Below are 70,995 nucleotides of genomic sequence, written 5' to 3'. Positions count from 1 at the left end.
ACAAGAACTCAGTAAATGAAAATCACTTCATTTACCTAAGTTTCTACCTGCGTCCCAGAACTGGGGGTCAAATCCTCTCTCCACATCAGACTCAGTTGAAGAACGTATCAAAAATAAAGGTTTAAACAAAAACAGCTTCTCAGAGATTAAGAGATTAATCGTTAAGAGATTCTGATCCAGGGGTACCTGGGTGGTTCAGTGGGTTAAAGCCTCTGCCTTCGGCTCAGGTCATGATGTCAGGGTCCTGGGATCCAGCCCCACATCGGGCTCTCTGCTCAGTAGAGAGCCTGCTTCCTCTTCTCTCTCTCTCTCTCTCTGCCTGCCTCTCTGACTACTTGTGATCTCTGTCAAATAAATTTTTAAAAACCCAAAATCTTAAAAAAAAGAGAGAGAGAGAGAGAGTGAGATTCTGATCTAGCGGTGCTGGTGATGGGGCCCAGGAAACAAATTTTTAACAAGCACCCAATGATTCCAAGGTGGACAGCCCATCCTGCAAAGCAGGCTTGGAGGAACTTTGGAAGAAGCCAGGGACTTCCTTCCGGCACCCAAAGGCACTTATCAGCTAGCATACCTACTCCCCACCAAGCACGGGGAGAGTGCTGGGCCATTGGCATCCCTGACAGAACCCACATTTCCACCCTCCACTCATCCACTTCCTCACGTGGACAGACCGACCGTTTTTGGTTTTTTGTTTTTTACTTCTGTATTTATTTTTTCTTCCAAGTTTTTATTTAAATTCCGGTTAGTCAACAGTGTATGTGAGTTTCAGGTGTTGTGATTCATCACTTACAACACCCAGTGCTCCTCCGGAAAACCCCTCACCCATCCAACCACCCACACCCGCCCACCTCCCCTCCAGCACCCCCTCAGTGTGTTCTCTATCATTAAGGGTGCATATTACGGTTCATCTCTCTCTTTTCTTCCCCACTGTGTTCCTATGTTGTTTCTTAAATTCCACACGTGCGTGAAATCGTAGGGTATGTGTCTTTCTCAGGACTCCCTGGCCTTGCCTGGTGTGCGAGCGCGGGCACAGGGAACGGGGAGCTCCCAGAGATCCAGTTGTCAGTCTCCCCAGCCCTGATTTCCTCAGTGGGAATCTTCAGGGAGGCCAGAGCCTGCCTTTTCACCAAGTTTCCCAGGTGTGCTCCATTCTCTGCTCTGGCTCCGGATCCCTGGGGCAGCCGTGCTGGAGGAGGGGCAGGGAGGACTGCCCTCTGGGCACCACGCATCCGGTTGCCCTGATCTCCTTAATTCTCAGGACAATGGGGCTGAAGAACAGAGGATGCAGAGGTTCTAGAAGTTTCTATGCTACAGTCCCTCCAGTGCCAAATGTGGGCCTGTTGCCTCCATTTACAAGCTTTGTTCTTCTTATAAGACACAGAAACTCACCACACTTCGTAGTAGTAGAACGGGAATGGAGAAAGTATTTTGACCCTCGCTTTATCAAAGAGGAGGAAGCTAAAGCCCAGAGAGGAGAAATGATGTGTCAGGATTTGCAAAGCTACTGAGTGGAAGAGCAGATACGGACTGAGGTGACTCCTAGCCCTTTTCGGAGCTCCTGCCTCATCACTCAGGGTCAGACAGCCCCCTGCTCCCCGAGTTCACGGGGAGAAGCAGGACCACCTCCAGCAAGGGGTGCCAGGATGGGTGGGGGCGGAGGGGGGAGGGAGAGGGAGGAAATGGAGAGGGGCGGATCCTGCTTCCCTTCTGCACCTCTCCACCCTCGCTGCAGGCCAGGACTCATCCGCAGCCTCCCACGCTTACTCCTTCCTCCTCCTACCTCCCCCTACCTCCTTCTGGGCTCTAGCGAAGCCAAGCCCAGCGAGAGAGGCTCCAAGGTGGGGCCTGGCTGAGAGCCACAGGCCCTGGGGTAGGGTAGGGTGGGGAGAGGTGGGAGGGTTGGGGTGACTGGGAGGGTTTGGGGGGCAACGACTGATGATTTAGGGGGTCACACCTCTTTCTAAAGATACTATTCCTGGGGCGCCTGGGTGGCTCAGTGGGTTAAAGCTTCTGCCTTCAGCTCGGGTCATGATCCCAGCGTCCCGGGGATCGAGCCCCACATCGGGCTCTCTGCTTAGTGGGGAGCCTGCTTCCTCCCCTCTCTCTCTCTCTCTCTCTCTCTCTGCCTGCTTGTGATCTCTGTCAAATAAATACAATAAAATCTTAAAAAAAAAAAAAAAAAAAAAGAAGAAGAAGAAGATACTATTCCCATTTTACCCCTGAGGAAGCTGAGGCTGAGTTGCACCCTCCCCCCCAAGCCGGGATTCTAACCCTCCCTGTCTGGCTCCTTCTGTTTCACCTCCGTGGCCCCACAGGCAGCCAGTTGTCTGCATAGGGGGAGATGTGAGGGGGCGGGGTGGCTCTCTGCTCCATTATTCACAGCAAGCCGCTGGAGGGACAGAAGTGGCTCCCCCAGCCTGTCATTCTCTCTGGGGCCTGGCACTCCTCCAGTGAGCCTTTCTTGCCCCAATAGCCCCTTAACCTGCTCACAGATGAAGGGTCTGGGGAAGCTGCCACAGCCACAGCCCTGCAATGGAGACATCTTGGCTCCTGCTGCTTCAATTCACTGCCCAAAGTACACCCCTCTCCCAGGCCGGTCATCACCGAAACAATCAAACTGAGCAGTTTTATGGGAATGGGCAGGGAGCACGTCCCATCTGCAAATGGGTCTGCCGCTACCGTGTGCCAGAAAGGAAGTGGGGAGGCTTTAGTGCCTTTGGGAATGTGGGATGTCATGGCTGAAACCCAAATTCCTTCACAGGAGTTTCTGAGGTCCCCGGCCTCACTTCCGCCCACTTCTACACTTCTAAGTGATGAGGGAGCAGGAGGCTGGCTGAGGACAAAGCAAAAGTTGGCACCTTGCACCCCCTCTCCACCCACTCCCCTCGGTAATGTGTGTGACATTCCTCAGCCACCACTGACTGCCATAAGCGAGAAACAAAGAGTTAACTTGCAGAAATCAGGATCCTACAAGACAGGAGTCTCCCTTGGTTTACAAATGTCCTAGAGATCTACAAACAAAGAAGTTACCTTATCAATAGCACAATTTCCAGAAGCAAATAACTCAGGTCCTCAAGCCCTAAATAAAGTTAAATTTCTTCTAAACCTGAATCTCACTAACAAGGACACTTGATGGGAGAAATGTGAAACTTTATCTCTAGATCTCCAAGATAGTGTCGAGAATCATTCCCAAGCATATGGCCTCTTGATACACATCTAAAGGGTCTCACACGAAGATTTTTACTACTAGTAATAAATAACCTTTCTCCCAACAATAGCTAACCCCTCAAGGTCCTGCAGACCTTGCTTCCAAAATTCCTTAGAGACTAACATCACCCCTTTTGTTCTCACCCAACTCCTGTGTATATAATCAGCCACTCCTCAGAATAATGGGCAGCAGCTCTTCCTGCCCACGGGTCCTGTCTCCATGCTTTAATAAACCACCATTTTGCACCAAAGATGTCTCAAAGATTCTTTCTTGGTCATCGGCTCCAGACCTCAGCCCACCGAACCTCACCTAGGTTCTAGAACTTCATCATATGGCACCCAACGTGGGGCTGTGAGTCTTTACATTTGGACTCTGAGCTCCAGTGCAAAATTGGTGAGTACTTTCTCTCTCCTTTTCCTTTAGTCATTTCAGGGGGTTTTCAAGGAGTATGGTCTTATTGGAACACTTGCATGTCAGTTGTAATCCTCTAGCCCACGGCTGCTCTACGGGGAGGAGAGCGTCTGCCTTTTGGCTGTAAGTTAGTACCCTGGCCAGAATGGCAGTAAGACCCAGAAACTTGATACCCTCTCTTTATTCCTGTTCTTATATAAAGTTGTCTCTCTTGAACATGGGACAGCCACCTAAGTCACCAGGATGGCTGCCAATCTTAAGACTCAGTGTGAGGTTTCCTCCTGATTGATCTAATGTGATCCCCTCCACATCCCTGGTCTAGCCACTTGGGGCAGAGAGACCTCCACTGGGAGCCGGCCGAAACCAGTACCTGACTGAATTAAAACGCAACGGGAGACCATTTCCTGGGGAAGTTGGCTGCAAGGACCACATGTGTTGGAATGTCGCATAGACCATGATGGATTTCAGTCTTTACTGTTTCTTGTCAGTGTCTTCTACAGACTACTTAAAGGTACGAAATTGGTTAATCTCCCCTTGTAAAAACGTTTCTAGTATTTCCATGGGTTAAAATGACAAAACAGTATGCAGGCTTCAGGACAGAAGATGGCATGGCATGGCACAGTGTTTTGGTCCATTCACCAGGCACCCATCAGCAGCCTAGGATGTAATGGGGAAGGGGAGAGACGCCGGCACCCCTCCAGGGCCTTTTATGGCAGGAATGCCTTCCCAGGGAAGGCAGGATGGTGATCAATAGCGATTTTTGTTGAGGGACGCCTCCGGTCGCTTTTGACACATGGGAACCTCTGACATATCCTGCGTGGGACGCCACCCAGGAGTTGGGGGGGATTTGGTAATGGACCTTCTTTCCTTTTCTGGGAGCATGGCCTCAATAGGCTTCTTCAGTTCCCAAAGACTCTACCTTGGGGTGCCTTTTAACCCACTGGAAATAATTTGGATTGCAAAACTTAGGAAAAGACTGAGCTCCTAGAACACTGCATGGCCTCAGTGGGAACTATCAGATCTCCTCTGCAGGAACAGAGTAAATGGACCTAGGATATCTTCATTGCTCATACCTAGGCCTTCATTGCTCTGCACCAGGACCCCAAACTAAGGGGCTTTGCAGAATGTGTTTGCCCAAATGAGTCAGCCAGTAAACTTCCTCCTGACATGCTGGATGATAATTACATAAATAAGCCTTCTTCTAGTAAACCCAGGTTGCTGGGCCATCCCTAGCAAAGGGGACTCTGACCTTATTTCTCTCTGTTCCTCCTAATAGATGTGGGGTCTTCTTCTTTACTCATTTCCCGTGTTGATGGCTATAACTGGAGCCAACTGGGGTTAGTCTAACTCAAGACAGAAACCGTAAGGAATATTCCCAAGCAGCTGCCGAAACTCTGTTTCAGGGAAATTTCTCTATCTTCTCTGGCTCAACTTGGACTGCTTAACCCCTCCCCTCTTGCCGGTGGGAAAGCATGGCATCTGCTCCTGTTGGGGCTTATGAGCTCTAAAACCAGGAATCCTTTCTCGGCCTCCTGGCAGTACTTTGTTTCCTCTGTTTCCCCCTTCTCGTGTTTCTGCACCAACGTGCGTGCAGCCTGCATGACCAGTCTCTAGATCATGCACCGTGGCTCCTTCTCTCTTCACTGTCAAGAAGCAAGAAGAGCAGCCCCTGGACCTAACACCCCCCACTCCAGAACCTTCCACCCATGTCTCAGGTAAACATTCAAAGTGGAGTGGGCCCAGGTGGAACTTAAAGCAGTATTTGAACTAAGTTAAGTTTTTTGGTTTAAGTAAGATAGACAAGTCTTTTAAGTTACCAGCAGTAAATGTGAAACTTCGAAGTTTACTGAAGGTTAAATAAGCTCATGTTATTTGTTGAAATTTGTTAGCAAAGAAATGACTAAACTGATGGTTAATTGTCTGTCTCAAAGTTTTAATGGGTAATTGCTGAGACAGCTTTCAAAGTCTTTGGTAACCTGAAAGTTTAAAGTTTTGGTTGGATGACAAATGGAATTAAATTATGGACATCTAGGTCTTAACCAAACAAGATAAAATGCTAAGTCGTTAATTACTAGATGTAGGTTTGTGCTTTTGACTTCTTACTGCAAAGAAACTAAGAGTATTTAAATCTGTTGGTAAACGTGTTTTACACTTAACTGATTCATAAATTTGCCATCTGAAGAATTCTGTTGTAATAGTTCACAATTGATTAATACTTAGTCTTCACTAGAGATTAAAATTAAATTAAATTTAAATTAAAATTCTGCTTAGTGTAACTAAGACTGATGGAAATAAGGGAAACAACTCTGTGGAAAAGTAGATGATATATAAGAAAGATTTAAGGAATTGGGGTGCCTGGGTGGCTCAGTGGGTTGGGCCACTGCCTTCGGCTCGGGTCATGATCTCAGGGTCCTGGGATCGAGCCCCGCATCAGGCTCTCTGCTCGGCGGGGAGCCTGCTTCCTCCTCTCTCTGTGCCTGCCTCTCTGCCTGCTTGTCATCTCTCTCTGTCAAATAAATAAATAAAATCTTTAAAAAAAAAAAAAAAAGAAAGATTTAAGGAATAGAAATGCGTTTTATTAAAGATAAAAGGTGATTTTGTCCTAAATGAGATGGTTGTTTGGAAGGAAATGGCTTGGGACAAAACCTGAATGCAAAGGAAAGCTGTAGAAGGTTTGTGAAGGCAAATCTTTGGAATGGAATTTAGGAAGTTCAGGACAGACTAAGATTAAAATGAATGGGTTTTAAAGGTACATTGGTATAAGACTGAAATTCTCTCTGTTCAAAAGGACAAAGTTTTCTTACATTAATTGATCTACTGTTAAGAAAATGTAAATGGTTTTCTCTTTGCCTGCCCAAAAAAACCAGTTTCTATGTTTTGTTTTATCAGATCTGTAACATCCCTAATCCCACCTAAGCAGGTGCTTTAAAGAGTTTTTAACAAACTTCCCCAAGATTTAAATCTTGAACTAAGTCTTGATTCTCTTGTAAAAGTTTTATCTTCAAGGAGATTCATATAAAGTACTTACAGGACAAATACAGGTATTCAATATATTAAACTAAATGGGTTAGAATTTGCAGAACTAACTAAAGCTGCATTCACCAGATTTAGTAACATGGGACTAAATGAACTAAAAGATTATAGTGTTGTGTCTCTTAATGTTTTGTCTTATTTTAGACATTGCTGGTTCTCTAATGTTTGCTCTTCCAGACTAGGGATACTTTTTCTTAAGTTATCTGTAACTTACAGAGATGTAAAAGTGCTCATTTGTAAACGAATCAAGGCATTCAACTTTTCTATCTGAACCCTCTGAAACCAAAAGGTCTCAGTAAGTATTCTTTCTTCCATGGCAATCAGTCATTTGCATAAGTTCAATAAGAATCTGTTCTCCTTATAACAGGACACCATTGGAAACATGGGTTATTTTACCAAGCCTTTGACTGTAATGTCATATTTGAGAAAGACATGCATAGACTCAGATATGACCAGACAGCTTAAAGGAACTAAGGTTGACTTTATGAAACCTGGAGCCATAAAGCCCCTTGGAACTGTTGGACTGATACCTTGCTTACAGAGTTCCCAGCAGCCTCACCAGGTGAGTAAAGAATGTCACTCCTTGGTTGGTGCAGAGTCTCAGGAAGAGGAATTCACCCAACTAGACAGGTATTGCAGGCATGCCTGATGGCAAGTATGTGGCTTGGCTTCTGGCCTGGAGAGGCTACTAAAAAGTTCAACCTAGAGATTCCTTATAAAAAGTTCCAGCAAAGAAGATTCTAAAAGATCTATATGATCACACTCAACTGTTCTTGCTGAGCTTATGTAAATAATTAGGCCAAGTTTGTTAACACTGGACTTGTTTCTCAAATAAATTAGTCCTGATTTGGCTATCTCTGGAAATGAGGGTTATTTTAGAAAAATAGTGTTTTAATAACACACCTTTATGGATGTTAAATTCTAGATTTGATTGTCTTTAAATGTTTGTTTACCTAAGCTAAACAATTTGAGGTAAACTTCAGAGAAGTTGCAAAATAGCTTCTTTAGTCGATCTTATTTTTCATGGGGATAATAACAAGACCCCATGGCACGTGATTAAACAACTAGAAAATGGGATTGATTCCCCTACAATTGTATAACTTAACTATCACCTTGTGTGTGGCTGGAATAATGAAATTACCTAAAAGCCAGCATATAGCACTCCATAGGATTAACTATGGACTTGTGGAGATAATGGATGACCCCACTTTTTTTATGAGTGGATTAGATGATGCAGGGGGACTCCCCTTATCTCTTGACAAGTTTTCTCCCACTTGCCAGTGATCCTCTGTATTCAGGATATTGTTAAAGCTGGATCACTCAAAGGGCTACTTAATGGTTTCATCCCTTAGTCATATTTATCCTAGAAGACACCTCAACATTGTAAACAGATGCTTTAGCTAAGCATAGAACAGCCCTCCTCATAAAAAAAAAAAAAAAAAAAAAAAAAAAAAGCCTCAAAGCTCACTATGGGACAGTCCCTGACTGTAATGACTTCACATCAGGTCCATATTTGTCTTAGAAGCCAAAGGCCACCAATGGATGATGGAGGCTGACTTATTAAATACTGGGCTATACTTACAGATATGCCAGAAATAATACTTAAAACTTGTCAAACTTTAAACCTAGTTACCTGTATGCCTGAACCTGACCACTGTACTTCTTTCTCTATAGAGCAAAACTGTTCAGAGGTTATTGATCTTGCTTACTCTAGTTGGCCAGATTTAAGATGCCCCTGTTATGCTGGGAACAAAAAAATCATACGTATGATACTTGGGCAAATAACACACGACATCTAGGATGGCTATCATTAGAAATGTGTTCCCAAGTAATAGTACTCCAGGCTATTGACTGGTTTGCTACTGATTGGGTAAGGCGACCTGGCATTAGATGGTCAGCTCCAAACAGAACCCACTGGATATGTGGAACTAACCTGTGGCCCTGCCTTCCTCCAGGGTGGATAGGTCGCTGAACTTTAGGATTTGCCTGGATTCATGGGCGCATTACTAAAACCATTACAACTCCAGCTAATCTCCCCAATTTAAAGCAAAGATGGACTCGATCTGTTTTTAAATGGTATGATCACTTAGCATCCATTTTTGCTCCATCTGTGGGACTAGAGGATGTCATTTAGCATACAAAAGCCCTTAATAAATATACTACAAAGGCACTCAGTGATTCACTAAATAGCATCTCCCTACTTAATACTGAAGTCTCAAAGATATGCAAGGCAGTCCTACAAAATAGGATGGCCTTAGATGTCCTGACAGCAGCACAGGGTGGCACATGCGCAATTATCAAAACAGAATATTGTGTGTACATCCCAGACTATCACAAAAATGTCAAAGGACTAACAAAAGATATGAATACCCAGATTAAGGCTCTACAAGATCCTTCTCTCTCTCTCAGTAAATGGTTAAGTTCCTGGTTTGAAGGAGGACTATGGCCAACAATTAGAAATCTCCTTTTCGGGCTTCTCATTTTTATCGCCTTATTAATCTTAATATGTTGCTTTGTTCAGTGTTTCTCTAGTTGGTGCCGAGACTCCATTACTGCAATAACTTCACCACGACAGATGATCCTTAACACGAGCAAAGACACCTCTTCACTGTCAGCGCTGGATTCAGCTGCCTCTGTCTTTCGGAACTCCCCTATTCGGTCCTCAACTGATCAATATTGACCCGAGTAGGTAGTGACAGCTCTATGCCCCTATGCAGCAGGAAGAAGTTACAGAAGATGAGACCTTCCACCTTCAACTACCTTAAAGATTTAAGGGTCAAAATTGTTCAGAAGGGAATGATGAGGGAGCAGGAGCCTGGCTGAGGACAAAGCAAAAGCTGGCACCTTGCACCCCCTCTCCACCCACTCCCCTCGGTAATGTGTGTGACATTCCTCAGGCACCCCTGACTGCCATAAGCGAGAAACAAAGAGTTAACTTGCAGAAATCACGATCTTACAAGACAGGAGTCTCCCTTGGTTTACAAAATGTCCTAGAGATCTACAAACAAAGAAGTTACCTTATCAATAGCACAATTTCCAGAAGCAAATAACTCAGGTCCTCAAGCCCTAAATAAAGTTAAATTTCTTCTAAACCTGAATCTCACTAACAAGGACACTTGATGGGAGAAATGTGAAACTTTATCTCTAGATCTCCAAGATAGTGTCGAGAATCATTCCCAAGCATATGGCCCATTGATACACATCTAAAGGGACTCACAAGAAGATTTTTACTACTAGTAATAAATAACCTTTCTCCCAACAATAGCTAGCCCCTCAAGGTCCCGCAGACCTTGCTTCCAAAATTCCTTAGAGACTAACATCACCCCCTTTGTTCTCACCTACCCAACTCCTGTATATATAACCAGCCACTCCTTAGGATAACGGGCAGCAGCAATTCCTGCCCACGGATCCTGTCCCCGTGCTTTTTTTTTTTTTTCCTAAAGATTTTATGTATTTATTTGACAGAGAGAAATCACAAGTAGATGGAGAGGCAGGCAGAGAGAGAGAGAGAGGGAAGCAGGCTCCCTGCTGAGCAGAGAGCCCGATGCGGGCCTCGATCCCAGGACCCTGAGATCATGACCTGAGCCGAAGGCAGCGGCTTAACCCACTGAGCCACCCAGGCGCCCCTCCCCGTGCTTTAATAAACCACCATTTTGCACCAAAGATGTCTCAAGAATTCTTTGTCATCAGCTCCGGACCTCAACCCACCGAACCTCACCTAGGTTCTAGAACTTCATCACAAGCACAGCATCGGACCCCACTGGCTCTCTGCACACTGTGCCCTCCACCTAAAACAGCATTTCTCAAGTCCTAGCCCACCTGTGCGAGACACTTGGCAGTCCCTGGCAGTCCATCTCCCTTTCCTCCTTCCTCACCAACAAAATTTCACTGAGAACGGTAGGCACCCGCTCCCGAGGGGCAACTCCTGGTCTGCAGCCTGCCCATTCTCCCTGGCCATTCTCTGAAATTTACAGCTGGAGGTAGCCATGTGATTCATTTTCTAGAGAATGACACGTTTGGGGGGAAATTTTGCTTCCTGGATGACTTCTTTCTGCTCGCAGTTGGGATGAGGTGTGGCGCTGCCACAACCTTCTATGAGATTAGGCACGGATAAAATAACAGGCCTGCTGAGAGAATGGAGGGGAAGCACAGAAGGGACTGGTTCCTTGGTAGCACTGTGGGGCCTGCAACCGAGACCGGAAACTGCCTGCCACCAGACTTCATGAGCAAAATACTCCCCTGCTTGTTTTTGCTAATTATTCCATGCAGCTGGAAACATTCCTAACGGATGCATCAGACGTGTCACTTCCCCTGTCACTTCCTGGGGCACCTGGGTGGCCCAGTTGATTGCATCTTGGGCTCAGGTCATCATGATCCAGGGTCCTGGGATGGAGTCCCACATCGGGCTCCCTGCTCAAGTGGAGAGTCTGTTTCCTTTCCCCCTGCTTGTTCTAATAAATAAAATCTTTTTTTAAATTTATTTATTTATCTGACAGAGAGAGAGAGATCACAAGCAGGCAGGGGGGCAGGCAGAGAGAGGAGGAAGCAGGCTCCTCATGGAGCAGAGAGCCCAATGTGGGGCTGGATCCCAGGACCCTGGGATCTTGACCTGAGCTGAAGGCAGAGGCTTTAACCCACTGAGCCACCCAGGCACCCCTAATAAATAAAATCTTAAAAAAAAGAAATGTCACTTCCTCCAGGAAACATGCCTTGGCTGGTAAGAACAGGACCAAGGGCCCCCTCCTCGGAACAGTAGCCACATGTGCCTCTCATGATCTCTGCACTTGCCTCCTCACCCATGGGCCCCAGCAGTCTGAGGCAGGCAGCAGGGCCCCTTGGAGTTCACATTTTATTTCTACACCAGCCCATCTGTCGAATGCAAGGACACCCACCGATTGCTGCCACAAGCTCCCTGGGGGCAAAGCCCAGGCCCAGCCCTCGGAAGCTTGCAAAAACAGTTGAAGCAGGACAACCACAGAACCCCTGAGGAAGGGACGGGTGTGTCCACACACATCCGGGAGTGAGGCAGGCTGCGTCTGGCCTGGCTGCGAGAAGACACTGCTGCTTCCTGCACACGGCAGTCTGCATTCCCTCCGGACCTGTGTCACTCAGCAGGGTGACAGAGTATGGGCCCCTCTCTACCTCTGTCTGCTTCCAACTAGAGCCACACCCCCACTCTGTGCTCAGGTTCATCTGTGATGTCCGACTGCTTAGCTGCACTCGGAAGGACAGCAAGACACCCCAGTTTCTGTCCCCTCCCACAGGGAAGCAAGTCAAACGTGCAGTGTCTCGATACAAGACAGTGTGCTTTCGTGATTACTGTACCTCTTTGCTTATCTACAAAAATAGCGTCCCATGTAGTTAAGTCACCCAGCTTCTCCTGTCTTCACAGTTTAGGTGTCGTCCTTCTGTTTCCACCTTGTATCCATCCCAGGAACGGACTCTGTCTCACAGCCAGCAGGACGTTTGAGAATATACGACAAGCTGGGCACTTTCATATATTACTTCACTTAATTCTTGACATAATCAGCAAACTCATTTTACACCTAACAGTGTATCAGCAACACCCTCTGAGCACCACGAGGGCAAACTTATATATGCCGTCGCTGACCCTCCCTGAAAGCTGCCACACTGACCTACATTCCCATTTTGTAGATGAAGAAACTAAGGCACAGCCATTAAGTGGCAGGGAGCAGTGAGGAGCAGCTCTGTGGAACCCCAGAGCATTTCAGAGTTGGGCCAAGGGCCCCACCCTTGGAGTAGTACCTAAGGAAGAGTACATCGATGGTTAGGGTATAAAAATTTATTACATGTACAGAATATGACCGCTAACGAATGCAGACAGGCTAGGACACAACAATACTGGGTGGAGACGGCTAGCTCTTTGGAAAGTGAACAGGTTTGGGTGGCTTGGAGCCTCATGCCACGCAGAATGGTCAGTGAGAAGGGAGAGCACATGCCGAACACCGCGGGAGGTCGGGGTGCTGAGCGGCTGCCTTCCCGGTCTGATCTGGGGCTTCAAAGGATGCAACGCTCAGAAGCAAGCAACTGAAGCGAAGGGGGTTCCTAGGGCGGGCCCAGGCTTGTCCCTGAAGTCACGGCAACACCATTTTAAGCAATATGTTTAATTGGATAATTTCCACAAACTATACACGAAGTTTCTAACCATCACAATTCAGTGAAGTACAAAACATTAAGTTACAGGCTGTGGGAAGAGAAGGTAACACTCACAGTGGCACCTTCCAATCCTGGTTGATCTAGGGGTAGGGGGTGGGGGAAGGTTTCATTTTTAACTGAGCCCCTCATTTCAATGTACAAAAGAATTACTCTGATTGATATTAAATTGTATTGAAAACAAAATGGACGAAAAGCAACTACTACTCTATGTTGGGGTGGCAATGGGAGGAAAGAATGAGTCCTTCGAAGCAGGAGGGGAGACGCTGGGGGAAGGTTCTGTGGCGGTGAGCCCAGCTGGTCACTCACGCTGCTCCATTTTTACTTTCGGTGGTCTCAGGAAGGTCCGATTTTTCTTCTCTTTCTTGCCCTTTGTATTTGCTTGGAAGTTTCGCCAGCTGTCCACACGACCATCTCGACTTTCCTGAGCACAAAAGAGGTTTGGGATGAGGGAGCTAGTGAACGAGAAGATGGGCCTGGACCTGCTCTGCCATCCCCAGAGCCCAGCCCGGCTCAGCCCACTGGAATAAACCACAAGCAGAGCTTTCCTCCCACTTCCACAGGCCCACAAAAACTGGCATCCCATCCCCAGCAAGCAGGACCAGCTGTGAGCTAGAAGAAGAGGACGACATCATCACAACATCTGCTGGGGACCTCAGGGCTAGAGAGTCGGCAGCGGTTACTTCCAGGGCCCACGAACCAGCTGTCTGCTGCAGGCGGCGCTGCTACCATTTCACAAATGACAACCCTGCGGCTCGGAGGTCAGATCACTTTCTCAAGGTCATACACATAGCCAGCAGTACGGCCGCTCTTTGCACTGCACCTGCCTTCGGCCCCACAAACCTTGGACAGAGGCTCAAAGCCAGCACAGTGACCAGCCAGTTATGCTGAGAGGGTCACGAGGGTCTCTCCCGGCTTATCAGGAGACCTACTCACTCTCTCTCCCTGCATACAAGCAGGGGGACAGAAAACAGTCATCCACTCTGGTTAACCAGTCCCTAGCCTGGGATCTGAATGTTACAGAAGAAAAGACACCGAACATGGCTCAATTCAGGAAATTGGCTGTGTACCTGAAAAATGTAACCAGGGTGTTAAAGAGGAGTCAAGTTCAAAAGCCGGGATATCAGGGTCACAAGAGCCTCCAGTTTCTCCTAACAGACCTCTTAAGTAGGGCACCACTCCATGACTACTGCCTGATCTAAACGTGCAAAGCACTTTTCTCGAGCCCACTTGGCAGCTGTGTGTTCCATAATCTCTAAGACGCTGTTCAGGGACCCTTCCTGCCCTTACCAAGGCTAGAGAGCGCACAGGCAGCTGAGCTGGGACTCGTCCTCCAAAGCTCCTGCTCCTCTTTCTCTGTTCCTCTGCCCCAGTCAGTCCTGGCAGTGCCCCAGGAACCAAGTCTCGATGCTGGGAAGTTTTCTTAGTCTGGAATGAGAATCCCTAACCACCCTGGAAACTTACCTCAAAGTTTTTCTGCCACTCCCTTTCTCGTTTGGCTTTTTCTTGAGCTTCAATCTCTTCTTCCCTTTGTCGCTTCCTAGGAAGAACCAGACCAGAGTATTGATGTGATACTTAAGAGATTCTTTTAACCATACAGGTTAAGCAATCTCCCCACAGAAACAGGTATACAAAGTAAATCAGTTCCCTAGGGTTCTATAAAAATGACTGTCTGGAGAAGGCTCAGAGCCTTTTCATGAATGTCTTACTCTAAAGCACACAGATGGGCCATGGGCAAAGCTACAGGGCAGGATATAAATACCCTTGTTACACGGACAGATGTGTTAGGTTGTCAAGGTGAGCCAACACCAATCGTAGGTTATGGGCTCTGTCTATAGGTTCGGGGCTCAGTCTGGGAGAAAGCCGTCTTGAAAACCCAGGCCGGCCTACTTCAGTTGAATGACTGTAACAACAGCAGAGGTTCTTACTCAACAGGATCTCTGGACAAGACCCAAACCCAAAACAAGGACATTTCACACAACCTCAACTAGCAAAACATGGTTACTGCTAAACACTAATCAACAATACAAAATACATAAATCAAATTAACCTCAATATTTCTGATAAAGGAAATCATACTTGGGGACAATAAATATACTGTAAGTGATTACACTATACAGTAAATAATACAGACTCGCCAAAGCTGCAGCCACTAGTCACACAAAAGATTCTGGCCTCAGTAATTGCCTACTGGCGCGCCTTGGGTGGCTCAGTCATTAAGCATCTGCCTTTGGCTCAGGTCAAGATCCCAGGATCTGGGATTGAGTCCCACGTTGGGCTCCCTGCTCACTGGGGAGCCTGCTTCTCCCTCTCCCACTTCCCCTGCTTGTATGCCCTCTCTCACTGTCTCTCTCTGTCAAATAAACAAATAAAATCTTTAAAAAATAAATAAGTAACTTTATAAACTCCAGGAAATCAGGAAGAAAACACACAGCACTCTTGATTAAAAACTACCTAAGGACAGGTCTATTCAATATTTCCCAAAAGTAAGAGACAATTTCTTACCCTAGGGATTCCAAAGTTTGGCTGCTTCATATAACTATTTTACACAGTTTCTTAAATGATATACTATGTAATTCCTTGATTAGAAAAATCCTTCATTAGGAAAATCCCAAAGACCAATTTTGGTTAATCTAGGTATTTATTAGATGGATTAAATAAATAGTCTGATGTATACCTTTCATGCATCTCTTTGGCTTCTCTCTCTTTCCTTTTAATTTCCAGCTCGGCAAAGAGTTTCATGGTCTGTTTATATACTGCTTGTTTGAACTACAAGAAAATTAAGAACGAAAGAAAGTAAAAGTCAGTATTTTACCAGTAACTTCAATCAAGCACTTTTAGACAGAGCCCAAGACAAAAAGCATGTTAGAACCTGCAAGGAAGAAAGAGTTCAGAGAGAACTACTTGATGATGCTCTCTCCTGGGAGATAAATCACAATCGCCTAGGAGATCTTTCCACTTTCACCATGAGGATGATACGTAAGAAACTCGCTCTGGTGTAAAATACCAAAGAGAAAAAAACTTCTACCTGCTTATCACAACCATGTGGGAGGACCCTTTCTTCCAAAGAACCTCGAAAAAATAACTTTCATTCTTTCTTTTTACAAATATCTTATAAATTACTCTGTGCCAGGCTCCCAGCCAGGTACTAGAAGTTGCTACCAAGCAGACCCATTTCAGGAGTCAGTTACTGACTACAGCGGAACTGTCCGAGCTAGTAGTTACGAGTCCCCCACCCGCCATCCCCTGTTCTCCTTCCACGTAAAATCCCTTCTCTTTAGGTACCTGGTCACCCAACACAGAAGCCTGTATTTCCTAGGCTTCTTTACAACTAGGTGTGGCCATGTAACTTAGGTTTTAGCCAATGGGACATAAAGAGAAGTGATGCAGCAATTTCCTAGAATGTTCTTAGAGGGAGTACATGTAATCCTTCCTTGTCCCCTTCCTCTATTCTGCTGTTTGGAACATGGGTGAGGTGATGACACACTCTGGACTGAGGAGGGGGCAGCATCCTTGCTGGCAGAGCCACAGAGAGGAGAATGAGTCCTTGGATGACACGTGGTCCAGTGCTGCCATGCCAGCGGCCATCTTCCCAAAGACTGTATTACACAGGACAGAAAACAAATCACTGTCTTGTTCAAACCACCATCTTTTTGGGTCTCATTTATAGTCGGACTTACACTCTAAGTAATGTGCAGATGGGGAAAAAAATAACACAAGACAGAAAACAGAAAATAACAAAATAACAACAAAAAAAAAGACAGAAAACAGAACTATCTTTAAAACTTTCCCCCCCAAAATACAAAGAAAAATAGAAACTAATCCATCATGCAGATTTCATAGAGCCTGAATCCCAAAAGCAGAGACACTGGAGCAAAGAGTAATATACAGGGGTGCCTGGGTGGCTCAGTGGCCTAAAGCCTCTGCCTTCGGCTCGGATCATGATCCCAGGATTCTGGGATCGAGCCCCACATCAGGCTCTCTGCTCAGCAGGGAGCCTGCTTCCTCCTCTCTCTCTCTCTGCCTGCCTCTCAGCCTACTTGTGATCTCTATCTGTCAAATAAATAAAATCTTAAAAAAAAAAAAAAGAGTAATATACGGAGAGAAAGGGAAGTAAAGGAGCCCCAGAATTTGTCACTTCTTTTTAATACTGTTATCTGCCAGCCACTGCTCAATAAAAGCCAACACTGACAAACCCCAGACTCTAATAAGGACAAACATCAAAGGAGTGAAGGCATCTGTAAGAGTATTTCAGTATCTTTAAAGGCTCCAAACTCTCTTGGACAGATGGTTACTCATGACTGAATTCTTTATATTCTTCTGTTTTTTCCAAATGTTCTATCATTAGCACGTGTTCCTTTATAATCGGGGGAGGGAAAAAAAGACAACTTAAAAAAGTTAGGGTTCTCAAAAACTCAGGAGGACCAAAGGAGTATTTATAAGAGAGTCTTCAAAAAAGACCAGAGATCATTAAAGGAAAGGGAAGAGAAAATAAGACTGAGGAGAAAAAACTGAAATACTGTGACAGAGTAAATTCAAAACAGGTGGCTAGTGCAAAAGGTGACCTCACAGTTCACAAGCAGTGTTGCCACACAGAAGACAGGGCCAATCACTGTCAGCAAAATCACTGAAGCAAGGAGTTGTAGGCAAGCTTCCCTAGCAAGAAATAAATATAAATCTTTAAAACCAAGGTAAGTAGGGGTGCCTGGGTGGCTCAGCGGGTTAAGCCTCTACCTCCGGTTCAGGTCATCATCTCAGGGTCTTGGGATCAGGCCCCGCATCAGGCTCTCTGCTTGGCAGAGAACCCGCTTCCCTGCCCCTCTCTGTCTGCCTCTCTGCCTATTTGTGATCTCTGTCCATCAAGTAAATAAATTAAAATCTTAAAAAAAAAAAAAAAAACACCCAGTGGATAAAGCAATGTTCTCCATTTCTCTGTAAATTATCACCTGGAGCACAGTGAGCACTCATGGCTGGTAGAAAGCCGTTTACTAGCTGGTTAGAGTCACGTATGGTTGTTCCCAAAGTGCTCTGGGCCAGGTGCAACAACTACTACGAGATTTAAGTATCACAGAAATTGATGAATATGGTTACAAATAAATGCTGGTTTCCTTTTAAAACTAAGTGGGTGGATGCTTTAGAAAGATTCAATAAACGTTAAGTCCCTAAAAATACTGGCATTGGGGAACCAGTATTACTGAGCCTGGGTGGCTCAGTCAGTTAAGCTGCTGCCTTCAGCTCAGGTCATGATCTCAGGGTCCTGGGATCAAGTCCAGCATCCGGCTCCTTGTTCAGCAGGAAGCCTGCTTCTCCCTCTGCCTGCTGCTCTCCTGTTTGTGCACGTACTCTCTAATAAAGAAATAAAATCTTTAAAAAGAAAAAATAATCATAAAAAAATACATTAAATACTGCTGTGAAATTAGGTACAGGTTGAGACATCCGAAAAAGACTGGAAAACAAATCATCCGGGTGGGCTTGCACTTCCGAAGGCCTTAGCTTGCTGCAGCCTCCTTACCCGGCAAAGCAATGAAGGTACTGTTCCTCTTTATGCAAAAACAAAACAAAACAACCAATGAATCATATATAGCTAGGATTTTGCTCTTGGGTTTTGCTTCACAAATACCTAAGTTTTGCTTCGCAAATAACTAAGTTTCAACGTACTGCAAAAAACATTAGAAGTACAAACCATGGCTGATACTGTGTGTGTGTGTTTTATAAAATAAAAGTCAATGGCAAACGCCAATCAGCAGACACACACTGAAAGAAAAGGCCATGGCCCCATGACAAAAAAAAAAAAAAAAAGGACGAAGCTTAAAAATAGGTGCAGGGACATACATTTAAATATTTTAAGTTAAAACAAAATGTTAATGCACATATGAGGCACTCCTTAGGCTTCCCTCTCTTGAACCCAGCAATCAAGCTCAGGCGACAGCGTGGCTTTTCCCAAATCTCACTCACCAGCTCAGGGTCATCTTCCTCCACATTTGTAGGTTTTCCTTCCTTCTTTAATTGCTTTTTTCTCTCTTTTACCTAAAAAGAATGTTTTTCATCAAAAAATTGAGACTATCCATTAAGCTGCACACAAATGGCACATGCACCTTCTGCAGGTACAGGCATGACCAAAGGTTTATGTGGAAATAAAATGAGCCTCTACCCTCCCCCTCCACAACAACAATGCAATCAAAGGAGAACTAATAACCAGGGGTCCTTCCTCTAAACCTCATCTAAAATCCAATCCACCGGGAAGGATGGAAGGGGACCGGCAGTGAACTTGTCCCCAACTCATCAGATCCTAGGCCAGAGCCAAAGAACCTTGGATACATTGAACAGATTACCCAACTCTCTTTTGCCGCTGGTAGTTAAGTGTTTATAGCAAAGAAAATGTATTTGTCAAGTTTTAGAACAAGCTACCAAATTTGTGGCATTAAGTTTAATTGTTCTCTGGTATTTCAACAACTGCATTATTGTAATTTTCACTGTGAAACCCTCTTAAACCAATCATATTAACTGACTTTTTTTTATCGTGTTGGCCACCACTGAGATCTAAAAAACAAATTACATATATTCCTTCACACAAGAATGCATTACTCTAATAATCATCCACTACTGCTCCAGCGAAACGCCAGCGCCTTCCAAGCTCAGAAGAACACTACTGCCACCTCGTGGCCAAAAAGTCTGAGGATGGCTCCTTTTTGGCATACAGAGAAAAAAGTAACTACCACAAGAATTCAAGGAGAATTTGACAGGTCCTTTTCTGATTTCTACCAAAATCTGGCCTAAAGGTACCACTTCCAACGTATGACCAACAAGGCCTAGTTATGGCCATCTTTCTCCTCGTTTTACTCATTTTCTTCATCTAAATTGGACTCATTATTATTATTATTGGTTACACAGTTCTGTTTCAGATTCCAAAGCACTTCAAAGGTCACATTCATATTCACTCCCAATTGAAACAGCTCTTACAAATGGCCTTACAATTCTTGCCCAGCATGTAAAAAATTAAAACAAAGACCTTTCTTACCTCATGCAAACCATCTTAACACTTCCCACCACTAGGGAGATTTAGGCAATGCAAAAAAATAAAATTAACTATAACTGAACTTATTTTAGTTGACTCCTTCCCAAACCCTATTACTAATATGGATACGCACCTCCTCCTATTTTTAAAAAAAATTTACTCACGACCCCTTGCCAATCTTTCTCAAGCCCACGTTCCAACCCCTTCACAGAGACAAGAATAAAAATCTTCATCGTGGCTGCTCCACTCTTCCACTCTCAGAACTGGGTAATGTGACAACACTGTGAGGAGAGGGCAAGAGAGGACCTCTCACTGCAGCCTGGCGCTGGCAAGGAAGAGGGAAGGGCAGCCTCCTAGCCACTCCACATCCTGAGCTCTAGGGCACGCCCTATTCATGAGCACCACAGCAAACTTTCGGAGACCAGATAAGAGGTCACAAGTTACACCAGTAGGTATTGCTATGTTAACATTTACCCTCCTGCAAGGTGCCCAAGGCTTGCTAATACTTCCTGTAAACACGGCAGCACTATAAATACTTACAGTGTGTTCCACGTATTCTTTTCCTGCCTGAATTACATCCAGGGCCCTCTTCTTTTGTTCCTGATCCAGTAGCAACTTGTAAGCTTTGTCCACAGCTAATGCAAAACATTGAAATTAACTGTTTCTGCAAACACCCTCTGAAAGTCTGAACTATACTCAGGCAGTGTAAATGGACTTGTGTCATCTAAAAGCATCCCCTACTTTGTTATATTATTTACTGTCGTTAAACTAATTTAAAAAACATACAACTATAGCAATGACTTTCCTTGCGAGCCTTGGAAAAAATTAAATATACCCTCAAGACTAAATACACCACATCTAGATTTAATTCAGTGATAAAATACTGCCAGTTACTTTTTTTTATGTTCAAAAAAGAAAAATGATCCTACGTAGTAACAGTCTTGGCACGTAAAAGTTTTAACAAAGCAAAGTTAAGATCTATTTCTTAAACAGCAACATTCTGCTTTGGAACAATTGTTCTACTGAAAACCACAGCTTCTTCATGACCAGAAGACAAAACTGTAACATTCCTTTCTTGATCCAGGACAAAGAACAGTTAGTCCCTAGCATTGATAAAAAAGTTCTTGGAAGCAGGTAAATTTACAAATACCTTCAAAAGCCTTTTGTGCTCTGTCAGCATCGTCTTGGTTTTTGTCAGGGTGCACCAATATGGATAACTAAAATAAGAGGAAAGGTAGGTTTGTCAACGAGAGGAATGTTTAGTCACTCTTCACCTGCACTGTGCCAAAAGCTCTAAGGTGTTAATGGAAAAAAACACTGTCAGCTGGAAGCTTTTTCAACAAATTAATAAATATCATAAAATGTGCAGAAATACTGGTCCTTAAAATTCACCAGAAGGTCAATGCACAGCTGAGAGACATGTAGGGTTTTAATCACAAACTTAAGAACAAATAAAAGTCTCACATCAGCAGGACGCCATGAGGTTGCAGAAGAGAAACTGAGAAGCACCCGGTTCCTATTACATCCCTTATACCAAGCACTGAAGAGGCTAAAGCACATATGAGACATGATCTCTTTCCTAAAAGAACTTGTAATTTTAAGTGATGGTTCTCTTGTGTGTTGGGGGCGGGGGTGAGTACAGGGGGATGAGCTAAACAGGAGAGGGGACTAAGGAGCACACTGCGATGAGTACCAGGTGATGCATGAAAGCGCTGAATCACTCTATTGTACCTGAAATTAATATATGCTGTATATTAACTGGAAATAAAATAAAATCTTTGGGGGAAAAAAAAAAGAAGTGGTTCTTAGTTCTGGCTATGCTCCAACCCTGTAAAGCCTTTTCTCCTTAAGAATTTATTTATTTATTTATTTGAGAGAAAGCGCGAGCGTGCACACGAGCAGGGAGCAGGAGGAGCAGGATACACAGGTTCCCTGCTGAGCTTGGAGCCCAACTCGGCCTGATCCCACGACCCTAAGATCATGACCCAAGCAGAAAGCAAGAGTCGGATGTCCAAATGACTGAGCCACCCAAGCGCTCACAACCCTGTAAAGCTTTTTAAAAATATAGGTCTACTTTCTACCCTCAGAACCTCTGATCAGTCTCTGGCAACTGTACTTTCTAGACCTCTATTGGAGTGTTAATTTTGCTAGGTAAGACAAGTAAGAAATGCAAGGAAATGTCCTTTTTTTTTTTCTTGGGGGGACACATGATGATGTATTTGGGATAAAGTAGCATGCTGTCTGTAACTTACAACAATTCAGCCAAAAACATAGAGTTAAGAGGTGAACCGTTACACACAGATGATGAGTATATGGGTGTTCACTGTTCTACTCTTCCTTTTTAAAATGTAATTTAAGTTTTTTATAATAAAAAAGTTAAAATAACAAGCAAAAATCTCCTAGGTGATATTTTCAGACAGCCAGGATTAAGAATCACTGACCTACCGTCACTGACAGACCAAAATCGACTAGTTGGAACAGTGGGACTGTGTTGGGGGAATGATACAAGTGGGAATCAAATGCTAAATCCAGCATTACTGGAGAGCCAGAATCTTGAGCTCTAATTCCAACTTCAGTCGCCTTCCGGCTCCGACCTTGAGCAGTTCTCCCAGCCTATCTCTGTGCCAGTTTCCTTCTCTGTAAACAGGACAACACCAGGTACCTCTGTCTTACTGGGTTCTTAAGGATGAAATACAAGTAAGAAACTTAACATACTGTCCAACACGCACTGACAACAGTTAGCATATAACTATCATCATTATGTGCATTTTACAAATGCGGTAACAGGCACAGAAAGGTTGAAAGTAACTTGTTCAAACTGTTTATAAAGGGTATGGCCAAGACTGGAACTCAAGTCAAACAGGTGTAGGGCCCACACTTTTTTTTCTTTCTTTGAGAGAAGGAGCGCTGAGTGCACACATGCGTGCATGAGCGGGGTGAGGGAAAGAGGGCGAGAAGCAGACCACCCGCTAAGCACAGAGACTGATGTGGGACTCCAACTCACGACCCTGATATCATGACCTGAACCAAAACCAAGAGTCAGATGCTTAACTGACTGAGCCACCCAAGTGCCCCTAAGGCTCACACTCTTAACTATTAGATCATATTAATGACTAAAGAACTCTTATTGAGTTCTTTGTATAGCTACATAAATAGTTGTTCTGACTATGGATCTGAATGCTTGCTTATGTTAAATTGGGAAAGACTGCTAATGAATTACAATAGGAAGCTTGAAATTTTAGAGAAAAAGAAGAAAAGCTGAACATAGGTGCAGAGTAGAACTCTATAAAAAGCTAGGAAATTATGGGGCGCCTGGGTGGCTCAGTGGGTTAAAGCCTCTGCCCTCGGCTCGGGTCGTGGTCCCAGGGCCCTGGGATCGAGCCCCACATCGGGCTCTCTGCTCAGTGGGGAGCCTGCTTCTCTTCCTCTCTCTCTGCCTGCCTCTCTGCCTACTTGTGATCTCTGTCTCTCAAATAAATAAATAAATAAACTTTAAAAAAAAAAAAAAAAAAAGCTAGGAAATTATATAATGGGAAATGCCTGGGTAGGCAAAGACAAAAAACATCTTGGCTTAATAGTAGATCAGAAGATAATTATGAGTCAGCAAAGTGGGGGCAATTACAGTATCAAAGAAGCAGACACAACACTGGATATTAATAAGTATGTCCTGGGCACCGGGTGGCTCAGTGGATTAAGCTGCTCAGGTCATGATCAGGCTTAGGTCAGGATCCCAGGGTCCGGGATCGAGCCCCACATCGAGCTCTCTGCTCAGCAGGGAGCCTGCTTCCCCCCTCTCTCTGCCTGCCTCTCTGCCGGCTTGTGATCTCTCTCTCTGTGTCAAATAAACTAATAAAATCTTTAAAAACAAAACTAAAAACAAGTATGTCCTGCCGGAACTGAGAATTATATTTAGCACTGGTTAGGTCCTCTTAAAATATGAAGAACATAAGAGATATAAAAAAGTTGGGTGAAGTTTAAAAAAAAAGACATGAAACATACAGAAAATCCAGTCAGTAAAGACAGGTTACAAGGAGTATGATTATTTAACTCCTAGAAGAAAAGGCTGAAGATTACTCAGCTATCAAAATTGGAAGCATTTTTTAAAAGGTTACTATAATATTTTATAAGCTCAGGTTATAAAACATCAGACTGGGGAAAGCACTCTGTACGAAACCAGGTATCTCTTGGGTACTTATTTAAGTTTGCAAAAGATAAAATAACTGAGGAAGGAGATCTTAAACAATTTAAAAACTTTTATGAAGGGCATGTGGGTGGCTCTGCATCTGACTCTCGGTTTCAGCTCAGGTCCCAGGGTCTTGAGATAGAGGCCTGAGTCAGGGTTTGTGCTCAGGGGGAAGTCTGCTTGAGATTCCTTCCTTTCCCTCTCGCACCCCCTCTGCTCCTCCCTCCCTCGGCCTGCTTGCATGTGTTCTCTCTCTAAAAATAAGTAAATAAAATCTTAAAAAACAAAAACAAAAACAAAAACCTGTTACAAATCATTTAACATATTCTCCCTGGGAAGGCAGAGAATTAAATTCTACTGTTCTATATTGTATTTCTCCTGATTAAGGGGCTGGAAAGATTCTATTTGGATATGAAATTCATTCTATTCAGAAGTCAAATTTGTCCTATTCTGCGCCCTCACTCCCAACCACATGCCTTGGCTTGAGAGTGGGCACGCTCCTGCTGTAACCTTCCCAAGTCTGCTGAATGCAGCTGTCGCCGGGCTTTACGGCCTAGCAACAAATCTACCACTGCCAGCAGTGCGAATGTCAGAGGCAAGCCGTGGTCTTTAGAAGTTATTTATGAATTTTGTCACTATGAGGTGTATTTTTTTTTTTTTAAGAGTTAAAAAGTCTTAAGGGTAAAAAAAGAAAAGCTAAGGGATACCTGGGTGGCTCAGTCAGTTAAGCGTCCGACTCTGTTTTGGCTCAGGGCATGAACTCAGGGTTGTGAGATCAAGCTCCGTGTTGGGCTCCCCACTCAGTGAGGAGTCTGCTTGAGAGTCTCTCTCCCTCTCCCTTTGCCCTTCCATGCCACCCCCTGCCACCCGTACACATGCATGCTCTCTCTCTCTATAATAAATAAATCTTTAAAAAAAAAAGTTAAATTTGGGCCCATAAGTCATAATAGAAGTCCTAAGAGAATTATGTGCTTACTGTACTCCCAAATCAAGCTCCATCTATTACAGGGGAACAGTACTGTACCTGTCGAAACCTCTTTTTTATTTCTTCATCTGTCACTTCAGGATCGATCTGAAGAACCTGAAAGAATCAAAATCAACACTGTAAAAGAGATTAAAAGGATTTATGAATTTAACAGGTATCCAGTAATTATATATATTATAATCACCACCTAGAACAGTACTCAGCATTTCAGAACCTGCCTGGCACACAGTTCTAAAAAATGCTCAAGAAATATAAATGGGTGCCCGACTGGCTCAATCAGTAGAACGTGCAACTCTTGTTCTTGGGGTCATGAGTTCGAGCCCCATATTGCATATAGAGATTATATTTAAAAATAAAATACTTTTAAAAAGAAACATAAATGAGCAGATCAGTAACAGAGTAACAATTACACCACTTTAGGGTTCTCAATACAGTAGCTACTTTTATTCCATCAGCAGAATTTACCTTATACCCAGAGACATGTTTCCAGATCATGTTGCATTTTCCCTTCATTCATTATAGAAATTACCCCCTACCCATCCCTACTTATCTTTGCAAATGTGGGAAAAGCATAAATATGCAATAAGGAGAAAAATCAGGCTGGATCCCTGATTTTCAATCCAGAAAGGTCTACTGGGCTCCATTTATATCTGTAAAACACATGGGCCAATGGCTCTCAGCCCAGAGTGAACATCAGAACTGCCTGTGAAGACCTGTGAGTGATGCCTGGGCCCTACTCTAGAAAAGTCTAATTCCAACTCATTAGAACTGAGGTACAGCCAAATGGAAGCACCTGTATTTTTCAAGCAACCTTGATTTTTAAAAATAAACTTAATCATTCCTCTCAAAGCCTAGGTAAGCTGGTGTAGACAGTCCTCATCAAAGATCCTCACCCCAGCACCACAAATACATACATTCATTCAAACATCTATATAGTAGCTACTATCTGCTGAACACACTGCTATGTACTAGAAATGCAAAGATAAATAAACAGGGAAAACATATTTTTTTAATTACCATATAATAAGTGCTTTGGGGGAAGGGAATGTTATATACAATTAAAGCAGATGATTTCACAGTGTAGTCCATGGATTCAACAGTGCACCTAGTATTTATTTACTTGGTATTCAAGGCCAGAGGAAGGTCCTGAAAGGGCAGAGGGTGAGAAGAGTTTGTTAGAAATTCAGAAGAGAAGGCCCCACTTCAGTACAACAAGATCCCCAAATGATCTGAATCTTTTCAAGTCTGAGAAGCACCAGCAAGAAATGATGGCATTTAGAAATAAGTACATTTGAAGTTAGCAGAACTAGGGATCAGTTAGTAGCAGGGGAGGGGGGCGGCGGTGGCGGCAAGGGGCAGGTGGGGAGGAGCAGCAAAGAGGAAAAAAATGAAAATAAACCTTGAAAGGAAAAATACATACTAGAAATTAAACTGCAAAGTAATCCACCAAGCTCAGTCAGATGCTTGCACTGTTTTTTAAAAACGTGGTAACAAGTAACGTCAAGATTATTGCAAGCTTTCAAAACATTCCAACAGCCCACCTACAGTAATGAAGTTATTGGTAGGCAATGAAGCTGAACACCACTGCATTTGCCAGACTTTGGAAGGTTATGACAGAAGCAGGCCCACTCTCCAATGCTAGGCAGACATTCATTCAGGGTGAGGGAAAAGAAGAACTTTAAAGCAAAGAATTTTCAAGATTCCCTGTGTCCCCTCATGACTTCCCAAGGGAGAAAGGAATTGGAGAAAAGTCACTCAAGAGGAAGTATGCAACCATAAAAGATTTACAGACAAAGGGAAATAGCTGTACCTACACAAATATTCAGAAGAGAATTTTACCTTACCTTGGTTCTGGGGAAAAGAAACGTCCTGGAGCAAACCAAAACCCAACAGACCCCAGGTGTCCATAATGAATGAGAAAGAAAACTTCCCACTTTGACACACCAAAAAAGCCTTCAATAAAGTTACACCCAGAGCTAACCATACCAAAAGGCAATTCATAAACCTTGACTGGTTCCCAAGTTAAACAAATAAAATAGCTATAACTGTGATTTGGGGGACAAACGGGGCTGCTTGAGTGTGGACTCCATTAGAATGATCTTGTTAATGAATTAATGTTTTTCTTAGGTGTCGTTATGGTGTTGTGGTTACACAGAGATTTGTTCTTGTTCTGAGATGTGTGGTAAATTATTTAGGCATGAAGCCTCACAAGTCTACAGCTTACTTTCAGATGATTTGGCAAAAATGAAGGAGGTATGTATATATCCAAACACAAACACACACATACCGGCCTGAAGTTATTTTTCCAAGAGTTGTATCACAAGTGCACATGTGATCACAGGCAACAAATATTGACTGCGTGCCTTCAAAGCTAATCCAACCCCTTTCCTATCTTTAAGAGTTGGAGGTACCATATGTGGAAATACAAAGGAAACAGCGGGCCTATCCCTGTGGCCTAAACCTCTCTGAAGCCAGCTTCCCACTGGGTACAAATTTTTGGAGCACCAAGGGCTGCTAGCTACTATGCTCACTACTAATCTCATGGAATTTAACATCCAACTGGGGAAGAACAGACAAGTAATAAGTAATTCTTCCAACATGATAAATGCAAGGAAAAAAAAAAAAACCAAAACAAACAAGATAAATGCCATATTACCAATATGGTTCTTAGGAAGCCCACAGATCTGTTCAGATTCTTGGAAAATTTTCTGATCTCCTACTATGTCTCAGGCTTTAGGGATACTACAATGAAGAATCTACAGTCTTAGACCTCAGAGGGTTAACTAATCATCTCACATTAACAAAAATACCTGACATTTATACAAGTTTCTGAATTCAAACTGTAATAGCCTCCCTTGGGATCTTCCGCTTCAAACAGGAATCCAGTCTCTGTCCCATCTGACCTCCATAACCTGTTAATAACACGCAAGTACCAGAGTTCTTCGAGAGAAATACCTTTCCTTCCCAGGTACTTAATAAGACAGAAAGAAAATAAAAGTCAGTGATGCTCCCTGCTGGCATCTTTAAGTTAAATCAAAATAAGGAACACAAAAAGGGTAGGACTGAGCAGGGACACAGGTTCATCTAAGCTTTGGGAAGAAAGTGGGGAAGGGCCCTCAACCCAAGAATCACTGCAGAGCACAGAAAAAAAGATGTTTGCGTAATGGCTGAAGGTTAGTCGTGTGTCCAAATAGGGAGCTGCAGAGATGGCAGGAAGGAAAAAAATGCTCCTTGTATAAGGACTTCTGAGAAGAGCCCTCAGACTCCCAGTCCACCCTTCTCCCTTTTCTGCCTGCTGCTCAGTAAGATAATGTCTAGGAAGACCATTCACAGTTCAGCTGACAACTGAGATGACAGCCATGACTGCATTACTCTCCTTACTAGAAGACCCGGCGGCTTACCTCTCTAGAAAAATCAGATTCATTTAGATGGCTCAATAGCTGCTGCATGAAAAGCAAAAATCACTCAATTCCTGGGTCACCAGGAACACCTAAGATTCTGACTTAGAGTCAAAAAGCAACTTTATAAGGAGACTATGACAATGACGTCCACCCTATAAAGAGGCCAGCACATGTGTAGAAAATAGAAAAGACAAATATTCTAATGGGTAGTCATGGAGTCCTGCCCATTCAAACACAATGTCCCATCTTCCCCAGTGTGTCAACCTTAGCATATCTTTGTGTAAAGATGTATATATTCAAATACATACATACACACACACACTCATGCAGTCAACCCTTGAACAACACAGGTTTGAACTGTATAGGTCAACTTACATACAGATTTTCTTTTCAATAAATACAGTATACTACTATAAATATATTTTCCCTTATGATTTTAATATTTTCTTTTGTCTAGCTTACTTTATTATAGGAATACAGTATTTAATACATATAACATACAAAATATGTGTTAACTGATGTTTTATGTTATCAGTAAGGCTTCCAGTCAAGAGTAGTTATCAGCAGTTAAAATTTGGGGGAGTCCAAAGTTACACATGCATTTTTGACTGTGCAAGGGTTTACATGCCTAATCCATGCATTGTTCAAGGGTCAACTGTATACGTTACGCAAACATGTATATATGTATGCATAATGTATATATATACTCAAACATACTTCCTATAATCAGGACAGAAGCTATGGGGCAGGACCTTCCAGAATCACAGAAACTAGTAGGGCATTAAAATCCGAGCCTTTATACTAGTCCCAACAATCTGTCACTTCTTGTCAATCAGATCTCCAGAGGAAACATGGATTACCTTAACAAATAAATGGGTAAGTTACATGATCACATGTCCCCTTTTCATGGTACTACATACAATTTAAGAGTATGGTTAAACAGAAAGGATGTACCATCAAATTCTTTATCACTTCTCAAACAAATTATCTTCTCCATGCCCTTCCCAAAATCAAATCGAAAGTACTTTTTTAAAAGATTTTGTTTATGGGGTGCCTGGGTGGCTCAGTGGGTTAAAGCCTCTGCCTTCGTCTCGGGTTAAGATCTCAGGGTCCTGGGATCGAGCCCCACATCAGGCTCTCTGCTCAGTGGGGAGCCTGCTCCCCCCCCCCGCCTACTTGTGATCTCTCTCTCTGTCAAATAAATAAATTTTTTAAATCTTTAAAAATAAAATAAAATAAAATAAATAAGTAAAAGATTTTGTTCATTTTTTAAGTAAACTCTACATTCAACATGGGGCTCAAACTCGTAATCCTGAGATCAAGAGTCGCAGGCTCTACCAACTGAGCCAGCCAGGCTCAAAAGTACTCTTTAAGGGCGCCTGGGTGGCTCAGTGGGTTAAGCCGCTGCCTTCGGCTCAGGTAATGATCTCAGGGTCCTGGGATCGAGTCCCGCATCGGGCTCTCTGCTCAGCAGGGAGCCTGCTTCCTCCTCTCTCTCTCTCTGCCTGCCTCTCTGCCTACTTGTGATCTCTCTCTGTCAAATAAATAAATAAAATCTTTAAAAAAAAAAAAATTTTATAAAAAAAAAAAAAAAAGTACTCTTTAAGCTTTCCATCTTCCCCTTCCCTTTCTGAGCAATACAATACAAACACATTAAGTGAGGCCAGGCACTTAGACATCTACTAGTAGACATCTTCTCTGGGTGGGGCATCAAAACAGCCCAGAGCAGTGCCAAAGCCCATCTGGGATGAAGACAGTGGTGACCACAGAGGGAATTGTGGCCAGTCGCACAGTGGTGGAGCACAAACAGGTGAGAAGAGCATCCACATGGAAGGGCAGCCAGACATGGAGGTACAAAGTGGGTTAAGAAGGGCACTTCAGTGGACAGGCAGCCTGGCATAAGGTGTTAACACCTAAGCAGGGTAAGACTGAACATGGGAAGGTAGCCAAGTACAGGGTATCAGAGCCCAAGGGGGATAAGCAAGGCATCCACATGGAAGCAGAGGCCACCACTGGGTATTTGAGACTGAGCAGGGTCCACAAGGGAAGGTGGCCTGGCACAGAGTATAGGAGCCCAAGCAAGAACATCTCCACAGGGCGCCTGGGTGGCTCAGTGGGTTAAGCTGCTGCCTTCGGCTCAGGTCATGATCTCAGGGTCCTGGGATCGAGTCCCGCATTGGGTTCTCTGCTCCGCGGGGAGCCTGCTTCCTCCTCTCTCTCTCTCTGCCTGCCTCTCTGCCTACTTGTGATCTCTCTGTGTCAAATGAATAAATAAAATCCTTAAAAAAAAAAAAAAAAAAGAACATCTCCACAAAGGCATGGCCTGGCACGGGAAACCTGTGCTTGGTGAGGTGGGTTTCCATGTAGGAGGGCATCCACTGTAAGAAGGCAGCCCAACAAGAGGTGTCAGAACCCAAGCAGGATGTAGAGAGCATTTGTATCAAAGTATGGCTGGCGCAGAAGTTGGAACTGAGCAGAGTGAAGATACCTCCACACACAGGGGTGACCCGGAGCATGCAGTTAAAGCCAAAGTAAGATGAGGAGGGTGTTCTCATAGGAAGTTAGCCTAACACAGGGTGTCAAAGCCAGAGCAGGGTAAAAAGACACCTGCTTGATGAGGAGAATGCTGGACTCCCCAGGGGTAGAGGGCAAGCACAGGGAGCCTGGGCTAGGTGAGGAACGCACCTACATAGAAGGGTAAGCTGGCATGGGAGTTTTGAGCTCCGGTATGGTGGGAAGGGTTTTTTGCTCAGTAAGGCAGCCTAGTGTTGGTGTCAGAATAAAGAAGCGTGAGGAGGGCATTCATAAGAGGGAGGGAATGGCAGCTGGGAGATCAGATGCAAATAGAAGATCAATTAAAAATTTTTTTAAAGATTTTATTTATTTATTTGACACACAGAGATTACAAGTAGGCAGAGAGGCAGGCAGAGAGAGAAAGCAGGTCCCTGCTGAGCAGAGAGCCCGATACAGGGCTCGATCCCAGGACCCTGGGATCATGACCTGAGCTGAAGGCAAAGGCTTTAACCTACTGAGCCACCCAGGCACCCCAGAGATCAATTAAATTTAAAATATATATATATATATATTTATATTTATGATAGGGAGAGTCCAAGTTCTCACTATGAAAAGGAACCACAAGCATGTAAAGGAAAAAAAATAAGAATAAACTCTGTAATGTTAGATTGAAATTGGATGCAAATACATGTATATACACATGTATGCAAATGCACCAGCGTGTGGGCACACACACCACACTCACCCAGTCCTTGGCCCTATCTACCATGAGGGTCTAGGGGCAGTGACATTCCCAACAGCAATGAGTACACTTAGCACCCACATCTTGACTTCTAAATACATCCTTCACTAAAAGGAACCAGAGCTCCTCACTGAAACGATTAATTTTAGGCTGAGTGAGGAAAAGTACAAGAGTGCCTAGTAATCAGGGGCGCCTGGGTGGCTCAGTGGGTTAAGCCACTGCCTTTGGCTCAGGTTGTGGTCTCAGGGTCCTGGGATCGAGCCCCGCATCGGGCTCTCTGCTCCGCGGGGAGCCTGCTTCCTTCTCTCTCTCTGCCTGCCTCTCTGCCTGCTTGTGATCTCTCTCTGTCAAATAAATAAATAAAATCTTAAAAAAAAAAAAAAGAGTGCCTAGTAATCAAAGAATGATGAAGACATTTTGAAAGATAGGATCTGGCTTGAAAGGTAACCCACTCACCAAATTTGGGACAACCTGAGCAATAAAATAAATAATATCAAAATATAACACACTGAATAAAATAGGAAACCCTCAATCTATACTAATAAATGAATAAATTGAAACTCTGATAAGGAGAGGGTATTTACAGAGTCTCAAAGTACCTCCCCATAAAATAGTTATTACAAAGAAGGATAAAAGTAACTTCATGAATAAACATAGCTTTTACCTCTTAAAGTGGTGCAGTTAACATCATTAGTCATAGGATAAGACTAATGGAAATACCATGTACTTTATAAGTTGCAAAGAGAAGAATACAGTATCACTTCTGTGATATCCCTGCCAACATAGCATAAACTGAATCCAGTTGAAGAAACATCAAACAAAACTCAAGTTGAGAGATATGCTCTAAAATAACTGGCCTAGGGCGCCTGGGTGGCTCAGTGGGTTAAGCCGCTGCCTTCGGCTCAGGTCATGATCTCAGGGTCCTGGGATCGAGTCCCGCATCGGGCTCTCTGTTCAGCAGGGAGCCTGCTTCCCTCTCTCTCTCTCTCTGCCTGCCTCTCCGACTACTTGTGATTTCTCTCTGTCAAATAAATAAATAAAATCTTTAAAAAAAAATAAAAAATAAAATAAAATAACTGGCCTATAATCTTCAGAAACAGTAAGGTCACCAAAGTTAAGGAATTGCTGAGGATCTGTTCCAGGCTGAAGGCTAAAGGGACATGACAACTAAATTTAACCGCTGACTCTGGGCTGGATCCTTTTGCGACACAGGACATTACTGAGACAACAGGCAAACTGAATGGGGTCTGAGAACTACATGGTAACAATGTTATCGGTGTTTGTTTCCTGATTTTTATGGTTATACTGTGCTTCAGGAGAGTGCCTCCCATAGGAAAAATACATCGAAGTACTGCAGGGCAAAAGGGCAGCAATATGGACAACTTAGTACTAGCTCGTCTAAGAAAGTCTCCACGGTACACTCCTAACCTTTCCACAAATCTGAGATTGTTTTAAAATGTAAAAACTCTTGGGGTGCCTGCGTGGCTCAGTGGGTTGAAGTCTCTGCCTTCGGCTCAGGTCATGATACCAGGGCCCTGGGATCGAGCCCTGAATCGGGCTCTCTGCTCAGCGGGTAGCCTGCTTCCTCCTCTCTCTCTCTGCCTGCCTCTCTGCCTACTTGTGATCTCTAAAATAAATAAATAAATAAATAAATAAATAAAAAAAAAGGTTTTTAATACTCAGTCTTTTTATAAGCTGTAACAATATTCATGCCAAAATTTAGTGGTAAACTATTAGAAACTAGTTTAGATATCCTACGATAAAGGAGTTACTTAAATAATTATAAAGACTTTCACAAATGTATCTACTGCTTCCAGTAACAAGGTCTGGGGAAGGGGCGGCAGGCACCATGTCCAGCTGTGAAGGTGGTGAGAGAAAGCTCCCGAAGCAGTCCAAGAAATAGGACAAGAAGATGGATGAGGAAGATACAGCATTCAAGCAGAAACAGAAAAAGAAGCAAAAGAAACTTGAGGAGCTAAAATCAAAGGCCACAGGTAAAGGCCCCTGGCTACACGTGGAATTAAAAAAACTGGCAAAAAGTAAGCTGTTCCTTGTGCCGGAGGCAATGATGATCTTTAATTCCATTCCTGTTTAAACATCCAGATTCCTTGTCATTGCATCTGTTGCTACCTATAGCTGCAATGAAGTTTTGTCTTAAATCCTGTTGTATATTTAAGGATAAACTTTTATTAAAAAAAATCAATCATAAAAAAGAAATGTACACAAATATGTATTTTACATAATACAGCATTTAAAATATTAAGAATGAAGTGCATCATCCTCCTTGTTTTTTTTTTTTTTTTTTTTTTTTTTTAAATCAGAGAGAGAGAGGGGGAGAGAGCGAGCACAGGCAGAGAGAATGGCAGGCAGAGGCAGAGGGAGAAGCAGGCTCCCGGCTGAGCAAGGAGCCCGATGTGGGACTCGATCCCAGGACGCTGGGATCATGACCTGAGCCGAAGGCAGCTGCTCAACCAACTGAGCCACCCAGGCGTCCCCATCCTCCTTGTTTTAAAATAAAACTTTTTTGGGGCGCCTGGGTGGCTCAGTGGGTTAAGCTGCTGCCTCCAGCTCAGGTCATGATCTCAGGGTCCTGGGATGAGTACCGCATTGGGCTCTCTGCTCAGCAGGGAGCCTGCTTTCCTCGCTCTCTCTTTCTGCCTGCCTCTCTGCTTACCTGCGATCTCTCTCTGTCAAATAAATAAATAAAATATTTTAAATAAATAAATAATTTTTTTTTTTTTTAAGGTAGGCTCCATGCCTAGCATCATGGGACTTGAACTCATGACACTGAGATCAAGACTTGAGCTTGTATCAAGAGTCAGTTGCCCAATCAACTGAGCCACCCAGGTGCCCCTAAAATAAAACATTAAAAATAGCTGATGTATAAACAATTAAGAGTGGCTATTTCTCTTAGATGGGATTACACATGATTATTCTTGCTTTCTTTAAAAGTTTTTTTTTTAAGATTGTATTTATTTGTTTGACAGAGTTCACACGTAGGCAGAAAGGCAGGCAGAGAGAGAGAGGGGGAAGCAGGCTCCCTGCTGAGCAGGGAGCCCGATGCAGGGCTCAATCCCAGGACCCTGAGATCATGACCTGAGCCAAAGGCAGAGGCTTAACCCACTGAGCCACCCAGGCGCCCCTTCTTGCTTTCTTTATATTTCAAATCTTTGTAAGACATATGGTTTACTGGGGCACCTGGGTGGCTCAGTTGGTTAAGCACTTGCCTTCAGCTCTGGGATCATGACCTGAGCAGAATGGAGGCCCATATCATTCTTCCTCTCTCTCTGCCACTCCCATGCTTATATTCTTTCTCTGTCAAATAAATGAATAAAATCTTGGGATGCCAGGGTGGCTCAGTCGGTTAAGCATCTGTCTTTGGCTCAGGTCATGGTCCCTGGGTCCTGGGATCTAGTCCCACATCGGGCTCCTTGCTCAGCGGAAGGCCTGCTTCTCCCTCTCCCTCTGCCACTTCCCCTGCTTGTGCCCTCTCTCTCTGACAAATAAATAAATAAAATCTTTAAATAAAACAAATCTCTCCAGCCATTAAGCTGACTGTGCTCTTTCTCCATAGGGGTCCAGTATGCCACAGCTGCAAACAGTAGCCTCCTTGGCTATGCAGCCTGTTGATTGTATGGGTTGCCCTAAGGGACCTTGGAGACAGTCCTTTCCAGTGGACATGGAGGTCTGACCTCATGCTATCTCCAATCTAGGCTGTAGAGAGATATGCAGGGTGCCTTTGGAAAGCCCCAGGGCACAGAAGCCAGGGTCGACATTAGTCAAGTCATCATGTCCATCCATAGCAAGTTGCAGAACAAGAAGCAGAGATTCAGGCTCCACACAGGGCCAAGTTCAAGTTCCCTGGCCGCCAGAAGATCCACATCTCCAAGAAGTAGGGTTTTACTAAGTTTAATGTGGATAAATTTGAAGACATGATGGCTGAAAAGCAGCTTATCCCAGATGGCTATGGGGTCAAATACATCCCTAATCGTGGTCCCTTGGACAAATGGAGGGCTCTGCACTCATGAGAACCTTGGCACTGCCCCTTCCCTATTCATGCCCACCATCCTACTTCCTGTCAAAAACAAACAAATAAAATCTAAAAAAAAAAAAAGAAATATGATTTACTTTCATAATTAGGAAAAGTTTTAAAATAAAACTAGGACCACCTCAGTGGCTCAAGACGTTAAGCACCTGCCTTTGGCTCAGGTCATGACCCCAGAGTCCTGGGCTTGAGCCCTACATCTGGCTCCCCGCTCCCGGGGAGACTGCTTCTCCCTCTCCTCTCGGCTCACGCTCTCTCTTGCTATCTCTTTCTCTCTCTCTCTCTCTTTCTCTCTAATAAATAAAAATCTTTTAAAAATAAGTAAAATGGGGCGTCTGGGTGGCTCAGTGGGTAAAAGCCTCTGCCTTCAGCTCAGGTCATGATCCCAGGGTCCTGGGATCGAGCCCCACGTCGGGCTCTCTGCTCAATGGAGAGCCTGCTTCCTCCTCTCTCTCTCTGCCTGCCTCTCTGCCTACTTGTGATCTCTGTCTGTCAAATAAATAAAATCTTTTTTAAAAATAAATAAATAAAATAAGAAAACTAAGGAAACCCAAGAAGTATATTTGCTTGTCTACAACCTTATGATCATTTTTTGGTCATTGAGTTTTTAATACTTGTTACTGCAGTAAAACAGAAAAGCTGTAATAAGCAAACTTAATCAAGATCCTAAATTGGTCAAGGCTAGCTATCCCTTCACATCTGAAAATGAAGACCTATATATTTGGGTTGGTAGAAGATGGAGAATATGTAACAAGGTAAAGACCTCTCATTTTCCTTAACATTATGCCTCTCAACCTCGGCTCACAATAAAACCACCAAATCTCAGTTCCAACTATAAGACAAATTAAGTGTGTGTTCTGCACACACACACACAAGTCGGTCTGCAGCTATGCAAAGCTCCCCCATCACAAAGCTGCAGCAACATCAGACAGCTCACCTCAAATGGGTTCAAATTGAAGTAGGAAGAACCAGGACGGGTCAATCTTTCAATCTGATTTTTGGATGTTAGAACTGAATCTCTCTTCTCTATCTGTTTCACCTAAAATGAAGGGAGATAAAAACTTTATTAGTAAAGTTCAATAATAAACTCTGAATTGTCATCTTAAGAAGCTACTCACATGTTCAGCAAATATTTGTCTACATGTGGAAGACAGTTTGCCAAATGTTTTGGGAATAATTACAATAGCTATCATTTACTGAATTCTAATAATATAAAAATTTTACACATAGTTATTCCTCCCAACCATCCTATACAGTAAATATTCCTATTATCCCCATATTACAGATAAGAAAACTGAGACTTAGAGAGGTTAACTGACTTGTTTCCAACTACTCAACTTGCAAACAAGAATTTTAACTGCAACAGTTTGAGGAACCAAGAATATTCAAACATAAATATATCACAGCTGCCACTTTCAAAAAACTTCCACTGTAATGATGGAAGATGTGCTGTTCATATTTAATTTACAACTTTTTATTTAAGAAAAATACAATCACACTGAAATATATACTGAAAACAGCATTAAAAAAGTATATGGGAGGGGCACCTGAGTGACTCAGTGGATTAAAGCCTCTGCCTTCAGCTCAGGTCATGATCCCAGGGTCCTGGGATCGAGCCCCACATCGGGCTCTCTGCTCAGCAGGGAGCCTGCTTCCTCTGGCCTCTCTGCCTGCCTCTCTGCCTGCTTGTGATCTGTCTGTCAAATAAATAAATAAAATCTTAAAAAAAAAAAAAAGTAATATGGGAGTAAGTAACTCTGCCTACCAAACTCAAATAGAGTTAGGAAAATCCCTGGCCCAGGTGCTCAATCGGTTGGGGACCCAACTCTTGATTTCCACTCAGATCATGATCTCAGGGTCCTGGGATCGAGCCCTGTGTCCCATTCTGCACTCAATGCAGAGTTTGCTTGGGATTCTTTCTCTTCCCCTCTCTCTGCCCCTCCCCACCCAAATAAATAAATAAATAAAATCTTAAAAGAAAGGAAGGAAAAGAAAAAGAAAAAGAAAAACCCCTGACCCAAAGACAATGCTAAGGAGAACAAGCACCAAGCAGTGCCAGGAAAACATCCTTGGCGCCACTGTCAAAGCTGTAATACTAGTTAAAATGTATCACTGGTATGTTATAGTCCACATTTACTCCTATGGCCAAAAGGAGTTTGGAAATAATTTCAGTAACATAAAAAGCCATTCCTTCTCAGTATCTTCCCTCTTCACTTTCTTTAAGATAGCATGCCACTCCCTACTCCCTATACTCTATCTCCTTCCTCATAGCACTTATCACTCACTACCTGACACTACATTGTACATGTTTGTTTATGCTTATCCTTCTCTATAGAATGCAAGCTCTAAGAAAACGGGATTTTTCTCTGTTGTCCACCAACATACCTCTAGCATCTAAACAGTACACTAGTATGTGTCAGGTACCCAATAACATTGACTGAATGATGACTGAAGGGTCCTCCTTTAGGTACTTTCTCTCATTCAATTCAAACAAACCAGGATTGCTTTTCTTTTTTCTTTTCTTTCTCTCTTCAACTAAGAGATGGTAAGTGAAACAATTTCCTGTGCAACCGCAGAGCAGTCTTAGAGGTCAATAAATTGTAGTACCAGTTTATCAACATTTTCAAGTTAACTGGGCATCTCAAAAGAACAAACTATAAAAGTTGTGCTAACTCCATTTTTAAATTTAATACTTTGGAGAAACTACTATGTAACAAACACTGTTAAAAATAAAAGATAAAAGATCAATGTGACATATTGCTGAACTGAGTAGCTCACGGCCTAGAGGGGCGCAATTCCGTTCCTCAAACCCATGCCAATTCAGAGAGGTCCATCTTCAGCTTTAACTCTTAGACCCTTTCTGAAACACTAACTCGTTTAACCTTCATAAAACTCGTTTTAATATTCTCTTCGCTTTACAGAAGTGGAAATGGAGAATCTAAAAAATCAATGCCTTGAAAAAAATTCAACCACAGTCCAATTAACCACCTTTCAAAAATCCAATCCAAGGTCCTCTGACTACAAATGGTATGCTTTTCTTTCACTTATTCAACAAATATTTACCAAGCTATTACTATGTCCTAGGCCCTGGAAATGCAACAGTAATCGAGGCTCAGACCAAACTGACTCCAGTCCTAACATGATACCAAGCTGTTATTTGCTTTAGGACCCAGAGCAAATTACTTCACCTCCCCAAATCTCAGCATCTATAAAACAGATAATGCATACCTGGCATGATGCATAATGCCTGGCGTTCACGAATGGCAGAAATAACCACTAATACAACTCATTACAGAGCACTAAGAGGGAAGAGTGCTTCCGTTTAGAACAAAAATGAGGCCCAAGACAGTTAAGTCGCCCCCAAGAACGCCAGCTTCTGCCAGCCCCTGCCAGGCTCCGACTCCGCGGACTTGGGGACCTCTGCTCGCGCCCTGGCACTTCGTTGGCCACACTCGTCGTCTACCCGCAGACGTCGGACCCTGGCCCCTTTTTCGATGCCCCAGGGATTCCCCAAGCAGCTATCAGGCAGAGACTAACACACACCCCCAGCCCCCCACCTTCCCGAAGGCCAGACAGGAGGAGCCGCCCAACGGTCCAGGCCAGAAAGACCACCGCCTTTGCCCGCTGGGAAAGTAGGACCGGACAGAGTCACCCCGGTGCCACTACTCCTCACTGGGTGTTCACCTCACTGTAGAAGGTCATAAATGCTTCCTCGGTGCTCCCTCCGCCAGCCGAAGCCCCGCTCTCTCCTGGAGCCGCCATTTCCCCGGCCCAGCAACCACGTGACTCCCCTGCGCAAGCGCAGCCTCCTGTGATTCTCACAGACCCGCCTCTCTAGCCCCGCCCCTTCCTTGTGACTCTTAAAGGGTTCGCCCCCCAGCCAGACATCGCTAACTACTCTTTTTTTAATTGAGGTGAGATATACATAACATATAATTAAAATGAATAATTCAATATCTCTTATTACACTCACAGTGTTGTGCATCCACCGAACTCTATGTAGTTCCAAACAGTTTCATCACCCCAAAAGTTTACCTGGCACCTATTAAGTAGCTCCCCGCCATTTCCCCTTATACTCAACCCCTTACAGCAATCTGTGTTCTGCTTCTATGGCTTTACCTATTCTGGACATCTCATAAATCCAATCATACAATATGTGATCTTTTGTGTCTGCCTTCTTTCACTGAGCATAGTGTTTTCAAAGTTCATCCAAAATATAGTATGTGTCATTTTTTTCATTACTTTTTATGTCTGAATGTTACTCTGCTACATAAATATACCACAATATACCACAATCTGCTACATAAATATACCACATTTGGATTGTTTCCACCTTCTAGCTATTGTGAATGATGCTGCTATGAACGTGTGTACATGTAATTGAGTGACAGTTTTCAGTTTAGGGCAGAGTGTACATACCTAGAAGTAAAACTGCTGAGTCTTATGTTAATTCTGTATTTAACTTTTTAAGCCACTGCCAAACTATTTTCCACAGTAGCTGAACCATTTTACATTCCCACCAGCAATGTATGGGGGTTACAGTTTTTCCTCATCCTTCCTCATCCTCACCAACACTGGTTATTTTCCTTTTTTTTTTTTTTTTAATTACAGCCAATCCTAGTGCCTACACAATTCCTTTTTTTTTTTTAAGATTTTATTTATTTATTTGACAGACAAAGATCACAAGTAGGCAGAGGCAGGCGGAGAGATAGGAGGAAGCAGGCTTCCCACTGAGCAGAGAGCCAGATGTGGGGCTGGATCCCAGGACCCTGAGATCATGACCTGAGCCGAAGGCAGAGGCTTTAACCCACTGAGCCACCCAGGCGCCCCATACACAATCCTTTGCACAAACTCAGTAAGACCTTGCATTGAGTGCCTAGCCTAGGAGATAATCAAGAAACAGCAGCTCCTGAAAAATAGATCAATTTCTGAAACTAGAATGGCACTTAAATATCACCTAGAAACACAGGAAATTATTACCACTGGGTAGTGAGCTTAAACGTGATTATTATTTCTATCCTTCTGCTTTTGTATTTTTCCAAGTTTTCTGCCACAAACATTTGAAAATGTGCCCAGCAGGAATTTCCTATCATTTAAGTCATACAAACTAGGGCTGCTATTTTTCCAACCAAAAGATGATCAATAAAAACAGTTCTACAATTTCATAGAAAGCAAAGAAGATATTTTTATAATCACAAAATAATCTGGCCCAACGCTCTCATCTAAAGGAAGAAAAACTGGGCCCAGAGAGAAAAAAATCACTTAGGAAAAGGCTATAATCCACTATGGTCTTGTTCACATTTGTTAGATGGTGAAAGGAAGGTCATGGCAAAAACTTCCCCCAGACTCCTACTTAAGCCCTTTTCCACTTCATTACATCACATTGCTAAACGTCCAGTGATCAAGCCTGTTCGATTACATATTAATACATTTTACAAATATTAATTCAGTGTCTACTTGACCAAAGCCCTTCTTCAAATGGTGAAAAGCACAAAGACAGAGGGAGAAAGAACAAAACGTAGCTGTAATAGAATGACTAAGGAGGTCGGGAGAAGTTTCTGAAGTGACTTTTAAACTCCGACTTGAGTGAAATGTCAGTGCAACAACAGAACACTGACATCTCTTAAGAGACTACATACACATACACTTATATAAAAATTTTTCCCCAGAACGCTAAATTGGAGCATCCTGGACATACCCCCTCCCCCAACCCCTACATTAGATATCGATGCTAGTAGTCCAGGAAAGGTAAGGCTTCCTTTGGGTGCTTAATAACAACTTCAGGATTGGAATCGTGGGAGGGGGGTGTATCCCTCGCTCTGAGGGGTCCTCACTCTGATGGGTCCAAAAGCCCGGATTTGGATTTCTCAGTGTCCCTAACTCCAATATTATTCTCCAGGCCGTTGGCCCCAAAGACCTTGCTAGTGATTGGCTAAGAATAGGCCCGCCTCTCGCTCAGGACTCGCTGCGAGCTGCAGGAACCCCGCCCCCTCCACTTCCTAATTCGCTACTCCTGGGCTCATCCCGCCTCTCCATCGAAACCATTGGCTGCCTGGCTCCCAGAGTCATTAGCGCCTGCGGAGAGGCTCGACCGCGGGTGACTGGAGAGGTCCTGCACCAACAACAATGGCTGTCGCGACTTCGGCGGCCCGAATTTGGTTGGGCGTGGGGGGCTTTAGGGCCTTGCAAGCCCGAGGCTTCAGCTCCGAACGGGTACGCCGGCGGTAGTGTCCGCAGCCCCAGCCCTGAGCGCGGGTTCCATCTCCCCTTCGCACCTTTACCGACGTTCCCATCTCTCTCCGCAGTCAGACTCCAGCGCGGGCTCGATCCGGGAGGCAGGTGGGGCCTTTGGAAAGAGAGAGCAAGCTGAAGAGGAGCGATACTTCCGGTGAGGTCCACGGAGCCCCGAGTCCAGTCCAGATCTCTTGGGGCCCTCCGATCCTTCTTAAACTTACAATCGTCCGGGCACCTGGGTGGCTTAGTCGGTTGAGCAGCCCACTCTTGGCTTCCGCTGCAGTCGTGATTTCGGTTTGCGGGATCGAGCCAGGGGTCGGGCCCAGTGCTGGGAGGGGAATTTGCTTGGGATTCTCTCTCTGCCCCTCCCCCACCGCTCTCGCTCGCACTCTCACTCTCTTTCTCTCTCGAATAGGTAAATAAATCTTTAAAAAGAAAAAAAAAAATCCAGTGGCCCTACCCTTCCCTCCCTGGTCCTTTGGGCGCCCGTCCCCCAATAGAACTAGCGGGCCCTGAACCCATTACCCCCAACACTTGAGGTCCTGACTGTCACCACCGATAGGGCGCTCCCGGTGCGCCGCCGAACACTTCGGGGGCCCCAAACCCAAGCCATTTCCACCCGTGGGTCTCTAGAACTCTAACTGAATCACTTATGCCCACCCACGGAGTTCTCCCCGGTCTTGTAAAATGGCTTCCAGATTTTTCCAAGATGTCTAGGTCCCACTGCCCAATACTTGAAAACACCCTGATCCTGATTGCCTCGGCCTTCAACCACCCATAACCCCTCTACTCTCTATTTTCTCCTCCCCATGGAGTTCTTGGCTCTCCAGATCCTCAGCCATTTCTAGACCCCAAGTCTTCAATTCCGCCAGAGTGCTTCCAACCAAGGCAGCAGCTCCTAGTTGGAACCCTCTTCCCCTACTTCTTGGAGACTTTAGCCCTGCCCTGCCCTGCCCAGCCCAGCCCAACCCAGCCCAGCCGCTGGACTGGATAAATTTCTTCTGCATAAGAGTACAGAGCAGTTTGCCCAAGGGACTCTTTCCTAGCCCTAAATTATCATTTACTGACTTCTGTCCACAGTGGGGAGCAGTGTGGATCTAATCTCACTTCTGCCTCTTCTGCTTTGGTCTAGCTTTTAACTTCTGCCCTTTATTGCTCACTCTTATGAACTATCAGCATGGCACCTGCCATACCAGAGAACCAAGGCACAGCCCTTAGATGCCATCTAAATCGGCATCAACATTCTACACTTAAGGAAAACTGAGGCCGGTATGTGCCCAAACCAATATTTGAATGTCCCTTCTTGAGACCTAAATTGGACTTCAAGTACTTTCCCCCCTTCATTTTGACCTTTACAGTGAGCCATGCATTTCCCTAGGCAAAGAAAGCCCTAGGTAAATTGAGATAGGACATCTTTATTTGTCCATCCTTCCCTCCTTTTGCTCTGCCCACCCCACCCCCACCCCGAAAAAAAGAGATTCGGATCTCTGGGTGGTTCCTTTCGTAAGGTATATGAGACTTAATGTTACACCTCTTTTGAGTTTTCTAATGAGAAATCTGAAAAGAATAACTCATAAATAATGAAATTTCAGGCACTGGCACCAGGAAAATGGAATCATTTTGGTCAGTCTTAAGGTGAATATATCTCAAGATGGAGTATTCTTTCACTAGTGGGGCTTGAGCAGGTAGAAGAGGATGACCAACCAGATTCTAGTGGAATTGGGACTGTTCTTTGCCTTAGGTATCGTAGGTTATGCTTAGAGGTCTCTGTGGGTTAATGATTGGGATTTAATGCAGAGCCACTCTATCCTTGTAGAGCACGCACTAAAGAACAACTGGCAGCCTTGAAGAAACACCATGAAGAGGAGATCACCCATCATTTAAAGGAAATTGAGCGTCTGCAGAAAGAAATTGAGCGGCACAAGAAGAAGATTAAACATCTAAAAGACGACGATGATTAAATGTGTGCAGTTCCCATAGATGAGCTATATATCATCGCCCACTTCTGTGGAAACATAGTTCTGGTTTTATTAATATCTATCTGTGTGCTGCCAACAGATTATAATAAATATCTTCAATGAATTGTGTCTAATGCCTTCTTCCACTCTCTGGAAAGTACTACTGAACTTCTAAAATGAATCGCATAGGGGTGCCTGGGTAGCTCAGTTGTTTCAGCTTCCAGCTCTTGATTTGGGCTCAGGTCATGATCTCAAGGTCGTGGGATGGAGCCCCGCTTCAGGATCCCTGCTCAGGGCAGAGTCTGCTTGAGATTCTCTCTCTCTCTGCCTTCCTACTTAGGTGTACTCTCTTGCTTTCTTTTTCTCTCTCAAATAAATAAATCTTTAAAAAAAAATCAGGGGCGCCTGGGTGGCTCAGAGGGTTAGGCCTCTGCGGCTCTGGTCATGGTCTCAGGGTCCTGGGATCAAGCCCCGCATCAGGCTCTCTGCTTAGTCTTTATTGTGAGACCCCATTACAAAAAGTCCTTCGGGATCGTTGACAAAAGTTCAGACAAGTCATTGACCTTACTCCTGCAGACAAGATACTAGATGTCTGTTTCCAAAACACATGTCCAATATGGATGCAGCTAGTGGAAAGTTTATAGACACTCCTGACATGTGCATGCTGAGATTCAAGTGGTCAGAAATAAGATTACCTCAAAGATGGAGTGCAAAAAATAATCACAAGTCACATGCCTTCTTTTTTTAACTCGACAACGCTACGAAGTTTGAAAAGTTAGATTTTTTTTTTTTTTAAGATTTTATTTGTCAGAGAGAGTGAGCATAGGCAGACAGGCAGGCAGAGGGAGAAGCAGGCTCCCTACAGAGCAAGGAGCCCGACGTGGGACTTGATCCCAGGACGCTAGGATCATGACCTGAGCCGAAGGCAGCCGCTTAACCAACTGAGCCACCCAGGCGTCCCAAAAGTTAAAAAAAAAAAAATTTTTTTAAGACTTTATTTATTCATTTGACACAGAGAGAGAGGTCACAAGTAGGCAGAGAGGCAGGCAGAGAGAGGAGGAAGCAGGCTCACTGCTGAGCAGAGAGCCCGATGCGGGGCTGGATCCCAGGACCCTGAGATCATGACCTGAGCTGAAGGCAGAGGCTTAACCCACTGAGCCACCCAGGTGCCCCCAAAAGTTAAAATTTTTACTTGAACAAGTAACATCTTCCATTTTGCATTTTTGTGAACCTCCCCCCTACCCGGCCCTGCTAAAAGGCTTACAAAATCCCTTAAGTTTGTAGATGATAGTGTTCCCGTGACTTGCAGTCCACAATAGATCTGTTAGCAGGGATGTTCCTGAGTATACCATTTGCTCTTGAGATCTATTTTAAATTAAAACCACTCCAATAATGATCAAATAAAGCAAGCAAAAAGTGGAAGATGAAGAGTAAGCTTGAATTCTTAGGAAGATAAAGTGAATAATTTTTGGAGCAGCTTAATTTAAGACTACCTGAACTCATGAAAGTGGTAACTCATGGTCTTTTTTGTTGTGACATACCTGTGGTTAATTTTTTTTATCCTGCTATAATAAAAGCAAGATACAAATATTATTTAAAAATACAGTTTAAAAATACCTCTTCGGGGCGCCTGGGTGGCTCAGTGGGTTGAAGCCTCTGCCTTCAGCTCAGGTCATGATCCCAGGGTCCTGGGATCGAGCCCCAAGTTGAGCTCTCTGCTTAGCAGGGATCCTGCTTCCTCCTCTCTCTGCCTGCTTCTCTGCCTAGTTGTGATCTCTGCCTGTCAAATAAATAAAATCTTTACAAAAAAATAAAAATATTTCTTAAATATATTTTTTAAATATATCTTTCTAAGGGACGCCTGGGTGGCTCAGTCGGTTAAGGGGCTGCCTTCGGCTCAGGTCAGGATCCCAGGACCCCAGGATGGAGTCCTGCATCGGGCTCCTTGCTTGGCAGGAAGCCTGCGTCTCCCTCTGCCTGCTCTGCCTGCCTCTCCCCCTGCTTGTACTCTCTCTCGATCTGACAAATAAATAAGATCTAAAAATAAAAAATAAATATACCTTTCCTAAAATCCTAAGATAATTTATGTGATTTACTTTTTTTTTTAAGATTTTATTTATTTCTTTGACAGACAGAGATCACAAGTAGGCAGAGCAGCAGGCAGAGAGAGAGATGGGGAAGCAGGCTCCCCACTGAGCAGAGAACCTGATGTGGGACTCGAACCCAGGACCCTGAGATTAGGACCTGAGCCAAAGGCAGAGACTTAACCCACTGAGCCACCCAGGCACCTCAATTGATGTGATTTAAACCAGTAACCACAGATACATAACACAAGTCATAAGATTCCCCAGGTGTTTCTTGGAATTTGGAAAATACTACAGCAGGGGTTTGTTTGTTTGTTTGTTTGTTTTTAAGACTTTGTCAGAGAGAGAGAGCACAAGCAGGGGGAATGACAGACAGAGGGAGAAGCAGGCTCCCTGCTGAGCAAAGAGCCCCAGGCAAGACTTAATCCCAGGACCACAGGATCATGACCTGAGCAAAGGCAGATGCTTAACCAACTGAGCCACCCAGGCATCCCTACAGCAGAGGTCCTTAAACTGCCCACAAGTCAACAGCATCAGCATTGCCTGGGAACTTGTTGGAAAGGCAAGTAAGTTCTCGGGCTCCATCACAGATGGCTAAAACTGAGGATTGAACCCAGAAATCTGTTTAACAAGCTTCCCCAAGTGATTCTAATGTCCACTGAAGTTTAAGGACTACCATACACATAGTTTCTCATGACATTTGCTGGCATTCTTGGGCATAGAACACTTTTATAGAAGCAGATTATTATAAAAATACATATAATATAGTTCTTCATATGAAGGCTATTTCAGAATAAAAAGATATGTTAAGATTATTCTTGTACAGGGCACCTGGGTGGATCAGTGGGTTAAGCCACTGCCTTCGGCTCGGGTCATCCTCTCAGGGTCCTGGAATCGAGGCCCGCATTGGGCTTTCTGTTCAGCAGGGAGCCTGCTTCCCTCTCTCTCTCTGCCTGCCTCTCTGCCTACTTGTGATCTCTCTGTGTCAAATAAATAAATAAAATCTTTTAAAAAAAAAGATTATTCTTGTACAAACCATATTAACATTTGAGAACATATTATTCCCTGGAATAAAATCCTTTTTGTTTACAAGTAACAGATAACCAGCACAGTCTGGCTTACAATGGAGAAAAAGAGATTTTTTTTAAAGAACAGTGGCTATTGTCTCAGAATCTCAAGAAAACTTAAACAAACAAAACTCAGGAAAGGCAGGGACCAGAGAAGCCTGACAACTGCACGAGCAGATTGTTGAAGCAGCTTCATAACCATCTGTGTGAAAATCACTGGAGTGATTTTTTTTTAAGATTTCTTTGGAATTTTACACAATGAAGTTATGGAAGTTATTTAACAATTGCACAAATATATATATATATATATATATGAATATGTCACAATTACTTGCTCATTAAACCTCATGAGATTTCTGGCAAATAGATCCATGCCATTCATTTTTTTAATTTAAATTCAATTAGCCAACATATAGTACATACTTCGTTTCAGATGTATTGATCACTAATTTATCAGTTGTGTATAACACCCAGTGCTCATCACAACACATGCCCTCCTTAATGCTCATCATCCAATTTCTTTTTTTTTTTTTTTTTTTTAAAGACTTTATTTATTTATTTGACAGAGAGAGATCACAAGTAGACAGAAAGGCAGGCAGAGAGAGAGAGGGAAGCAGGCTCCCCGCTGAGCAGAGAGCCCGATGCGGGACTCGATCCCAGGACCCTGAGATCACGACCTGAGCTGAAGGCAGCAGCTTAACCCACTGAGCCACCCAGGCGCCCTCATCATCCAATTTCAAAAGCCAAGTAACTGAAGCAGGGAATTGTGAAGTTTCTCAAGGTGAAACAACCAGGTTTCTACTGAGAAGAACTTTCCTTCGAAGCTCCTGCTCCCACAGGGGCACCTGGGTGGCTCAGTCAGTTAAGCATCTGTCTTGATCAGTCATGATCCCAGGGTCCTGGGATTGAGCTCTGCATCAGGCTCCCTGCTTAATGGGGAGTCTGCATCTCCCTCTATCCCTCTCCCTTGCTTGCACACACTCACGCTGCTTCTCTCTCTCTCAAATAAATAAAAAAAAAAATCTTTAAAAAGAAAGAAAAAAGAAAAGCTCCTGCTCCTACAGACTTAGGTTGCAATCCCAGTGTAGTGGTTCAGCCGCCCATAATTAGTTCCTCCCTGAAAATGTGGGACAGGCTGGGGGCACACCTGATCTGGGAATGAGTGGTAATGGTGAAGATCCCAGGAAGTAAATGTAGAAGTGCCGCTGGTTGGTGTTGGCATTGGCATTTAGCATTTTGGTTGCATCAGGAACCCTATCAGTATGTCAGTGCTTGCCTAGATGATGCAAACACATGTTTGCAAAGGAGTCTAGCTTGAAATTTTCACATCAGAAAGTCCGAAGTTGTAATTCCCAACCCAGGCAGCACATCAAAATACCTGAGAGTTTTAAATTTAAGCCAAAGTCTCAGGACCAATATCTCTGAGACCAAGGTGTGAGCTTGGGTATTTTCAATATGCGCCCCCCACACCTTTTCCAATATGTGACCAGAGCTGTGACCCACTGGTTTAAAGGATCCCTGCAGATCTGTTGATATGGCTGGGCAGGTTGTTCACCGGATAAGAACACCTAACTAAAGGGGCCAGGGAAGATTAAAATTCAGCACATACCCTGTTCATTAAGCAGTGCACTCTAGTTTAAGGGTGGCATCTACTCTGGGTCACCTGTTGTTTAATTCCTATAAAGAGGACCCTGGGTCATTCCATTGATCTTGAGTATGCATTGCTGTATAATCTACATATTCCACGTTCAGATTTTTAAAATGTATTCATTAAAAATATTCTTTAGCATCTACTACATGCTGGCCACTTGGTATGCACTGAGAATACAACTACAGAACAATCACAGCTCCTATCTTTTTTTTTTTTAACTGTAAACCCAACATGGTGCTTGAACTCATGGCCCAGAGACCAAGAGCTGCATATTCTCCCCACTGGGCCAGACAGGCATCCCACAGCTCCTGTCTTTGTGGAACCCATAGCCTATTAGGAAAAACAAGTGGTTAAATAATGTGGGAAGTGTTCTAATGGGAGTGAGTGAAGAGTTCTGGAAGGGCCCTGGACAGGCATTCCACCCAGGCCTGGGACTCAAAGGGACCTCATGATAGAAGAGGTATAACAGGGGCGCCTGGGTGACTCAGTGGGTTAAAGCCTCTGCCTCTGAGCCTCTGAGCCTCTGCTTAGGTCATGATCCCAGGGTCCTGGGATCGAGCCCCACATCGGGCTCTCTGCTCAGCAGGGAGCCTGCTTCCTCCTCTCTCTCTCTCTCTCTCTCTCTCTCTGCCTGCCTCTTGCCTACTTGTGATCTCTGTCAAATAAATAAATTCTTAAAAAAAAAAAAAAAAAGAAGAGGTATAACAGGCCAGGTAAAAAGAATGGGGTGACATTCAAGTCTGAGTGACAGCATTTGAAGAAGTCGGGGCATTGAGAGATACCACGAGTTACTGGGAATTGACGATAGTTCGGCCTGTTCATGTGGAGGATGGGGAGAGTGATGGGGAGGAATTGGCGGTAGGGTGCTAGGTTCTACCAATCTTCCGAGGGCTGGGTTGGCCACTTATAAGCTTCCTCGCTATGTCCTACTCCTCAGTCCTTCCTTCCTCCTTGCCTCTTTCCATCCTCTCTCCCTCCCTCTCTTCCTCCTTTCCCTTTTCTTTTTAGGTAGACTCCTTTATTAGAGCAGAAAACGCTTAAACTACGTGTATCCCACGTTGACAAATCTTAACTTCAAGCACTAGAAATGAACCAAAAATTTTCAAGCAGTCAAAGGAACAAAGAAGCATGGGGACACACATGCCACTGCTTCACTTGGTGCCACCTGGCACAACCTCACAATACGGATTTCCACTTACCAAGACCCCACAGATTCCCTCTTGCTCATCACTCTTATTTAATTGAGGTAAAATTCACATAAAATTAATCATTAACCATATAAAGTATAAAATTCAGTGGCATTTAGTATACTCACAATGTTGTACAAACATCACCTCTAGTCTTTTGAAACATTTTCATCACCTCAAAAATTGCATATCCATTAAACAGTCACTCTTCATTCTGCCCATCCACCTAACTACTAGTCTGCTTTCTGACTCTAACAACTTGCCTATTCTGAACATTTCATATAAATGTAATCACAGATGTGACCTTCTGAATCTGGCTTCTTTCACTTAACATAATGTTTTCAGGGTTCATCCATGTAGCATATTTTTAGCGCTCCATTCATTTTTTATGGCAGAGTAATATTCCATCGTATGGATCACTTGCTTATCCATTCATCAGTTGATGGCCCTTTGGCTCGTTTCCTTTTTTTTTTTTTTTTCTTTTAGCTATTATGAATAGTGCTGCTAAAACATCCACATAGGAGTACTTGTTTGGACACCAGATTTCAGTTCTTCTGGATACACACCTAGGAGTGGAATTGCTGAGTCATATGGCAATTCCATGTTCAACTTATGGGGGAACTGCCAAATTTTTTTCCCCACAGCAGCTGCAGCATTTTTATGTTCCCATAGGCAATGTACAAGAGTTCCCATTTCCCTGTAGCCTCACCAAAATATGTTATTTGCGGCTTTTTGATTCTACCTGTCTAGTGGTTGTAAAATAGTATGACATTACAGTTTTGATTTGCATTTCCTTGATGACTACTGGTACTGAGCATCTTTTGTGTGCTTATTGGCCATTTGTATACCTTCTTTAAGAGACATCTATTCAAGGGGCACCTGGGAAGTTCAGTCAGTTAAGCGTCCAACTCTTGGTTAACTCAAGTCATGATCTCAGGGTCATGAGATTGAGCCCTGCTGACTCAAAGCATATACAGCTTTTGGAAGAACCTTGCCCACTCCCTGCAAGGTATAGTAGCCATGCAGCTAGCACTGAGTCTTCAAAAGGCCATTCCACTGTCCTATCAAGCCAGCTGCTCCAGGATGGTAGGGAACATGGTAAAATCAGTGAACTCCATTAACATGGGCCCATCGCTACACTTCATTTGCTGCCAAGTGAGCTCCTTGACCAGAAGCAATGCTGTGTGGAACATTATAATGGTACATAACACATTCTGTAACCCCATGGATGATGGTTTTAGCGAAAGCATTGCACGCAAGGAAGACAACTTTGTTATCCAAGGTGTCTATTCCAATGAGAACCAAACACTGCTTCTTCCATGATGGAATGTAACCAACCTACCACCACTGGGTGATAACGCTGAGGAATGGTGTCATATCAGAAGCTCAGTGTTGGTCATTACTGCTAGCAGATTTGGCACTTAACAGTACAGCTATAGCCCGGTTGGCCTTGGTGAGTGGAAGTCCTTATTGCTGAGACCAGGCATATCAACCCTCCTTGCTACCATGGCCACTTTGTGGATGAGCCCATTAGGTGATGACAGGGGTGGCTGGAGAAAAAGGTTGTCTGGTATCCACATAATAGGTCATCCTGTCCACTTGATTTTTTTTTTTTTTTAAAGCAGGTGACTTCTTTTTTTTTTTTTTTTTTTTTTTGACAGGCAGAGATCACAAGTAGGCAGAGAGGCAGTCAGAGAGAGAAGGGGAAGCAGGCTCCCTGCTAAGCAGAGAGCCTGATGGTTGGCTCAATCCCAGGATACTGAGATCATGACCTGAGCCGAAGGCAGAGGCTTTAACCCACTGAGCCACCCAGGCGCCCCTGTCCACTTGATTATTAACATTTCATTTGCTGTGATTACTCTTTGGTGAGCATTCATATATGACAAAAATATCTCCACATTTTTTTGCCCACTTAGAGAGGTCTATCTACATACCTCTTCCCCTAATTCTCTTGTCATCAATTTTCTAATCATATTCCTTCCAAGTCCCTTATATCCAGCCAAAGCATTAGCCACAGCCCAGGAACCAGTATATAATTGCATGTCTAGCCTTATTTCTTCTTCCAAAAAAAGTGAGCAACCTGGGGCTCACTTTGAAGTATAGCCCACTGGGAGTATTTTCCTTCATTGCTGACCTTCGTGATATCCCAGAACGGGGCTATAGTCCCACTGCTGTCCACTTTCAGTTGGTGCCTACATATTGCACAGAACCGTTTACACACCAGGCCTGAGTCTTTTCTTTCTATGTAAACTGATTATAGGAAACTCCACACGAAGCCACAGATACAGGCAGGGAAAGAGAAAATCATGTAACCGGAGTGGGACCACAGGCAATTGGGATACTTCATGTAACTGACTTGTGCCTTCTGGGTCTGCTCAGGCCCAATCATATATCTGTGCCACTTCCATTTGATGATAAAATGCTGCTGTGCATGCCCAGCTTTATAGCTTTGCTGAGTCAGAAAAGAGCTAATTCATGATGGGCACTGCCGGTATCATGGTAATTTGGTTGGTCCATGACTAAGCATTCCATTTCTGCTAAGGCCCTAGAGCAGGCGAAGAGCTATTTCACAAAAAGAGAGTAGTTGTCAGCAAAGGATAGCTGAGTTTTGCTCCAAACCCTAAGGGTCTACACTGCAATTCATCTGTATGGGCCTGCCAAAAAATTCCAAACACCCTCCCCATATGCCACTGACGCTTTAGGCACCACTGAGTCTGCTGGATGACCCAAGTATGACCCAAATGGAGGAGCCTGGTCTCCTCTCTTGCTCTGACCCCGACTCATACCGAGCAGCTCGTCAGGTTTTTCAGCATACAGGTTGAACTAATACACTCAACTGAAGAGTGCTGCCTTCAAACCCCAAAAAGTCCTACTAAGGGTTATGCCTCCGTTTTAGTTGTAGGAGGGACAGATGAAACAACTTACCCTTCATTTTAGAAGGGCTACCACAGCATGCCCCACATCACTGGATCCCCAGAAATTTCACAAAGGTAGAAGGCCCTTGAATTTCTGTCAGATTTATTTCCCACCCTCTCACATACAAATGTTTTATCAGTAAGTCTAGATCGGTTGCTACTTCTTGCTCACTAGGTCTCATTAGCATGATGTCATCAGTGTGATGGACAAGTGTGATAGCTCATGGAAGGGAAAAGTGACTGTAATGGCCTGAATGTTCATACCCCTCAAAATTCATATGTTGAAATTACAACCCCTTGTGTAATGGTATTACAAGGTGGGGCCTTTGGAAAGTGATTAGAATAGGATTAGTGCCCTCATAAACGTGACCCCAGAGAACTCTCTCACTCGCTTTCTGCCAGGTGAGGATACTATGAAAAGTTCAATAGTCAGAAACCTGGAAAAGGGATCTCACCAGAACCTAATCATGCTGTCTGTCTGATCTTGGACTTCGAGCCACCAGAACTGTGAGAAAAAAAAATTCTGTTGTTTATAAGCTACCCAGTCTATGGCATTTTGTTATAGCAGCCCAAATGGGCTAAGACAGTGGTCAATTTTCCTTTAACCAAATTTTGACATAGAGTTGGAGAACTGGTATATTCCTGAGGCAGAACAGTGAGGGTCTATTGCTGGCCTCACCAGTTGTATATATTAGTCAGGATTCTCCAGAGAGACAGAACCAATAGCATGTACAGAATTGGCTTGGCCATTATGGAGGCTGAGAATTCCCATGATCTACCATTTGCAAAGACCCAGAAAATCCAGTAATGTAGTATTAGCCTGAGGTCAAAGGCCTGAGAATCAAGAAAACCAATAGTGTAAGTTTTAGTTTAAGTACAGAAGACCTATGTCCCAACTAAGTAGTCAGGGAAAATAAAATTCTCCCTTCCTCTGCCTTTTTGTTTTATTTGGGACTTCCGTGGATTAGACAGTGCTCATTCACATGGGGAAGGGCAATCTGCTTGACTCAGTGTATTGAGTAAATGCTAATCTCATCTGGAAACACTCTAACACCCTCATAGACTCAGCTAGAAATTGTTTAGCCAAATATCCAGGTACCCTGTGGTCCAATCCAATCAATACATAAAAATTAGCCACCATACCAGCTGAAAGCAAACTGTTTCTGGAGATCCTTCTCGAGAGGTATAGAGAGAAAAGCATTTGCCAGCTCCATAGCTACATACTAGATACCAGGGAATGTGTTAATTTGCATTCCCACGCTCATCCCTTTCTCCCCCCACATTGTCCAGTGACACTAGGGGTAACCAGCCAATCTCAGTGTATTTCTTTTTTTTTTTTTAAGATTTTATTTATTTATTTGACAGAGATCACAAGTAGGCAGAGAAGCAGGCAGAGAGAGAGAAGGGGAAGCAGGCTCCCCGCTGAGCAGAGAGCTCAATGCGGGGCTCCATCCCAGGACCGTGGGACCATGACCTGAGCTGAAGGCAGAGGCTTTAACCCACTGAGCCACCCAGATGCCCCCCATTGTATTTCTTAGTTTGACAGGAATGTTCAAAAGTGTCATATCTGCAGTCACTCAGATCTTTACTTCTTATAAGTAGTTGATTAAAAGTACCTAGTCGGGGTGCCTGGGTGGCTCAGTGGGTTAAAACCTCTGCCTTTGGCTCAGGTCATGATCCCAGGGTGCTGGGATCAAGCCCCAGAGTCGGTCTCTCTGCTCAGCAGGGAGCCTGCTTCCTCCTCTCTCTCTGCCTGCTTCTCTGCCTACTTGTGATCTCTGTCAAATAAATAAATAAAATATTAAAAGGATCTAGTGGCAGTATTTTGCATATGTCTATTGCCAGATCATACCATGGACTATCGGTGCAATCTTTACTACTAGAAATAGAGTCATTAGTGTCTTTAAGTCTAGTAAGAGTGAAAAGCCAATTCCAGAACCCCTAGAATCAATTCAGAAACTCATCTTTAAATTTCTGTTCTAGGACCACTCTCAGTACCAAAATCCATATTCTCCAGAGAAACAGAACCAATAGGGTCTCTCCCTATATATATATGGAAAGAAGTTTATTACAAGAAATCGCCTCACACAATTATGAAGACTGACAAATCCCAGTGTCTGCATCAGCAAGTTAGAGACCCAGGATGGCATATTTCTGGTCCAAGACCAAGGGCAGGCAAAACTGCCATTCTGGCTCAGGGCAGCTAGGCAGGAGGAAACTTCCTCTTATCTGTGTGAAGGTCAACCTTTTTGTTTTATTCAGGCCCTAGGTTGGTTGGGGGCACCTCTGCATTAGAAAGGCTGATCTGCTTTGCTTGTCTTCTATTCAAATGTTAATCTTATCTAGAAACACCTTCACAGACACAGAAGGAATAAGGTTTAACCAAATGTTACGCACCCAGACAAGCTGACACAGAAGACTAACCATCACACCTCCCTTGCTGAGCTATAATTACCTGTGTGGCCCCTAGTGGTCTGTTTGTTTAGTGGCTTTTCCAATCTATCCTTCCAGGGAATGCATTCTTTGTCATGTGTGGTCCCTAAGGTCGCTATTCTGTTATCTCAGCAATCAGTCAGTACCTGATAAGATTTCTTCACTTTTTTATTTGAGAAAGGGAGATAGAGAGTGAGAGAGAGGAAGAGCTGGGAGCAACGAGAGAGAAGCAGACTCCCCACCTGAGTCAGGTCCCTATCCCAGGAGCCTGGGATCATGACCTGAGCTGAAGGTTGACACTTAACCAATTGAGCCACCTAGGTACCCCCGACAAAAATTTATTTCATCACTTTAATTTAACAGCATCTTTCTTTGTTAAGCTGTCTCCTGGTTGCCATACATATTTGATCAGATTCCAGCATTCCAAAAAAGTTCAATCTGACCATTGCCAGTTTAGTGGCTATTTTAGTGGACAGAACAATTCCTCTAGCTCCCAGATCTAACATTTTTGATCACTGGGGGTGCTTTTTAAAAATGGAAAAATTCTTTTTTATTTTTTAAGATTTTATTCATTTATTTGACAGAGATCACAGGTAGGCCGAGAGGCAGGCAGAGAGAGAGAGGAAGGGAAGCAGGCTCCCCGCTGAGCAGAGAGCCCAATGTGGGGCTCAATCCCAGGACCCTGGGACCACGACCCAAGCCAAAGGCAGAGGCCTTAACCCACTGAGCCACCCAGGTGCCCCCAAAATGGAAAAATTCTAACTTCTACCTCAGGTCTTATGAATTAGAATATTGAAGCAAGGCCCAGCAATCTGCATTTTTAAAAGATTTTATTTAGGGAGCACACACATGAGAATAGAGGGAGGGGCAAAAGGAGAGAGAGAGAGAGAGAATCTCAAGCAGACCCTGCGCTGAGCATGGAGCCTGACATGGAGCTCAATCCAACAAACAGGAGGTCATGACCTGAGCTGAAATCAAGAGTTGGTCACTTAACTGACTGAGCCACCCCCGCACTCACAGTAATCTGCATTTTAACACAGCTGTTGATCAGAACTGTGAGTTAGATCCAGGAAGAGTCTATTTTGCAAATTTCCAACTCTTGGGAATGACTCAGACCCAGCTCGAGTCAGACAATCCCACTTAGTCTAAAGGGCCGGGGCCAGGAGAGAATGGCTATAGCCCCCTCTTTTATATGGGGTAGTTTCCATACGTTGGATTGTAAGCCGGGGAAATATTTTAAGAGTTGTCTACCATGATCATTAACTCAAAGACCCTGATGAAATCCATTCTGAATGTTTTTATCAACTTAATCCCTATGCTCTTATGCCTAGTGTATCTTCCTCCACCCTTCCAAACAGACTGAGGTCAGAAGATTCTGGTATTGCCGTCAGTTTCCTGACAATTCTGGAAGTGTTCCTCTAGTTGGTGCCTCTAACTTTTTCATTCCATTCTCAGTATTCTAAAAACAAGAAAGATGTAATGAATTGAAAATCACCTGGTCTGTGAAATAGTAGGATTCTTCTAGGCATGTATAATTCACTTATTGATTCATTAATATATTAAAACAAATAGTTATTGAACGCCTCTTTTATTCCAGGCACTGTGCTAGGTTCTAGAATACAACAGAAAACCAAACAAAGTCCTGCCTTCCTGGAGTTTTCATAATGTGAGAAAGGCAAAAATTAAACAAGTTTGTAGAAGAAAATTCTACACAAACAAGTTTGTGGAAGAAAAATAAATCAGGGTAAGGGGATATAAAATGGCCGAGATTGAACTATTTTATGTAGTATAATCAGATCAGGTTGTCACTTTATAGAGTGTCCTAATAAGATAAGGGACTAAAGAATATAATAAGAGGGGTGCCTGCTGGCTCAGTTGAAAGATCATGTGACTCTTGATCTTGTGATCATGAGTTGGTCCCTTGTTGGAAGTAGAGATTACTTTAAAAAATGATTAATAGGGTGTGGAGAAAGGGGAACCCACCTACACTTTTGGTGGGAATACAAGCTGATGCAGCCACTCTGGAAAACAGTATGGAGGTTCCTCAAAAAGTTGAAAATAGAGCTACTCTATGACCCAGCAATTGCACTACTGGGTATTTACACTAAAGATACCAATGTAGTGATCTGAAGGGGCACGCGCACCTGAATGTTTATAGCAGCAATGTCCACAATAGCCAAACTATGGAAAGAGCCTAGATGTTTATCAACAGATGAACGGATAAAGAAGATGTCGTGTATATATACAATGAAATATTATGCAGCCATCAGAAAAAAACCTGAAATCTCGGGGCACCTGGGTGGCTCAGTCATTAAGTGTCTGCCTTTAGCTCAGCTCATAATCCCAGGGTCCTGGGATTGAGCCCCACATTGGGCTCCTGGCTCAGTGGGGAGCCTGCTTCTTCCTCTCCCACTCTCCCTGCTTGTGTTCCCTCTCTCACTGTGTCTCTCTGTCAAATAAATAAACAAAATCTTAAAAAAAAAAATCCACGAAATCTTGCCATTTGCAGTGACATTGTTGGAACTAGAGGGTATTATGCTAACTAAGCAAAATAATTCAATCAGAGAAAGACAATTGTCATATGATCTCACTGATATGAGGATCATAGGGGAAGGGAGGGGAAAATGGAACAAGACGAAACCAGAGAGGGAGACAAAGCACAAGAGACTCTTAATCTCAGGAAACAAACCGAGGGTTCCTGGAGGGAAGGAGGAGTGGGAGGGATGGGCTGGTTGGGTTATGGACATTGGGGAGGGTATGTGCCATTGTGAGTGCTGTGAATTGTGTAAGACCGATGAATCATAGACCTATACCCACGAAACAAATAATACATTATGTGTTAATAAAAATAAATAAATTTTAAAATAAATAAATAAAATTTATGAAAAAAGAACATAATAGCATAAGCTATGAAGATACGGAGCATCTCAAGCTGAAGTCTAATAACAAAGGCAAAGGCTTTGAGACATGAGTGGTTTACCATGGTCAAAGCAAAGTAGTCAGTATAGCTGGAACAGAGTGAAGGTGTAAGACACTGGTGATATTGCACACCTGGTTGCAAAATTTCCACCTCTGAACATTCCATTCCATTTGTTGTTGTTGTTGTTGTTATTGTTTTACATTCCATTTGGTTTTATGCCAACTGGCTTGCTTTGGCCTAGTCTTATAAAAAACAAACACCTCAAGTTAATGAGTGAAGAACCAGATGAGGTAGTTAAAAGAGTGAGATGAGAAACCCTGGTTCTAATTCCCACTCTGCCACGACCTTATCCTTTAACCTTGAATAAGGTGTGTTTGGGCAAAAGTAAACAATAAAAGCAAGTAATGGTGAAAGAGAAGGCACAAAACCATCACAGGCCTTGAATGCCATGTTAAGGAATCTTGACCCTGTCCTAAGGTCTCAAAGTCAGGTTCCCAGGCTAGTAACATAAATGAGTCAAGTGGTCTGTGTGTTACTATTATGGGAACTGAGAACTGGAGGAGACAAGCCTAGGTACACAGTCCTACAGATGGCACCAGGAATGGAGGCCCATTGTTAACATATCTTACTTATTTCCTAAGATAATTCCCAATTGGGGGATTTTATAAAAATCTCCTAACTTTTAAAACTTGACAACTTATTCAATTTTTTGTTAAGCCCAGAGGACTGAACATTGTGTTTCAGCAGACCAAATATGACCCACTGTATGTCCAAACACAATCTGAACAATGAGGGCCACGAAGAGTTTTGTCCAGTAGTGACTTGGACAGACTATATTGGGATTCTTTGCTTGTCTGAGCAATTTATATCTATTTCCATCTTCCTCACCTGTTTGATCCTGGCAGTGTTCAGCTTTGCACTCCTGCCTGAATCCCAGTATAGCTCCATCACAGACATTGCTATGGACCGAAATCCCCTCAAAATTTGTGTGTTGGTAATGTAATGATATTTGGAATTGGGTCCTTTGGAAAGCAATTAGGTTTAGATGAAGATGTGTGGGTGGGGTCCTCATGATGAGACAAGCGCCCTTATAAGACTCCAGAGAGCTTACTTGCTGGCTCTTGGCCATGGAAAGACACAGCAAGAAGGTGGCCATCTGAGAGCCAGGAAGAGAGCCCTTACCAGAACTCAACCATGCTGGCACGCTAATCCAGACTTCCACCTCCAGAATGGTGACAAAATAAATATCTATTGTTTAGACTACCCTGTCTATGAAATTTTGTTATGGCAGCCCAAGCTGACTAAGACAAGCATCAATAATGTTAAAAATAAACTTCTTGAAGTTTTTACAATTAGCATTAAGAGTCATAAATATATTTGCTCATAGTCTTCAACTCATGAATTTGTTTGTAGAAATTTAACCTAAGGAATGAATCAGGGATAAAATATAACACTTTTTATGCTAAGAGCTTTATCTCATCTTGATATATTACAGTGAAAAATTGGGATGAAAATCCTAATCTTCCAGCAGCAGAGATCAAGGAATGAATTATATCATACATAAGCATTCTGCAACCATTAAAAATTATGTTTGGGGAAAAAAATTATGTTTGGGGGCACCTGGATGGCTCAGTCGGTTGGGTGTCCAACTCCTGGTTTCATCTCAGGTCATAATCTCACTTGTGAGTTTGAGCCCCATGTAGGCTCCAAGCTCAAGTGAGAGTCGGCTTCAATTTCTTTCTTCTCTCCCCTCTGCCCCTCCCACTTGTGTGCATGCTCTCCCTCTCCCTCTCAAATAAATAAATAAAATCTTTTAAAAAATTATGTTTGGGGTGCAGACTGGCTCAGTTGGTAGAGCATGCAGCTCATGATCTTAGGCTTATGAGTTCAAACTTCAATTGCAGAGAGGGCTTACTTAAAAAAAAAATTCATTAAAGGAGCACCTAGATAGCTCAGTTATTTGAGCAACAGACTTGGTTTTGGCCCAGGTCACAATCTCAGGGTTGTGGGATTATATCAGGCTCCATGAGATTCTCTCTCTCCTTTTCCCTCTGCTCCTCCCCTTCCTTCCCTGCTAGCACTCTTGCTCTCTCTCTCTCTCTCTCTCAAATAAAGTCATTAAAAATTATGTTTAGGGAGGAGTACCTGAGTGGCTCAGTCAGTTGAGCATTTGCCTTCCACTCAGGTCATGATTCCAGGGTCCTGGGATGGAGCCCAGCATCCAGCTCCCTGCTCAGTGGGGAGCCTGCTTCTCCCTCTGCCCCTGCTTCTCCCCTGCTTGTGCTCTCTCTCTGTCAAGTAAATAAATAAACTCTTAAAAAATTTTTTTTAATTATGTTTAAGGCATATTAAATATTATGAAAATATCGTGAAATGTAGTAAGTGGAAAAAGCAACCCATGTTACTATAAATAATTTATATACTACAACTATAAGCATAAAAAAAGGCAGAATATACATATAATAGTAATACATAATATGTAATAAACATATGCAAAGAATAAAACCCAATATGTTATCACTGGTTCTCTCTTGGTAGTGGGATTAGCATTTTTTCTTTCTTTCTTCTTTTCTTTCTTTCTTTCTTTTTAAGATGTTTTCTCCCCTCTCTCTTTAAAGGAATTTTGGAGAGGGTGAGCACCTACGTGGCTCATTCGGTTAAGATCCAATTCTTGATTTCAGCTCAGGTCATGTTCTCAGGGTTGTGAGATACATTACTGAGTTGGTGGGGGGTGCCCTCCAGGTTGGTCTGGGAGCCTGCTGGGAGTCTGCTTAAGATTCTCTCTCCCTCTCCCTCTGTCCCTCCTGCTCCCCCTCACTAATCAAACAATTAATCAAGAAAATTTTTTTAGGTTACAGACATAATACATCTTGTCATAAAAAAAAAGTAAAAAGTGTATAAAGAATCATCATTTCTCTATTCCAACTGTATACTGTGTATCTTCCCACACAGTTGTTGCCTCTGTGACTCATAGAGATGTCTATGAGATTACTCTATACATATATCATTGTGCATCTTGTTTTTTGTTTTAACATTAAATCCTGCACACCTTTTCATTTTATATAGCTATCTACCTCCTTCTGTTTCTTTGCAAGTTGTTCCGTTGTGTAGGCGAAGTATCTTACTTTAATCACTACCCTTGAAGGACATTTTGATCGCTTCCAATTTTATGCTTTTACCACAATAGAACCACCAACAGAAGTAATACCAGTTTTAAGTCAGAAAGCCTAAAAAAATTGAAAAATCAAAAAGGGAAAGATATCATTTCGCATTTTTTTTTACCTTTATACTTCTCTGTATTTTCTAAAATTTTTGCAATAACATATGTCACTTACAATTTGAAGGGGAAACACGAAAACTAAAACCAAACGTTCATTAAAAAGAAGAAAAGAAAAGAGAAAACAAGAAAGAAACGGAGAGCAAACAGTTGTCCCTGCCCCCTTCCAGGAACCCAGGGCTGGATGGAGGGAGGGGCGGGCAGGCAGGCCTGCCTGCACCAATCACAGCTCAGTTGGTAGGCAGAGTCTGGAGATTTGAAGATACTCCCCGCCCCTCAAACAGCCTCCGGGTTTAGTTTCCTTAACCAGCCAGGAAACCCGCCTGCGCCTAGCCTGCCCGCCGCTGCGGGCTGCTATTGGCTGCGATGTAACCCCGCCCATCTGCCTGCTCATTAGCTGCCGCTGCTTACGTAAGAGGAGCCTGTTGCCGAGCGAAAAGAATTGCAGAGCGGAAATGTGGGATTGTGACCCTACTGCGCCTTAGGGTCAAAATACTAACTACCGTTAGTCCATTTCCTGCCAAATGCCAGTCTCTGTGCTCCAGAGTCTTATTTATTTTATTATTATTTTTTTAAGATTTTATTTATGTATTTGACAGAGAGAGATCACAAGTAGGCAGAGAGGCAGGCAGAGAGAGAGAGGAAAGGAAGCGGGCTCCCAGGACCCTGGGATCATGACCTGAGCTGAACGCAGAGGCTTAACCCACTGAGCCACCCAGGCACCCTTGTGCTCCAGAGTTTTTAAATTTTAATGGTTAGATCACCTTTCTTGAGCACCCACTATCTGCCAGTCTCTGAGTCAGATATTTTAAAGTAAGAACAGTAACACATAAATAATAATAATTACAGTTTATTGAGCACTTGCTCTGCGTCAAGCGTTGTTAAGGAATTTGAATGCATTAGCTCTCATCCTCACAACCACGTCTGGAGGTAAATTTCATTGCCCCATTTTATACAGCAGGAAACTGAGTTTCAGAGGAGTGAAGTGACTTGCCTAGGTTCACACAGCTAGGAAGGGTTAGAACTGGAAACTTCAATCCCTATATCCTGACTCCAAGTCCAACTTATTTTCTGGGGGGAGTGGGTACAGAAGTCTTTCAGTAGGAAGAGATGGGACAGGATGGTGACAAGGGCGAGAGACAGGATGGTGACAAGGGCCAAGGGCAGACCTCAGGGCGACTGTCTGAAAATGGGGAAGTGCAGCACTTCTAGGAGTGGAGGAGGAAGGGAAAGAGGGAGAGAACAGAAGAGTAAAATCAGTTTTGTTTTGTAACCTACAATGTGCAAGTGGCCATGTAGGGTAACCTACAATGGTGCAAGTGGCCCTGCAGTGGGGGCTTGACACAGGTTCTGCCTCTGCCCTGTGATCAACTTTCTGGGGGCCCTCAAGCTTCCTGCCTGTTGAGATGAAAGAGTAAGCCAAAAAACCGGGAAGTACATTCAGGCTGGGAGGTCTTTAGGGAGTCTGGCCCCTGCTGGCATCGGAGGAATCCTCAGCAACCACACGATCTTTATTTAGCTGTTGCTTGGACTCTTTACAGGACCTTTAGGCGGTGGCATGGGACCTGACAATCCTATAAACTCAAAATGGTTTGGGGGTGACCCTCAATCCATCCTTTTGCCCAGTCCGTTCTGAACTATAGCAGAGTGTTGCCAGCAGGGGGCGTCGAGGGCTCACTCAGCCGACGAAAGCAAACTGAAATTCTTCGGGAATTATCCCAAAGCACCCAGCCGGTCAGTTTTTGTGTTTTATTTATTAAGAGGGGTGAGGTTTTTGAAACCTGATAGTTTCTGTCCACAGTACACACTTGATGAAACTGAAGTATACTCATTGTCCAACACGAGTCCTCTCTACAGTGGCTCTGAAGGGTTGGAGCTCGTTTCAGTTCCTTTGTTTTACAGATGAGGAAACAAATTCTAAAAGCTAAAAAAAAAAAAAAAAAAAAAACCAAAGTCACTTGGGTTGCCTAGCTAAAAACTAGCACCCTTGGGGCCTGACTCCTGGATAGTGGTCTTTGGAGACAATTGGCTATGTTTTCTAGAGTCTGTGGCTGTCCTACCCCCTAATGCACAACTCCAAAGGACAATTTCAGTTTCGGTTGTAAGGCTTCACAGCTCAGGACCTGTCAGCCAGAAGAATCTTCCTAAGCACCTAGCACAATGCCGACCTACAGAGTAATTAAATGTGTGAATGAGACATGGAGGGTGGGTCTGATTTATCAAACCAGTCGGAGTTAGGTTTCTTTCCTGAAAGCTCCCCAAAGGCAGGAATTGTATTCTGAGGTGGGGGTGGGGGAGGGGCGGTGAAAACAATAAAAAGAGCTCACAAAATTACAGATGGGGTGATAAATCACAGCCCCAGGTTTAGTCAGAGTACAAGATTATTATAGCAGAGTGATTCCAGAATTGGGGGATTAGAAAATTAACTCAGGAAGAATGAACACAGAACAGATGAGAATCCCATTAGGGTTAAAATCTGTGAGAGGGTCTGAAGCCGAAGAAACCTCAAAAACATTTCAAATCCAATCTAGATGTATCTTCAGGGCTGGAATGTGATTGAAGAATAAAAAAAGCTTTGGCCAATCAGTGGCCTCAACATAGCTGATGCAAGAGTCGAGTGAGTATGGCAACAGGAGGTGGAGATCTTAACTGAACCAAAAATACAAGGTGTGGGGGAGGGAAGGAGTAAGCCCAGCCTGTGTCACCAGGCCATGCCCTGCTGGGCAAGAGGCTTCTCTGCTGGATTTCCAGAGCCCAGGACAGAGGTGGGTATGCACTAGCTTGCCAATAAATATTTACTGAATAAAAGAGAGAGGGAAGAAGCAGGAGCCCTGACCAGCAGATTTGTTCTGAGTGGGGCTGGTTCAGTGATTCATTTTTTCACTGGATTCTTTTGCTCAAATTTCAGTTGCTCTAGCCACTTTCAGATGGTGACTTGGCTTTTCATGGAGGCTGTCCTGTAAAGAGGGGTGTGTTGGCCCACCAACTACAGGCCACTTGACAATTATATTTGTCACTCTCAATTACTATATTGTAATTCCACTTTTTGCATTCTTCCCTTGTGCCAGCCTGCTTCTTACAATTCAGGTCCTTCTCTCGTCCTTGGTGTGTGTAGTTTTTGCTTTGGAGTCATTTCTTCCTGGGTTTGAAATCCTTACTTGACACATTATTAAGCTATCCTGGCCAACAAACCTCTTGAGCCTCAATTTCCTCATCTGTCAAATGGGCATAAAGCACACCTCACCAGGCTGTGGTCAGAGTTACATGAAATAATAGATGTATCCTGGACTGTTGTTGGAGCCCAGTAAATGGTAGTATCTGTACCTCTTCCTTGGAGATTGGGTCACAGAAGCGCATCAAATTGAGAATATCAGTATCCTTTGTGTTTCCTTTTCACAAAATCACTAACTTGGTATGTGAAGTCATGGGAATGATTTAGTGGCTCCCTTGAAGATTCTAAGGGGCTATTCCATGGAGTCATTCATTTATTAATTCAAAAATATTTGCTGAGGACCCACTGCCTGCTAATGGGGGATACAAAGGCAGTTAGACACTGCCTCAAAGGAGCTCTGGCAGAGCCTGGTGCAGTCAAAAGAAGATATGGTACAACGTTGACATGAAGCTCTACCTTTCTGAGCTCAAATTTCCACACTTTGCAAAAGTGATCAGTAACATATTCCATTGTCAGTTAGAAGGAAGGGGTAAGATACACCGAGATGATAACAAGGCTGCATCAAATTTGGAGATCAGTGGTATAAAGAGGTAGAGACAATGTGTTAAGGAGTGGAGGAGTGGAAGAGATCTTTTTCAGCTGAGCTGAAAAAGCAACCTTTCTGTAGGAAGTGGCATTTTGAAGGCTTCATTCAGGCCACAAACATGAAAGCATTGAATGCTGGGTAAGATTTCAGTGGGCAGAGATTTGCAGAAAGAACTACTGGAAGAAAGGTTTGAAGGCCAAACAAGAAACATGGATGTGGCGGGTGATAAGACTGGAAGGGTAGATTGAGGCAGATCTTGGCAGATGTAAATGTCAATCTAGAGGTTTGACCTTTATTTTGTAGCTGATGAAATTCCAGTAAAACTTTTTGATCTCAATATTGACATTACAGGGGCACCTGAGTGGCTCAGGCAATTGAGTGTCTGATTCTTGATTTTGGCTCAGGTCATGATCCCAGGGTTCTGAGATTGAGCCCTGAGTAGTCAGGCTCTGCACTCAGCAGGGAATCTGCTGGAGATTCTCTCTCCCACTCCCTCTGCTATTCCTCTCTCTCTCTAATCAATAAATAAATCTTTAAACATTGACATTACAGAGTAGATTTTAAACATGAAATCTGGGGGCACTTGAGTGGCTCAATTAGTTGGGTGTCTGACTCTTGATTTCAGCTCAGATCATGATCTCAGGGTTGTGGGATGGAGCCCCATATCAGGCCCCATGTTCGGCTCAGAGTCTCCTTGAGAGTCTCTCTGTCCCTCTGCCTCTTCCCCTCCCCCTGCTCATGCTCTCTCTCTCTCTCAAAATAAATAAAATCTTCAAATAAAAAGTGAAATCTGAGTCTGACATATGCTAACTTAGAGAGGAATTAAATTCAAGGAAAGATTCAGTCACCAAGTGCATATTATTAGCAGGATACCCTTGGCGACATAGGACAGAGACAAAGAGGTCAAGACACGGACTGTGCCCTAAAGGAGCTTATAATCAAGAGGGTCAGATAAGACATGTACACAGAAAATTACAATATAAAGTAGAGTGGGATACGTGTATGATAGAGCCCTAGCCCAAGTGCCTTTGATGCCCAGCAGAGGGTGAAATTCATTTCCCTCTTCCAAGAGCTGGAGGCAGGAGACCAAATCAGAGGGTCATCCTTGGAATGGTTAAGTCTAGTCTCAGAAAGCCTCAAGAGGGAAAACAGGAGGTCATCTAGCCCACCCAGGATTCTCTATCCAGGATAAACAGTGACTTTGAAATGGAAGCAAAAAGTGGAGGTCTGAAGAAAAACTGAAGGAAGAGACTGTGGGAAGGAGATGAATTCATTTTCAGGTGCTGAGGTGCTGGTGGAACAACTTACTCCCAGATGGAGCGCTGAAGGCCAGGAAGTGGATGAGATCAGGGAGGGCCAGAGTGTCTGGAGAGAGGAGGGATAAAAACAGAAACTGGGGAACACCCACGTTCTAGGGAGTCAGAGGAGGAGTGGCCAGAGAGAGAGAGAGAGAGATATGTGAGAAAAGACCCAGGAGAACACCTTGTCTCAAAGTTTCTAGAAAGGGAGTGGCAGGGATGGAAGACAAAACTGGAGGAGGCCCCTAGAAAGCAAACGAGAGGAAACTGCTACATGGGGATTGAGCTTAGGCATGGGGTTGCCAAGAAACTTTCGATGAATGGCTTTTCCAGGGACTCCACCATTAAGATGGATTCCCCGTGCCTGGTACATTTTAAGGTGGAGCTCTCCCGGAGGCCAGGGGGACAAGGCTGTGCCCTTTAATCTCCAAAGATCTGGGGTTCAGCTCTGTAATTAGCACCAGCTCTCCTAACCCTAACCAGTCCCTGCAGGAACTGAAAAGCTGAAGAACGTACTTGGGAGGGATTTCACACCCGGCTCACCGGCCCAGCCCGGTGAAGTCCCGTTTCATCACGCAGCCCTAATGACTCTCTTGGCTGTCACTCTCGGCTGATATTGCCAACAATCTGACTAACCCCTTTTGCAAAAGTTTGCAGCATTCATCCGGGGCTGACTACAGCTCCCAGAGTTCCCGGGCGCTTCCCGGTGCCGATTGGCCGAGCCGTCGGCTCCAGGGGACCGTGTCGCCCCCGCCTCCCCGGGAAACAGGCATCTGATTGGCTGCGGCGCGGGGCTTTTGTGTCCCCGCCCTCCCCCGGGGACCGCAGCAGGCTGAGCGGCGCTGCTAGTGTCAGAGCCCGGCGAGCGCTGGCAGTTCCGCGGCGGGGATGCTGAAGAGCGCTGGTTTGGCGAGCAGCTGTGGCCACTGCGGACTTCCGAGGCACTCCGCGCCGTGAAAACCCCTGGGCCGAGGCCAATCCCAGGCTCCCGAAGCCATTCACCGTTCTAGAAGCCGACGGAGGGGAGAGTCCGGCGGAGGAGCTGCTGTCCGCGGATTCTGGGCTTTCGGAGGGTTCTGGAACCCCAAGAGACACCCCGGGGCTCTAGAACCTCCCCAGCGGCCCCCAGTCCCCGCTTCCTGTGTGCGTCCGTCCCAAATCCCCTCGGGTGCACGGGTCACCGGCGAGCCGTGGCCGGATCCTGGCACACACCATGATCGTTGCAGACTCCGAGTGCCGCGCAGAGCTGAAGGGCTACCTGCCGTTCGCCCCGAGCGGCGGCGGCGGCGGCCCCGGGGCCGGAGAGGTAAGCAGCGGCCGAGCGACGCCACTCTTCCTTTGAGCCCCGAGCTGCAGCCGAGCTTCGGGCTGTCCCGAGCTGAGTCTATGCGCACCCCCCACCCCTCCATAACGCCCCGGGCTCGACGAGGGGGAGCGGAGCGCGTAACCTAGGAATGGGGTTGCATCAACCGGCTGTTTCGGCCCTCTCCGCCCCCTCCCCCCGGGGCTGTGGAACCTTCCCTGGCTCCCTCGGACTCCTGGCCAATAAGAGGGGAGCCTTCTCGAGGTTATCCTGGGTTTGGGCTCTTGACGGGAGAATCTTCAAGTCCAGGCAAATTCCGGCGGCTGCGGCCCGACCACTCCTCCTCCCCGCCCCCTTCCGCGGATTCCCTTCCTCTAGGCTGGGGCTGGCGCGCGGAGGGCTCTTTCTAGGATACGTTTCCATTGCAGTCTCCCAGTGCAGGCATTGAGTCACCTGGGACGTGCCAGGGAAGGTCGACCTCGACCCCCACCCACACCTGCACCCCCGATTTGGAGCAGGGGAGCGCGGGCGTTCCGGGGCCTTGGCTGGCTGCGGGGTGCGCGGCGGCGGCGGAAACTGGGGGATAAGGGGAGAAACTCTGGGCGCGGCCCGCGCGTATTAGGCTGCGCCCTACTAAGTGGTCTGAGGTCGCAAAAGTTTGTTTCGCAGGGACTCTTCGCAGTGAAGCTAGGAATGGGCTGGGCCTAATCTGACACACCTCCTGCTCCCCCACCCCACCCCCGACACATCTATCTTACCATTTCTTAAGCACCTACCAGATGCTGGTCTCCGGGTTTTGCCTTTTCCGAGTCCTCAGGACTAAACTAGCAAAATAGGAGCTACGCTGTGGCCTCGTTTTCCAGGATGAGGAAGTTGAGGCCCAGGAGGGGTTGTGGAGAGACTTCCTTCACTAGTCCCACCAAGTAGCTCATTCTTTGGCCTGGGCTTCTCTAGGATTCCCTAGGGTGCTTGGCACTACAGAGAGTTTTGCTTGTTTTACTTTCCAGTCCTGGAGCTTGGAGCAAGTGTATTGCTGGGCCTGGGAGTACGACAAGTGCTAGTCCTTAACTGTGTGACCCTGGGAAAATCGCTGCCTTCTCTGAGCCACTTGGTTTCTAGGAGGTCTTACCTCCAGTGGTGGATGGTTCGTGTCCTGGGTTTTCTGTGAGCTTGTTTATCCTTCCCCATCATGTTTTTAAGATTTTTTAATACTTTAAAAAAATATATTTTATTTATTTATTTGTCAGAGAGAGAGAGATCACAAGCAGGCAGGCAGAGAGAGAGGGGGAAGCAGGCTCCCCGCTTAGCAGAGAGCCCAATGCAGGGCTTGATCCCAGGACTCTGACATAATGACCTGAGCCACCCAGGCACCCCTTCCAGAACGTCATGGTTTGAGAACTCAAGGTGGGAGGAATGAAACCCACTCCTGTATTTCTCTGCCCCGTGGCACCCAGTCACTTTACTCGGAGTCCATTTCTTTCTGGTGGGGGCTAGGGGGGACTCCTATTATCACTGAGGATCCCTGCCCCTAGAGGGGAGGTGCTGGGTTCATATCCCAGTCCTCCCATTCACTTGCTGTGTAACCTGACCCAAGTGATCGTTTCTCCCGTCTGCAGTTTCTTCCCGTGGATATTTGATAGCATCTCTGAGGATTGTTGGGAGAAATGACAGAATACAAGCAAAAGCTAAAGCACAGTGCCTGAAACACAGTAACTGAGTCGAAGATGCTGGGTATCATTAGAATGTGGTCATTTCCCTTTCCCCAGAGTGTGTTACAATGGGGTGCCTGAACCTGTCCCTCTTGCCTGAGGGGAGAGTTGGCCCATCCCTCTCTGGGAAGTGGCCTGGGGAGAAGAGATGCCCCAGGTGGTCTGGGCAGGCTCTAAGGGAGTGGCCTTTAGATGGAAGCCACCTGTCAGCAAGGGAAAGATGGTGATATCTGAACACTTTCCGCATAACTCTTCTCTCAAGAAAAAGAGGTCCTTGGCAAGATGCCTGCTTTATGCAGAATCGTTAGAAGACAGTAGGGCACTGAACTTAACAGAGCCTGATGCCCAAGGGACACCCAGATAAATAGACCCCTTAAGTCCCATCACTTCACCACATGCCCTTAACCTAAAGGGGTCAAGACCTGCAGACTCCAGGACTTCACTCTAGGACTGGTAGTATGTATTTAGAGCCCTATTGGGCTCTAGAATCACTTCCTCAAACATCACTTCCTCAGGGAAGCTTTCCCTCCCTCACCCGATAAGTCCTTCTACATACCTTACTTCAGTCCCTCTTCTCAGAGGCTGGAGCGTTAATCCCAATTATAATGTAACAGTCATGTGATCAGCATTTTGCGTGTCTCCTGTGCTAGACTAGAAACACTCTGTAGGTCACATCCCCAGCATGGTTCTTTGCCCCTACTAAATGCTCCTCTTAACCCCCTTTTGGCTTAACTGACCCTCGTGACCTGTGAGTGCTTCAAAGTCAGATATGAGCTGTGCACGTCTGGAGCAGGACTCCAAAAGAGCCTCAGTGAGCTGTCTCTGAAGAAGGAAAAATAAGCCCCGTTTCCCTCAGGGTAGTTGTGAGAAATCAGCCAGATCCTCTGTGTAAAAGCACTTAGCCTAGGGCCCGGCCCTTGGCACTGATCATACCCTCTCCTTCCAAGGCTGGAGGTAGCAGGCTGCTTGGGCTACGGGGTCTCCCTCTCCTGTGTAAACTCAGGCAGGTACTTGAGTTCTGCAGACAGCTGCCCGAGGAGTGGGGTGCTGGAAGTCTCTGCTCCTTCCCAGCTGGCAGTGGGACTTCATAGGTGTGTGTAGCTGAGTCCTGGGATGGGGGTTGCAGGCTCTGGATAGGATACCAAGAATAAAGTCTGGGGCTGCTCCAAGAGACTGTTGTGGGTGGTGGACAGAAACCTTGGAAGCCAAACCGAACCAAGTTCACATCTCAGGCTGGCCACTTGTCGGCTGGTGCTTAACCTTTGGACTCTTAATCCTTCTGTGGGTGCAACAGAGTCCCCCACCCCCCACCCCAAAACTGATGAAGAGTAGATGGAACCCGTGTGCAGATGCCCGAGCTAATATAAAAGATAACATTGAGCGAGTGTCTAAATTAGGCGCCAGGCACTGAGCTTGAAGGGTGATTATCCTCTTTTTACAACTTGCCTGAAGCCTTCCCTGCTCAGTGCCCCCGAGAGCACTGTCTGACT

The 70,995-nt window shown here is 44.4% G+C and overlaps 3 protein-coding genes and 1 non-coding gene across 5 annotated transcripts in view; 3 read left to right on the top strand and 1 right to left on the bottom strand.

Annotated features, from left to right (window-relative positions):
• Positions 1-12,761: 12,761 nt before the first annotated feature.
• DNAJC8 (DnaJ heat shock protein family (Hsp40) member C8) lies at positions 12,762-39,523 on the bottom strand. Of its 2 annotated transcripts, none has more exons than XM_032302002.1 (9): positions 39,396-39,523; positions 36,649-36,750; positions 25,049-25,105; positions 20,992-21,058; positions 20,382-20,476; positions 18,782-18,853; positions 15,504-15,595; positions 14,291-14,366; positions 12,762-13,250 (listed from the first exon to the last, which is right to left on the bottom strand). In XM_032302002.1, exons 1-9 carry the CDS (start codon positions 39,471-39,473, stop codon positions 13,128-13,130), a joined length of 762 nt encoding a protein of 253 aa, XP_032157893.1. In that variant the 5' UTR covers positions 39,474-39,523; the 3' UTR covers positions 12,762-13,127. The 2 variants fall into 2 exon arrangements, with proteins under 2 accessions (XP_032157893.1, XP_032157894.1); XM_032302003.1 differs by lacking the exon at positions 39,396-39,523 and adding an exon at positions 26,027-26,155.
• Positions 35,204-35,332, top strand: LOC116568385. Its single transcript, XR_004276592.1, has one exon. It is a non-coding gene; the product is annotated as a small nucleolar RNA SNORA70 (small nucleolar RNA).
• A 2,254-nt stretch (positions 39,524-41,777) lies between the features above and the next one.
• ATP5IF1 (ATP synthase inhibitory factor subunit 1) lies at positions 41,778-44,027 on the top strand. Its single transcript, XM_032302685.1, has 3 exons — positions 41,778-41,924; positions 42,017-42,099; positions 43,762-44,027. The coding sequence occupies exons 1-3, from the start codon at positions 41,838-41,840 to the stop codon at positions 43,904-43,906; spliced, it is 315 nt and encodes a 104-aa protein (XP_032158576.1). The 5' UTR covers positions 41,778-41,837; the 3' UTR covers positions 43,907-44,027.
• Positions 44,028-67,322: 23,295 nt separating this feature from the next.
• Positions 67,323-70,995, top strand: part of SESN2 (sestrin 2) — a 17,904-nt gene continuing 14,231 nt past the window's right edge. The window contains exon 1 of the mRNA XM_032302530.1: positions 67,323-67,799. Coding sequence (XP_032158421.1) covers positions 67,707-67,799 — 93 coding nt within the window. The 5' untranslated portion in view covers positions 67,323-67,706. The remainder of the gene's footprint in view (positions 67,800-70,995) is intronic.

Source organism: Mustela erminea, chromosome 10, assembly GCF_009829155.1.
Source record: "Mustela erminea isolate mMusErm1 chromosome 10, mMusErm1.Pri, whole genome shotgun sequence".
Classification (NCBI taxonomy): Eukaryota; Metazoa; Chordata; class Mammalia; order Carnivora; family Mustelidae; genus Mustela; species Mustela erminea.
The sequence above is the reverse complement of the archived record's forward strand: the minus strand, read 5'-3'. Positions and strand labels throughout refer to the sequence as shown.

Bases quoted from the DNA above. Each gene is read 5' to 3' on its own strand.
- ATP5IF1 (XM_032302685.1), top strand. From the start codon at position 41,838: ATGGCTGTCGCGACTTCGGCGGCCCGAATTTGGTTGGGCGTGGGGGGC. The intron at 41,925-42,016 runs GTACGCCGGCGG...CTCTCTCCGCAG, and splicing joins GAGGCTTCAGCTCCGAACGG to TCAGACTCCAGCGCGGGCTC. The intron at 42,100-43,761 runs GTGAGGTCCACG...CTATCCTTGTAG, and splicing joins GAAGAGGAGCGATACTTCCG to AGCACGCACTAAAGAACAAC.
- DNAJC8 (XM_032302002.1), bottom strand. From the start codon at position 39,473: ATGGCGGCTCCAGGAGAGAGCGGGGCTTCGGCTGGCGGAGGGAGCACC. The intron at 21,059-25,048 runs GTACAGTACTGT...CTCTTATTTTAG, and splicing joins TAAAAAAGAGGTTTCGACAG to TTATCCATATTGGTGCACCC. The intron at 14,367-15,503 runs GTATACATCAGA...GGTTCTTCCTAG, and splicing joins GCCAAAGAGATGCATGAAAG to GAAGCGACAAAGGGAAGAAG.